The following is a 71,474-nucleotide window of genomic DNA, read 5'->3' as shown; positions in this document are numbered from 1 at the left end:
AGAGAGATCGTCGACGAGGTTCGTCTGGGTGGAAGGCCCCGCGGCGGGTTGCGCGGGGGTTTTCAGCTGGAGGCGTTCGATGTCGGCCGTGGATTGTTCGGAGAGCTCCGCTGCTCGCGCGGTCTCCACGGCTTGCACCAAGGTGATTTTGTGGTTCCGGAGCATGCGGCTGCGCAAATGCACGTCGCGGACCCCGCATACGAACTGCTCCACGAGGTTCTCCTCCAGGTCTGCAAAATTGCACTGGGCGGCCACTGTGCGCAAAGCCTCTAGGAACTGGCTGATGGATTCGTTGGGCTTCTGCACTCGGCGGCGGAAGGTGAAGCGGCGTGCGATCAGAGAGGGTGAGGGAGCGTAGTGGTTCCTCAGCCTGGACATCAGCTCGTCCCACCCAAGTTTGTAGGCTGGCCTCGGGGCGGCCAGGGCTCTCGCAGAGGCGAACATGGAAGGCTCACAGCAGGACAAGAAGAAGCTGCATTTCTCCTCGTCAGTCTGTGCCTGGTTCCTCGATGCGATTAAGTAACACTCGAAACGCTCCATGAAGCCGTCCCATGATTCTCCGGCGGATCCGAATGGCGCGAAAGGAGGAAGCGCTGATGCCATCGTGGTGAGGAGCCAGAGAGGGGGAGGAAAAGGGCGGAGAAAATTTTGCGTTCGCTGCCGGAGTTCTCAGCCTGAGGATAGCGTTCGTGCTGGTTCAGACGCGGTGGCAGCTGGCTTGTTCTTCTCCGTGGTCGCGGGAATCGGAATCCCACCTTCGTCGCCAGTTTTGCATCTTGGAGCGAAGGGAAAGGACGCGACAAGCGGGTATGCAAACAGCAACCTTTATTGAGAACAGAGTGACTACGATTCAACGTGGCGTGGTTCGCGCCAAACATTTATACCTCCGGGTTTGAACGAGGAGCCAATGGGGCGTCGAGTAGCTCGACCTATCAGGGCGAGGATTGAACCGGCTCCGCCCGGGAACCAATCAGAAAGGGAGTCCTTATTCCCGCGCTTGTATTTCCCGCGCTAGTATTCAACAGAAAGGATCTGCATATTTTAATGGTAGGAAATATGCATCTTAATTAAAGTCTTGAAAGAAAATTCCCCAAGGGGAGAAGGATATTCCTTGGAGCAATTGAAAATACTTACGTATCTTTAATTTATTACACCCACCTGTGCTTGCATATACACACATTCAGTGGAATGGCCATTGCTGGAGCTGCTTTTCTTTTTAGCAGATAAGATCTTGCTTTTTTTCCCCTTCAAAATACAAATTTCTCCAAAGTTTGGACTGCTTTGATCAGAAATCTATAATTCTGAACAATGGAGTTGTTAAAGGACAAAGAAGCATTAAGGAAAAAAGTCAGGTATTTCTTTTAAAGTCTTGCCTTTTTGTGTTTTTCTGAAGTTTAATTAAAGAATAGCTGAATGGTAAGCAAAGAGATACTAGTCCCTTTGAAGATAAGGATGTATCTTATTCTGTATTTCATTCTGGGGGCATTTTGAAATGTAATGTGGATCAGCAAACATTTTAGGATCACTCACAGAATACAAAGGCGTCATATTTCTAGTCAATATGGAATCATCACTGTCATTTCTATAACATATAGACCACACAGTGTCTGGAAACCAGCATCTTATTTATCTTTAGGCATGGAAATACATTTTTCCAGGAAAGAATCTTTTCATGGAACAATCAAACTGAAGATATAAACAAAATATCAACAGCAATAAAATAAATACTTCCTATGAAGTTTAGACTGAGCTATGGCTATTGAGCTGTTGGCAAACAAATGTGCATATAGTTCTTATCCAGCAACTGGGCTGCAACAAAGAGCCTTTCCAAGGCACTATGTTTAAATGATTGACATCTGTTCTGAGTCAATAGAAAAACAGGCAATTTGTCAGTCTACTACCAGTCCTATCCAGAATCCATTGAATCTCTTCTGGGTCACTGCTAGATGATTATGTCTCCGGTATCTGCCCCCTTTGGAAAAAACATCTCCAATCTCTGAAGTAAGAATGAATCAGATTTGGTTGCAGGAATCTATCCATTTTCTCTAGGCTTTTTCCTCGGCCTCTCATGCTTGTTATTTTAGCTTTTCGTGATATTTCATGCTCACACCATCTCATGGTGGTACTGTTGTTTGGTATTGTTTGCTTTGCTATTTGTCTGCTTACAAGATTTTTATGACCTGGCAATTGCTGCTGAGTCCAAGAGATGCCCATTCAGTATCTCCATAAGTAGGTTTAAAACCATACTTTTCCAAGATCAATAACTATAATCACCAATCAGATCAGTTCTACTTAAATGCCAAGACATTAGCCCAATAGATAGGGCACCACTATAAGAAGGAACAACCTCTTGTTATAAAAGTGTAATGTTATTGGAGGTTTATTGAAATTGCGAATGAATGCCAGTAGGTGGTTGTGTCTTTAAATACAAATGATTTTAGATAATTGTAATTAAATGAGACTCCCACCTCTCGCAACTGTCGCAGAAGGATACTTTGGTATTTGGTATTTATTGTACATTTATAGGCCGCCCTTTTCCCTGAGGGGACTCAGGGCGGCTTACAATAAAAGGGGAAAGGGAGTGTAGGACAAATACAAAAGAAATGTGAACGAGAATAAATTAAACAGTAAAACACAACATTCACTCGTCATTCGGGAGGGGCGAAAGTAAAAACTTATCCCCAGGCCTGACGGGCTAGCCAGATCTTGAGGGCTGTGCAGAAGGCCTGGACGGTGGTGAGGGTACGGATCTCCATGGGGAGATTATTCCATAGCGTCGGAGCCGCAACAGAGAAGGCTCTCCTCCGAGTAGTCGCCAGTCGGCACTGATTGGCGGATGGAATGCGGAGGAGGCCAACTCTATGCGATCTGATGGGACGCAGGGAGGTAATTGGCAGAAGGCGGTCTCTCAAATAGCCAGATCCACTACCATGGAGCGCTTTATAGGTGGTGAGTAGGACCTTGATGCTATCGAAGGCCACTGAGAGGTCAAGAAGCACTAGGATAGAGGAATGTCCTCTATCCCTGGCTCACCAGAGATCATTTGTCAGAGAGTTCTTTATGCAGCCATGCTGATTTCTTTTTTTTTTTTAGATTTTTATTAACAAACATGTAAAATATACACACACAAAAATTAGACGTACACCACATTTATACAATACAGTGCGAACAGGAACTTCCTGTTTTTTATCTTAGCAATCATCAATCGATATTGCTCACATTATATTGTTTCCCCTTCTATTGTATTTCATTTAGGTTTCACCATTCTTAACCCTCTTATTTTACTCATAACTATTATTTTTGAGTGTTGCTATATTCTTTCATTGATTTTTGTTTCTTTCTTCCATCCACCTATACCATTTATCCCATATCTGGTAGAATTCTGATTCTTCCTTTCCCTGTATTTCTTTCGTTAATTTATCCATTTCGGCACAGTCCATAATCTTTCTTATTATTTCATCTTCATTTGGGGTTAGTTTGTTTTTCCATTTCTGGGCAAAGGCGATCCATTCTGCTGTAAGTATATGTAGTATTAAATATTGGATTTCTTTTTTGTATTTCACCGACATAATTCCTAATAAAAAAACTTCAGGTTTCCAATCTATTTTAACCCTTGTTATTGCCTCCAGCCAATTTTTGATCCTTTTCCAAAAAAATTTTGGTCCACCATAAATGATAGCAATAGCAATAGCAGTTAGACTTATATACCGCTTCATAGGGCTTTCAGCCCTCTCTAAGCGGTTTACAGAGTCAGCATATTGCCCCCAACAGTCTGGGTGCTCATTTTACCCACCTCGGAAGGATGGAAGGCTGAGTCAACCTTGAGCCTGGTGAGATTTGAACCGCCGAACTGCAGATAACAGTCAGCTGAAGTAGCCTGCAGTACTGCACTCTACCCACTGCGCCACCTCGGCTCTTATGATAATATGTTCCATGTACCAATTCACATTTCCAGCATTTTGCGGAGGTATTTGTTGAGATTTTAGCTAACCTTGATGGTGCCAGGTGCCATCTGTAAAACATTTTGTACTGGTTTTCCTTGTATGGAACTGATAGTGTCATTTTTAAATTTATTCACCCAAATTTTTTCCCATTTGTCTAATTCAATATTATAGCTAAAGTTCTGCGCCCATTTTATCATTTGTTCTTTCACAATTTCCTCTTCCATTTTATACTTCAGGAGGAATTTATATATTCTCCCTATCATCTTTCTACCTGGGCTTTGAATAATTTTATCCAATTCGTGTGGTTCTGTTTCGATGCCGTATATTTTAGTATCTTTATTGTATTTAGTTTTGATTTGGAGGTAAGTTAGCCAATCAACTTTCATATTCTGATCTGCCAATTCTTCAATTGTTTTTAAATTTCCCTGTCTATCAATTAAGTCTCTGTATCTTAGGATTTTGTTCCAATCTGCAAAATTTGGGTGAGTCGTCTTTTTTGTTGGTGATAGCCAATTTGGGATTTTCACATAGTGGATTTTTTTTTATTTTGAACCATTGTTGCAGTAAGGCTCTTCTGATTAAATGATTTTGAAAGTATTTGTGTGTTTTATTTTTATCATCCCATAGAAAAGTATACCAGCTTGCCTGCAGGTCATGGCCTTCTAAGGTCAGAATTCTTTTATTCTTTAGCTCTATCCAGTCCTTCACCAATGTTATTGTAACTGCTGATGCATATAAATCCCAATTTGGTAATGCTAAGCCTCCCCTCTCCTTGCTGTCTTGCATTGACTTTAGTTTAATCCTCTAGATTAGTTTTACCTGGATCGGCCCTGCCAAATGAACCTAGTGGTTATTTTCTTTAATTTTTGAAAGAATTTTTTACCTGGATTAATAGGTGTGCCTTGCAACAGGAATAGGATTCTTGGTAAGACATTCATTTTAATTGTTGCTATACGTCCCATAAGTGATAACTGAATATTCTTCCAACTTTCTAAATCTTTCCTTATTTGTATCACTAATTTATTATGATTATCGTCTTGTTAAACAGAAAAGGGTTTTCCTCTGCGAGTTCGGATTTCCCAGCTGGGATAAAAGTTTCCAGAGTCCACTGTTGGGTTTCTGGGTTCCTTCTTAGTCTGATTGGTGGGATCTCAGTGCTGAGGTCTACGACCGCTGGCTTGGTGTGAGTCCAGTGGATCCAGCAGTCCTTTTCTGCAACTTTAATGGCCGTTTGCGTAGTCAGCAAGATTTGGTAGGGCCCTGTCCATTTGGGTTGTAGTGGTGAGGTCCTTGTAAAGAATTTTATCCACACGAAATCGCCCGGCTTGAAGGGATGTAGGTTCTCCTCCAGAGGCAGCATCTGGGTCAAGGCACTCTGTGTCCACAGGACCTGCAGTCTCTTGTGTAGGGCTGTAAGAGAAGAAGAGAGAACCATATCCCCCCTATCTAAGCTCAGTGATTGTGGGTCCAGGCCCTTCAGGGTGTCTGGTGGGCGTCCAAAAAGTATCTCAAAGGAAGAGATCCCTATATCTTGCCGTGGCCTTATTCTGATGTAAAATAGGGCAATGGGCAATACCTTTGGCCATGAGAGGTGTGTCTCCTGACAGAGTTTTGCCAGTAGAGTATTGACCTCCCTGTTCTGGCTCTCTGTCCCTCCCGACAAACTGGGCGAATAAGGGCAGTGGAGGTTCTGGGTAATGTCCAGGGCTTGAAATATGTAATTAAGGACCTGAGCTATGAAATGTTTGCCCCTATCCATATCCAGAACACTTGGTACCCCAAATCTGGGTACGATATCTTTAATAAGGTGTCTGGCAGTTTCCAGAGCTGTGACATGGTGGCAAGGGAAGGCCTCTACCCAGTGTGTCAGTTGGTCCTGACATACAAGTGCATACTGGTACCCATCCCCCTTGGGTAATTGTATGTAATCCATCTGCACTCTTTCGAATGGTCTTTGTGCCCATGGTCTGCCCCCTTCATGAATACTCTTCCTGGTTGTGCTATTGTTGGCTTGGCATGTTTGGCAGGTGCCAACCACTTTAGTTGCCTCACTATATATTCCTGGTGCGTGCTATACCCTCCTTGCAACATCCACTATTGCCTGCGTCCCACAGTGGCCTTTTGAGTGCAGCCTCTGGCAGATTAGTCTTATGAGGCGATGTGGGGCTATTGGCCTGCCATCCGGGACCCTCCAAAACCCTTCTGCAAAAACAGCACCTAATTTCTTTTCCCACATTTTCGCTTCCCCTTCTTCTAAAAAGTCTCCATAAGGGATTTCAGGATCAGCTGTTATGGCTGGTGCTGCTATATTGCGAGGGAGGGGCTGTGTAGCTACCCATTTTGCTGTGGCATCAGCATATTTATTCCCTTTCGTGATTAGAGAGTCATCTGTTTGGTGAGCTTTACAGTGGATGACTGCCAAGGATTTTGGTAATTGGATGGCTTCTAGTAGTTTGGAAACAAGGGTTGCATGGGCTATCTGGTGGCCAGCTGATGTTAGGAACCCTCGTTGTTTCTATAAGGCACCTGTAGCATGGCAGACCCCGAACGCATATTTAGAGTTGGTATATACATTGGTAGACCGATCCCTAGTGGCTTCGCAAGCTTTTGTTAAGGCAACAAGCTCAGCCGCTTGTGCGCTGTGCGATGGGGGGAGTGGTTCTGCCCAGACAATTTTGTGGAGTGAAACCACTGCAGCTCCTGCAACTCTTTTCTCGTTATAGATATATGAGGAGCCATCCGTGAAGAGCTCATAATCTGGATTTGGTAATGGGGTGTCAGTTAAGTCTGGACACGGCAGTTCTGCGTCCTGTATTAAGTGGAGGCAGTCGTGGAGGCTTTCATTTGATTGTTCTGTGGGCAGCCGGGTTTAAAGTGCTGCACCGTTCAAATGCAATGTGGTTGGAAGTGAATAGTTCGGCTTCGTATTGCGCTAAGCGTTGCTTCGTGAAGGCTTGGTTTTGGGATTTTAAAAGAATGGCGAAGACCTCATGGGGCACCTTTAGAGTCAGCGGCTGTCCAAGGACTATATCTTTGTTTCGTTTCACTATCTCTACAGTGGTTGCCACTGCTCTTAGACAGGGCAGTGTTCCCTGAACCACTGGGTCTAATTTTACTGAATAGTATGCCACCAGTCATTGCGCTGGACCGAAACATTGGGTTAGAACTCCTGATGCGATCTCTAATTTTTCATGGATGAATAGGGTGAATGGTTTAGTGTAGTCAGGGAGACCTAAAGCGGGGGCTGAGGCTAATGTTTTTTTAATTCTTTTGAGGTTTTGGTCTAAAGAGTTAGACCAGGTCACAGGGTCTGGCATGTCCTTCAAGAGTAATTGTGTTAAGGGTTTAGCCAGCTCCCCAAATGATGGGATCCAATGATGACAGAATCCCAAGACCCCAAGTAGGGCTCTTACTTGTCTTTTTGTCTGGGGTTTTTCCATTGCCAGAATGGTTTCCACCTGGCTAGGAGCCAATTTCCTCACGCCTGGGGCGATAATATAGCCCAGGTATGTCACTTCCTTTTTCAGGTATTGTAATTTGGAGGAGGAGGCTTTATGTCTCCTTTCTGCCAGGGATCTCAGTAAGTGAAGTGTATCAGTTTTACATGCTTGCTCACTTGTGGATCCTAGTAAGAGATCATCCACATACTGAATTAATACTGATTTTTCAGGCAGTGAAATAGAGGATAAATCTGCCTTTAGGATCTGAGAAAATAAGGTGGGGGACTCCGTATAGCCTTGAGGCAGACGGGTCCATGTGTATTGTTGCTCCTCCCAGGTGAAAGCAAGAAGATACTGTGATGCTTGATCCACTGGGATACTGAAAAAGGCGGAGCACTGTAAAATGGGTTGCTGCAGCTGGAACTTCCGTGATTATTGTGGCTGGGTTAGGGACTATGGGGGCTTGAGGTACCACGTGGTTATTAATGACCCTCAAGTCATGTACAAATCTATAAATGGGATTCCCTTCCTTATCCACTTTGGATTTTTTCACCGGAAAGATTGGGGTATTACAAGGGGAGGTGCATTTACGCAAGACCCCCTGTTCAAGATATGCTTTAATCAGTTTGCGTATTGGTTCGATGGCTTCCGCTTGGATCTTGTATTGAGGGATGCAGGTTTTTTTTCCCCTTTTTCACTTGGATTGTGACTGGGGATGCCCCCTTCAGGAGTCCTACCTCCGTTGCGTCCCAGCCCCAAAGCGAGGATGGCAGGGCTTGCAGATCCACATGAAGTGCCGTCTCATGGGTGACTAGCATAAAGGTTCTTTTCCCCGGGATGTCTAGTGTGAGACCACCTTTTCCACACTTTATGGTGGCTCCAATTTTACATAGAATGTCTCTGCCAAGAAGGGGGACTGGGGATTGGGGGCAGATGGTGGAGGAATGGTTCACTTTATTTCATTTATCCTCTTGTATAGATTTACATAGAATCTTTCTTGTTTTTGGTTTGGAGCATAAATTCCAACTAGTAAAATTTTTTCCCCACCATTCATTATCTCCACCATTAATACTCTACCCTCTTTATCTGCATATATTAATTTGGGGTTCAACCATTCTTTTATATACATCACAATTCCCCTTTTTCTAGTTTGTGCTGACGAGCAAAATGTTTTACCTAATTTTGGACATTTCAACAGGTTATTATATTTCTCTTTAATGTGGGTTTCCTGAAGACAGATTACATCTAACTTTTGTTTCACTAGGTCCAACAGTACACGTTTTCTTTTGGAAGTTATGTTAAGACCATTTATATTTGCTGATAGTACATTCGTTTCCCATTCCTCAATTCCTTTACAAGTTGTTCGCTTTGAGGGCACCTTTAGATCTTGTCTCAATTGGTGACCTTGCTCTTGAATCTTCTCTGCCATATCTCTCTTGCTCTCTGACCTCTCCCATCTCTCGTCCCTCCAGTTGAGTTTCAGTTATAATATCCTCCTCTCTTAAGGTTCCTTCTTTATTAAACCTCTCTTCATCTGCTAGTAAAAGTTCCTGGAATTCTTGAGCTTTCTCCAAGGTATCTATCCGGTACTTCTTTTCCCTCCATGTTATTAACATTCCTTCTGGAAGGAGCCATCGGAACTGGATTCTATATCTGTTTAATTGTGAGGAGAGGAAGTTATATTTCCTTCTCTTCTCTCTAACTCTCCGGGGAATCTGCTTTAAGATGAGAATTTCTTTACCTTTATACGTTAATGAGTCACCTCTTATTGTGCTTAGAATGTCCTCTCTCAGTTGTCTTCTCAGCACCCTCACATGAATCTCCCTCGGAAGTCGATGGCGTCTCGCAAAGCTTGTATTGATTCTATAGACTTTGTCCAGTTCGTTAATGACCTCATTTTTCGGCCTGTCAAGAACTAGTCCCAAAATTTCTCCAATCAGCTCCCGGAGATTTTCATTTCTTGCTTCCTCCACGTTTTGTAGTCTCAGATAATATGCTGATCGCTCTAATTCTAGGTGAAGGATGGCCTCCTCCAGGTTTGTGTTTATAGATTCCAGTTTATCCTCTGTTTTGTCTATTCTTTTTTCCGCTATTTCCGTTCTCTCCTTAACATTTTGGATTTCCTGTTCATTTCTTGACAACGCTATTTGTATAGCCCCTATACGCTCCTCAATCTTTCCCATATTATTTTTAATATCACGCATTTCATTCTTTACTCCCTCCAGGCCTTTGGTGACGCTTTCACTCATCTTCAGTATTGCCTCCTGTAGAGAGTCCATTGTTACCTCCTGGCCTTGTGAAGTTGAGGCTGTCTTGTCTCCCATCTGCCTGCCCTCAGGCGACTTTTCCCTCACCGGGGTGGATAAAGGAGTTTGCTTTTTGCTCCCTTTGGTTAAATTTACTGTTCTTGTTGCCATTTAAGTTAATTTGGCTCTCCCCCTTTGAACTGTAAATCTAGTACCTTCTGGTTGCTGTTTGAGTAATTATACAGTACCCGAAGGACAAGCAAGGTAGTTAAACTAGAGCAGAGCTATACAGTATAGAATCAAATAGTTCTGTAATATTTGAGAGGCGTCCACTAGCTAGGGAGAAAACGTTTCAGCGTGAAGAGTCAAGAGACGGGAGAGGCCAGAGCTTCTGAAAGTGTTTTAGAGCTCACCCATCAATCACTTCCTGTTGTCAGTATAGTGTCGCCCTTCTATTGTCTCAATCTGTAACTTGGCACCGCCTCATCAGAGTTTTAAAGTTGATTCAAACCCTCGCGACTCACAAGCCTTTTTCCCTTTTTTCCCACGAAGAGGGCAGATCCAACCGACTGTCTTTCTCTTCTCCGTCTCGCCCACCGTTAATCCTCCAGATTTAGATATTCCAAAGACTCAGTCCTTCTCTATCCGCTCCGCCACTCGGCTCTCTTAGATCTTTCCTGTCCGTCTTTACTGGCCGCTTCAACTAAATGCGCCCACACACGTATCCGTGCTCATAACAGTTAAGTTATTAATCTCTTCAAATTTAGGCTTTTAAGTCAAAGTCTTACGTTTACCGTCTTTCAATCCGCAACGTTCCCTGCAGCTGTCTTTCCCTTCCTTGTTGAGGGCTGGCAGTCACGTCTTCTGGTCGGCCATTAATCAGCCGACCTCTTTTGCACGCGATCTGAGGGAGCCTCTCGCTTCGTGGGGGGAGATCGCCTTTCTCCCTCCGCTGCTCCGATGCTTCCCCTCTCCACAGGTCCTCGTACCTCGAAGGGACCTTGCCTACTACGGCCACGCTCGTGCAAAGACCGGGCGAACCGAGCAGAGGATCTGTCGGCAGCTCGCTCCGGTGCGACGCCAAACCGGAAGTCCCACATAAAAACAATATAATTTAAAACAACAATCATCCATCATAAATTCATTCTAGTTGGGGCTGGACCTCAATAGTGGCATCAACAGCCCCAGGTCTACCGGAACAGCCAAGTTTTTACAGATTTCCTGAAGGCCATCAGAGTGGGTATGGTCTGGATTTCCAGGGGGGAGCTGGTTCCAAAGAGTCAGAGCAGCCACCGAGAAGGCTCTCCTCCGAGGGCCCGCCAGCCAACATTGTATGGCCGATGGCACCCGAAGGAGGCCAAATCTATGTGATCTTACTGGTCACTGGGAGGTATGTGTCAGCAGGCGGTCTTGAAGGTATCCTGGCCCTAAGCCATGTAGGGCTTTAAAGATGATAACCAACACCTTGAATTGAGTCCGGAGACCAATAGGCAGCCAGTGCAGCTCACGGAGGATAGGTGTAACATGGGTGTACCTAGGCACACCTGCTATCATCCACGCAGCCACAATCTGAACTAACTGCAGTCTCAGAACACTTTTCAAGGGTAGCTCCATGTAGAGCGCATTACAATAATCCAGTCTCGAGGTGACAAGGGCATGAGTGACCGTTAGAAGCGCATCCCGATCCAAATAGGGCCGCAATTGGTGCACCAGGCAAACTTGGGAAAAAGCCCCCCTGGTCACAGCCGACAGATGATGTTCCAATTTCAGCTGCAAATCCAGGAGGACTCCCAAATTGCGAGCCCTCTCTGAGTGGTGTAAATTTTCTCTCCCCAGGGTTAAGGATGGACTGTCCCAACAGTCCTTCGGGGGCAACATCCAAAGCCACTCAGTCTTATCGGGATTGAGCACAAGTTTGTTCGCCCCCATCCAGACCCTAACAGCCTCCAGACATCGTCACATCATGTCCATCACTTCACTGAGCTGGCAAGGGGCAGAAAGATATAATTGAGTATCATCAGCATATTGATGATACTTTACCCCATGCTGTTGCATTATCTCACCCAGCGGCTTCATGTAGATGTTAAATAGGAGGGAGGACAGGACCAAACCCTGAGGCACACCACACTCGGGCCTAGGGGTCAACCTCTGCCCTCCGACCAACACCGACTGCGACCTGTCAGAGAGGTAAGAGGAGAACCACCGTAATATGGTGCCTCTCACTTCCATTTCCCCAGGCATCGCAGAAGGATACCATGGTCGATGGTATCAAAAGCTGCTGAGAGGTCAAGAAGCACCAGAATAGAGGAATGTCCTCTATCCCTAGCCCACCAGAGATCATCTGTCAGGGCGACCAAAGCAGTTTCCGTGCTGTATCCGGGCCTGAAACCAGATGGACAGGAGTCTAGATAATCCGTTTCTTTCAAGGTCCATCAGAGTTGAAGCGCCACCACCTTTTCAACAACCTTCCCTAAAAAAGGAAGGTTGGAGACAGGACGATAGTTTTTCAAAACAGCTGGGTCCAGGGAAGGCTTCTTGAGGAGGGGAAAAAAAAAGAACTCAACTACCAACCCATCTGTTAAACAATCTCTTCTCTGAGTTTTCCAAATCTTCTCGGCAAATATTATTTTCTACTCCTGTGGTCCATGCCAGGTTTTCGTTCTCATTGTGGCCAACTCCCCAGTTTATTCCGGCTGTCCCTTCCAACTCAGCGTCTCAGCTTCACCTCTTTTCGTCAAAATTGAACTGGAAAAACAGTCTCCTTCCTGACGCCTCCCTCTTTCCAGCTCACCCTCTCTGCCAATTTCACGCTGTCCTCCTCTTTGGGTTGTCAGTAATAGTAATAGATATCTCAATTTCAACTGCTTTCTCTCTCTGCTTCCTTCTTATGTGGTCACCATCACTCTGATCCTAACCAAATGGCAGGAGAGTTCCTCGTCCATTTAGAGGGTTTCTCCTATCTGCTGGGGGATTTGCCTTATCGGCCCAGCGTCTACAGAGTATGCCCCTTAATCTGCTGGCCCCTTCAGGATCAACAGCGCTCAAAAATGAGCCCAAACGAAGAGGTTAGAGTTAGAGGTTAGGAGAGCTCCCTTTCCTCCACTCTAAGCACGATGACGTCACCACAGGAAGTCCCACCATGCTGATTTCTTTTGGGAGCTGTTATTTTTCTTCTTCAGTGGTATTGTGTTAGACCGGGCTTTTGTAATTTCATTTTTCAAAATTTCCCAAGCTTCTTGAGTTGTTTTCCCCTTGAGGATTCTTGCCATGGAATCCTTCCCAAGCTCTCTCTAAGTTTATTGAAATTAGCTCTCTTAAAGTCCAAGACTCTAGTTTGACTTTGTTCTACTACTTGTTTTTGCATAATGTTGAATTCAACTTTTGCATGATCACTTGCCCCCAAGGTTCCTGTAGCTTCAATACCTTGTATCATTTCCTCTGTGTTAGTGAGAATTGTCCAATATGGCTGATCCCCTTGTTCCTTTCTCTACTTTTTGGGAAACAAAGTTGTCTGCTAGGTTTGTTAGGAACCTGTTGGATCTTCCACTTGGTGCAGAGTTTGTTTCCCCGTTGATGTCAGGATAGTTAAAATCCCCCATTACTATTGTGGTGTGCTTCCTACATACCTTAGTTAGCTGACTAGCAAAAAATTCATCTACTTCCTGTGCTTGGTTGGGTGGCCTGTAATACAGACCTATGGCAATGTCATTCCCTACCCCCAACCTTTAATATTGATCCAAATGCATTCAAGATAGTTCTCATCATTGTTGTGCTCTATTTCTGTAGAGATGTAGTTATTTCTTATATATAGTACAACTCCACCTCCTCTTTTATTTGATCTATTTCTTTTAAATAATTTAAATCCTTCTAGCTGTATGTTCCATTTGTGGGTTTCATCCCACCAAGTTTCTGTAATGGCAACAATATTGTATCTGCCCTCATTTACTTGAATTTCTAATTCACCCTGTTTATTCCTCATACTCTATGCATTGGCGTATAGACGTTTGAGTCCATTTTGATTGACCCTGTGTTTACCATCTACATAACCTGTGTTATGACTGACTGGCCCTATTTTCTTGCCACTTGTATGATTCATGCACATAGTATGGCACTCACTATTAAATGCTTGGTATTGCTTGACAGCAGGAGTGATTATCTTACCCGTACAAACATTTATGTTACATGCAGTGACAACCCTATGAATTTTAGATTGCTGGGGACGGAAATTTTCTTCATCAATTAATTTTCTGTCCCCTCTGTTTAAATATTTATCTAGAAAATCTGTGAATTTAATACCAAGTAACTCCGTCCCTTTCTTGTATGGGTATGAACCATCTCTTATGTACAGTTTTTTATTGGACCAGCTGTAGACATCATGATTAATGAAACCAAACCCTTCCCTTTTGCATCACTCATTTAGCCACACATTAAACTCTGCTACACGCTGGCCTTTCCCTTTTTGTTCCTTATATACTGGTAAAACCTCTGAAAAGATAAGCCTACAACCTATACTACTTTCATACCCCAAGCTCTGGAAATCATTCTTCACAGAAAGTAAATCTTTTTGGGACAGATCATTTGTGCCAAGATGTATAATAGCATCAACGTCACAGTCCTTACTTGCATTCTTGACTATCTTAAGAATATACCCCTTGTCTCTGCTGGCAGTTTTTAATTATGTCTAACTCTGATGGGATACTTTACTTTTTCCAATACTGTGCACAGGTTATTCGCGCCACAGTCAATACATGGATAACTAAATAAAGCACATCTTTCTTATACCCCTCTGGTATTATGCCTAGGAGGAAAATTTCTGGTTTGAAATGGGTTCCAGCCATAATTGTATCATTCTCTGATATCTTTTTCCCTCGTTGCATGTCCACCACATATGGAAAAGGGTGCCTGGGGTTTTTTTGCACTTCCAACAATTTGGGGCTAAATTTTTAAACATTTTGGAGAGCCGTGCTGGAGGAAGATGCCATCTGTAGAACATCCTGTACAGATTTTCCTTATAAGCCATGGCCATTGTTAGTTTCCGATTGAGGGTCCAAACTCTTTCCCATTTAGCCAATTCAACATTGTAACCAAATTTTTTGCCCAGGCAGCCATAGTTTCTTTAACATGTTCTTCCTCAAGTTTATATTCCAACAGATATCTGTACAGTGCTTTGATCAACCTATCTTCTGTCTCTATCAGAAGTTTATCTAATATTGTGTATTCTTTGGCAATGCCTTCCTTTTTCCTAGCCTCTCTAAACCTTGACTGAATCTGTAGATAAGACCACCACTCTAGGTGTACCCCTTGTGATGCCAATTCTAGTCTGGTTTTTATCTCCCCCTGTTTATTCAATGTCTCTTTGTATGTAACAATTTTTTCCATGTTAATTAAATTTGGGTGTATGTATGCTTCCATCGTGGATAGCTAAATGGGCATTTCAATATAGTGGTTGTGCTTAATTTTATTCCATACTAATATCAGGGACTGTCTAACGTAATGTCTATGAAAATACTTATGTGCTTATCCTTTTTCATACCATAGGAAGGCATGCCATTCTGCTTGGAGAATGTCCCTTAGTGATTTATCCCCAGCTAGACAGAAATCAGTGGTATTGAGTACTTCCTTTGCTAATTATTCCCAAATGTTCCCTTTTTCTGGAAAAAGGCTGGGCTCCAGGAACATTGTTACATAAGTTACAAACATAAAAGTGTAAACAGTTTAACTGTCAGCATTGACTTCATTTAGTAATCAGGAAAGAAAACCACTGGTTTCCCTTCCCTGTCTAGGCTTTGACTTCTTAACTGGGAAAATGGAGGTATTGCAAGGAGAGATACATTTACGGAAAAATCCTTGTTCTCTCTATATGCCTTTATCAGTTTCTGTATAGGATCAATGGCTTCGGCTTGAATTTTATACTGGGGCGCGTGAAGGGGTGTTTGTCTTTTTACTGTAATTCTTACTGGGGTGGCTCCTTTTAACAGTCCCACCTCTATGGCATCCCAGCCCCACAGAGAGGGAGAACTAAGAACTAAGGTTAATATACAGGGTTGTTGTTGCAGGGAAAATAAGGGGAAGAAAGGTGGGATATATTCACTGCCTTGAGTTATTTTTTAAAATAATAAAGGTGAAAGATAAACAAACAAATATTACTCTTAACTTTTTGAAATCTTCTAATGCTTGTAAATCTCTTTTCTGGTTAGGTTTTGCTTCTGAAAACCTTTTCTGTTTTATTTCCTGACTGCATATTTAAATGTTGTAAAGTAGACAATTAAAATAGATAGCTAAAGTAGATATAGTAGATAACTTCCATTTCCATAAACTGTTTTTTTGTTTAAATAGGTTAAATTCAAGCAATGACGGATGGATGGGAGAAGAGAATATAACACTGTGGACAGAATTTGTGCTAGCTGGACTTCTCTATGTAAAAACACCCGGTGTTTTTGTTGCGGTGATTAATTTCATGTTTGTGATTGCTCTGCTAGGAAACAGTCTTTTCCTTTTCCTCATTAAAGTGGATCCTCGGCTTCACATCCCAATGTACTTTTTCCTGAGCCAACTATCTATCATGGACCTCTGCCAAGTTCTTGCAATTGTTCCCAGGATGACTGTGAATTTTGCAACCAATAGCTACACCATTTCTCTCTATGGGTGTGCTCTCCAAATTTTTGTCACCCTGACAGTGGGAGGAGCTGAATGCCTCATCCTGGCTACCATGGCCTATGACAGATATGTGGCAGTCTGTAGACCTCTGCAATATCCAATCCTCCTGAGGAGTAAAGTATGCTGTGTTATGTCATTATGTACCTGGTTTTGGTCTTGTGTGCAAGCATTGATTTGCTTTCTCTATGTCCTGCCTCTTCCTTACTGCAAGACTAATGTTATTGTTCAGAATTTATGTGAGTATCCAGCCCTCATACAATTGTCTTGTTCAGATAATTCTGCCTTTGAAAAGGCAGTATATCTTGGAGGTTTTCTGCTTTTTCTCATCCCTGTTTCAGTCATCTTTGCATCTTATCTTGCCATCTTCTTGGAAGTCCTGAGGATGAGCTCCATAGAAAGAAGCCACAAAGCCTTGAGCACCTGCTTGTCCCATTTGTGTGTGGTGGGGTTCTTCTATGGAGCGGCTATTGTGACCTACATGACACCCATCTCCTCCTATTCAGCAGAAAAAGCTGCTATTAACTCAGTGTTTACAACTATTTTCCCTCCCATGATTAACCCTTTCATATATAGCCTGAGGAACCAGGATGTTTTAGCTGCATTCGGAAAGATTATTGCAAAATAGATCCTGGGTAAACCATATTTTATTTATCTATTGGAATTATATCCCACGGTGATCTTGTATTATATGTATAAGATGTGAGAGGAAAAATTAAGTATCCACTTTATGATTAAATTGTGCGTAACAAATTCACACAATACTTGGGTCAGGCCTGTAGTCATATTTTCTTTTTGGTCTTTGGCCTGCCACACTTTCTATTATTCTGCTATGCATTTTCTATTCTGGGAAAATGGCGGGGGGAGATTGTAAGGAGTCACATACTATGTAGCCACAACAAAATTCTTTCTAGAAAGCCAAGGTCATCCTTTGTCTCTGCACCTCTGCACCTGACTGGAATTGGATGGGTAGAACTGCCAGCAGGACAAAGGGAGTTTGGACTACCTGATGGACTTGTGTGTGTGGGGGCAAGATCTTGAACTTTCAACTAGGTGGGGAAAACCAGGAAGCTTTCAGATTTGGGTTTACCCAGATGTGCCAACATAACTCTCTTAATAAATTGGAACTTTGAGGAATACTTTGCCTTGGACTCTGATTTACTTATGGATGATATTTGGGACCCTAATAACTTGGGTCAACCAGAAAAGTAAGATTCATTATAGGTTTTTGCAAAAGCTGGTGGAGCTTTAGGCTAAGAGAGCAACAGAACTCCACACCAACTTACAGATCTCAGCATATTTTATACATCTCTTTCACCGGCCACAGTTCCTTCCTAGCCAGGCCCAGTTGATAGGTCTGGTTCAGTCACATGCTTTCTGACCACCTATAATCTACTATTACCCCTAAATGTATAAAGTTAATTAAGCTCTTATTGCAGAGGTGGTATTCAGCAGGTTCTGACCAGTTCTGGGGAACAAGTAGGGAAATTTTGAGTAGTTTGGAGTACCGGTAAATACCACCTCTGACTGAGTCCGCCCACATCTATTCTCTGCTTCCCGAGTCCCAGCTGATCGGGAGGGAATGGGGATTTTGCAGTACCCTTCCCCTAGAGTGGGGTGGGAATTGAGATTTTACAGTACCCTTCCCCTGCCACACCCACCAAGCCACGCTCACCAAGCCATGCCATGCCCACCAATCCACAACCACAGAACCGGTAGTAAAAAAAAATTGAATCCCACCACTGCCTTATTGTCACCCAAACTTGCTAAGCAATCAACCTCCCCCATTCTTTCAGTTCTCATCTTCTTGGTATTCTCTTATCTTGTTTTTCTGTACAACCCAGTACCTGTTACATATCTCAAACCAGAAGCTGGTATGTCTAGGTTTTACACATTGGTCAAATCATGGCTGTGCTCTAGCTATGTAGTATTGTGGCTATAAAATACTAAACTCTTAAAATACTAACTCCAGGCAAGTAAACAAAGAACATAAAACAAGCTATGTGCTAGTATACATTATGGACAATTACAACTTATTTTATTTTGTATCTATTTATTAACTTGTTGGGTCAAACCTAGTTAACTCTATGCTTCTATTCTGATAATAACAACTTGAAACCATCCCCTACCTACATCATTACCAAGATTAAGAAAAGATGAATATTATCGTTGTGATCACTGTGGTTGCTAATTTATTTTTAACATCACCATAAATGTTTTACACGCAGGTTGCTTATTGAAAATAGAACAATTGCTGTCTGACTAATTGATGAATGATTCTTGCAATAAACTGTTCAGGCACTTGCCTAAGAAGCTCGATATACCTATTGTCAATGTTAAAGGCCCAATATTGAATTGTTTAGGAATGGAAAAATCTTGTGTTATCTGATTATGATCTTGGATAAATAATTTTTAAAACTGTTATTATGTACCGTATGTGCATTTGCGCATAGCAGAATTCTAAATTGAATTCCAGTGACGCATTTTTTCAGATGTAATATTCCACCACTCCCAAAATACATGCAGGGAGGTAGATTGTACTGAGAGATAATGAGTCTAATTGACATTTAAAAAAATGTAAATTATAAGAAGAATGCTTAAGCATTGGCTTATTTATTCAATTGTATGCAAATTGTGGGTACAAAATTAGGAAATCCAAACAATTAATAACTTCTCCACCCAGTGTCATCTTATAGAGGATAGAAATAGCATAAAAATTTAATAAATAAAAATAAGTAACAGATTTTTCAGAATTACCTTTGTACTATTGCATATTTAACAAAGAATAGCTCATAATTCCTTACTCTTATACTAATAGAAGGAAATACTTGTTTCATGCAACAAAAAGTTCAACATATTTTTTATAGATAAGATTAATAATAAGATTCAATTTTGTCACGGTACAAAATGGTACAATATTTACAGCAGTGACGTGCAGTGAGGTTTATGGCTGATGATGCACTGATACAGTGGTGGGTTTCACATTTTTTTAGACTTGTGGATTTCAACTCCCAGAATTCCACAGCCAGGCATGCTCAGTTCCAATTTAAAGCGACAGCATTTGTTTTTCTCCTTTGCGAAAAAGTTTCCTTCATTCTTTTTCTTCTCCCTCCCCCTCCTTCCTCCCTCTTTCCCTCCCTCCCCCCTCTCTTAAACAGACACATGCACACAGAGAAGTTGGATTGGACTATCTCTCCTACCCCCTTCCCTCTCTCTCTCACTCACTCACTCACTCTCAAACAAACACAAACACAGAAGTTGGATTGGAGCCAATCCGAGCCTTTGATTGCAGGCAGAGCCATGTTGCCTTTTCAAACTTGTAATCAGTGAAGCTGGGCTTATATAGTTTTATCCAGCTGTGTGTGTATGTGTGTTTTTGAAAAGGCAACGTGGCTCTGCCTGCAATCAAACTACACTTGGGGAGGGATCTACACTTGAGGATGAAATTTGAATTCCTCCCCCTCCCTCCGACCCACACGTACCTTTTCCAGTTGTTTCAGAGAAGATTTCAACTCTGCTCTTGCCTGTCACCATGAAAAGAAAAAAAAATGTAAAAGGAAAAAGGCAAGAGCTGAGGTCAGGCTGAGCTAGTTGCTGCCAGAGTCACGGTGGATCACTCTGCTTAACTGTTTAAAAAAAGCCTCTAAAAAAGCGCCCTCTACAAGAGGAGGCAGGACAACGACATGCCTCACCTACGTCAGGAATTTTTAGGCTTTTAACCCTTGCTTAACTCTGCTCGAGTGATCATAAAACACCTAAAGTCAGACTAGATGAGGCACGTCATTCTCCTGCTTCCTCTTGTAGAGGGCATTTTTTAGAGGCTTTTTTAAACAGTTAAGCAGAGTCATCCACGGTGACTCTGGCAGCAACTAGCTCAGCCTGACCTCAGCTCTTGCCTTTTTCCTTTTACATTTTTTTTTAATACATTTATTTAATTGGAAAAAAAATAAGGTTGGGGATCTTAGATAACAAGAAGCAGGCAGCCTCAAAGGAGCTGGATGTTCAGTGGCAAAACTGGCACCGGGGTCTTGTTTCAGGTGGGGCGTTGTGGTTGGGCATCGACAGCCCTTCCTGTCATGTGGTGCTGGTGCTCCTTGGGCTGGACGGGGGACTGGAATCCGAGACGTTGCACCGGAGGCTTCTCCTGCCTTCAGGGTGCAGCTGGGCCTCCTCGGTCAATCTCCGGGCCTCCTGAGAGTCGGGGTTGTTCCCAAAAGTGATGGCGTCCTTCTTTGGCCTTCTCCAGTTCCTGACGCAAAGTCCGGTTTTGCTGCTCAGCCTCCTGCAACTGTCGTTCCAGCCCCATGTGGGCCACCTTTAGCTGCTCCAGCTCCGTCTGGACGCTCTGCTTGGCCCGGATCTCGGCCTCCAACGCCGACTGCAGCTCCAACTTGGCCGAAGCCTCCACCTTCTACAGCCGCCGGGCCTTCCAGAGGGTGTCCGGAGTGTTGGGGCCCGGACTCTGCGCCGCTAACTGCTTCAGGGCCTCCATCTCCTCCATCGTTTCAGTCGCCATGGCCTCCAGGCGCCCAAAGGCCTTCTCCATATTGCTCACGCCCTTAAAAACGTTGTCGATCTCACTCCCCCAGTTGGCCAAGGTGGCTTTGTAGGATTCGGAGGTGCAGCTCCCTGGTCCGGGGTGCAAGCCGTCGTTGCCCCGAGAATCCACCTGGTCACTGGGAGGCCACGGGCTGCAGCTGTTGCTCGTGGCTGCTTGGCCTCCTCTGTTTGGCTCCACATTTTCACACATCCCGGAGGTGTAGGTGAATCCAACGAAGGGGAGGTGATGGGCTGAGAACGTAGCGTGGGAAATTGGTGGAAGCGTCTCCGCTTCTTTGAGGGTGTCGTCGTCGACATCGAAGTTGGAAGTGTCGGCCGGACTGGCTACCTTGGGGACCAAGGGGGGAGGGCTGTTGCGGAGGTCCTCCCAGGCGATGCGCTCGAAGAAGGGGTGGCGCGTGAAGTCCTCGATGCCCTTCTGGCCCAGGCGGACTTCTTGGCGGCACAAGAGCTTGCGGATCAGATCCTTGGCACTCTCTGAGACGTCGGTGATATACCGAGGAAACTGCAGGTGGTCCTCGTGGTTCATGATTTTGCCATAGGTCTCCACCAGGGACTCGGCGTAGAAAGGCGTTTCCCCGAAAAGCAGCTCGTACATGCAGACGCCCAGGGACCACCAGTCGCACTCGGGGCCGTATTTGCCCTTGCGGTCCTCCATGGCTTGCAGGATCTCTGGGGAGACGTAATTGGGGGTGCACACCGCCACCGATGACTCCGCCGTGCCGTCCGGAGCCAGGCGAAGGCAGGAACCAAAGTCCGCTAGGCGGATGTGCCCGCTGGTGTCAATCAGGATATTGTCCGGCTTGATGTCCCTGTGGATGTATTGGAGGGAATGGAGGGAATGGATGGCCAGGACCATCTCCGCCAGGTAGAAACAGGCCATGTCTTCTGGCAGCCGGTCCTCAAACTTGCTCAGCAGAGTGAGTAGGTCTCCTCCGGCGTAATAATCCATCACCAGGTACAGATAGTGCTCGTCCTGGAAGGCGTAATGCAGCGTGGTAATCCACTGTCGATCTCCATGCACGAGGACATCCCGCTCCTCTCGGAAACAGGCCGTCTCGGTTCTCTTCAGCATTTCCCACTTGTGCAGAATCTTCATGGCGTAGATTTCCTCCGTCTGCTTCATTCGCACGATGGCCACCTCCCCAAAGGCTCCTCTCCCGATCACCTTCAGGATCTCGAAGTCGTCACGACGCAAACTCAGCTGTTTCACCCGGGAAACCAACGGGGAGGCCCACTCCAGAAACTGCTGGACGCTCCTCTCGCGGCGCAGCGGGGCGGCGCTGCATTCCTGGTGGATGCAGAGCAGGAGGTCGAGCAGCCCCTCCAGCCCCGCCGCCCCCTTGCCCCCCAGCAGAGCCCGCAGCCTGGCCAGGCGCCGCTCCAGCGGGCTGCACATGCTGGCTGTCCCGGCCGAGGAGGAGGAGGAGGACGCGGGCGCCGGGCCGGATCCTCCGCGGAGCCCGCAATGTACATTTTTTTCTTTTCATGATGACAGTGGTGAGGCTCTGCCTCCCCTGACTGCATGTCCCTGATTTACAGTACAGTTCCATTACATTCTACGTGAGCTCTTAGAAACAATCCAGTCAAATAAAGAAGGAATGAACTAAGATTGTTTCCTCCATCAAAAACTGGTCACTGCTTTTATCAGTGTGATCTTCTTCATGTTTTCGTCACTCTGTTTGGAAACAGTCTCTTTTTCTTTTTAATCAAAATAGTTCTTTAGACGTTACATGTAATTTTTTTGCCATCAATTGTACATCATGGACTTCAGTCAGGACCTTGCAATTGTTCCTAAGATTTTTTTCATGTGTTTGTGAGAATTAGGTCTGTAGGCCTGAGAGCCTCTAATTCACCTGAGGAACAGCTGTTGCGTGGTAAAATGGCTAACACTGGACAGTAAGAGACCATCCCAATGTGTGACAGCTGTATAAAATATGAAGTCGTCTTCAAAGGCAACCCAAGTCAAAGTGAGTTGCGGTGGTCTGAAATATAAAAAGGGCAATTGCTACTGTTTTCACAGTCTCCTGTTCCAGGAAAGGAGGAAACCGGAAGATCTACCAAAGATGGCAAAAAGTGATGGCACACAAGTGGTTAGAAAGTAGTATTGCAGGCAAATTATGCTCACAATTTGGAGTTCACAATAAGAGCCGAGGTGATGCAGTGGTTAAATGCAGCACTGCAGGCTACTTCAGCTGACTGCAGTTCTGCAGTTCGGCTGTTCAAATCTCACCGGCTCAGGGTTGACTCAGCCTTCCATCCTTCCGAGGTGGGTAAAATGAGGACCCAAATTGTTGTTGGGGGCAATATGCTGACTCTGTAAACCGCTTAGAGAGGGCTGAAAGCCCTATGAAGCGGTATATGTCTAACTGCTATTGCTATTGCTATAGTTCAATTCTGTCTGGCTCAAGGTTGACTCCATCCTTCTGAGGTTGGTAAAATGAGGGCCCAGGTTGTTGGGGTCAGTATGCTGACATTTAAAGTCCCCAGAGAGTGCTGTAAAGCACTATAGGGTTATATATCTAAGAATTTAAGTATATACTGCCAGCAGAAGCCAGGGACACAGGAGAAAGTCCCAAATTGCATAACAATTCCTATAGGAAATGAGGAATTTGTGACATAGAAAAACATTTGTATAGTAGTCATAAGTAGACTAAAATTAACGACCATATTTTTGGGAGTGTAAGATGCACCAGAGTATAAGACGCACCAAGACTTTGAAGAGGTAAATTTAAAAAAAGGTTTTGCACTCTGCAGACCTCCTAAACCCACTGCACGCCTCATTTTTTGTGAAAAACAGGATGGAAGGCTGAGTCAACCCTGAGCCGGTGAGATTTGAACCGCTGAACTGCTGATCTAGCAGTCAGCCTGCAGTGCTGCATTTAACCACCGCGCCACCTTGGCATAGCCTTTAGGACGCTTGTAGAATGCTCCTGGTGGCTGGGCGTGGGGGCAAAAATGAGCAAAACCAGACCATTTTTCAGTTGTTATTGCCCTTCCCAGCCCCCGGGAGCACTTTGCAGGCCTCCCAAACCCTCTGTACGTCCATTTTTGTGAAGGAGGCGGGGTTTTAGGAGACCCAAAATGCTGCATTCAGTGTATAAGATGCACCCAGATTTTCACCTTGGGGGGGGGGAAGGTGCATCTTATACTCTGAAAAATATGGTAGTTGAGGATTAAATGAAACCTCTGCATCTTTTTCTGGGTTCATGTGCCCATCCTTTACAGCTACTGCAACATCCTTGCAAAACATGGGATGCTAAATGATGCTCTGTGCATACGCATGGGAACTTTGAATCATATTCACAAGAATAGGGGTCAACCTATTTTCTAAAGCTCCTGAAGGCAGAACAAGAAGCAATGGATTGAAATTATTCGAGGAGAGAACCAGCCTAGAAATAAGGAGAACTTTCCTGACAGAATAATTAATTTGTTGAACAGCTTGCCTTCAGAGTTGTGAGTGCTCTGTCACTGGAGGTTTTTAAGGCAAGACTGGACCATGATTTGTCTGAAATAATATAGTGTCTCCTGCTTGAGCAGGGAGTTGAAGTAGGAGATCTCCAAGTTCCCTACTAACTCTGTTAGATGGGCACAGAACAAGTCACCCTGGGCAACTAGACATGGAGCCAACTCAGCGCCATGGAAGAACAAAAATCACCTGGAGACACACTGGCAAATAGGAAGCAGGGAAGCGGCAAAATTTGAAAGGCAAAGGGTAGATTCAGTGATGGGATTCAGCTGGTTCACACTGGTTCAACTGAACTGATAGCTAACTTTTTGTGCCATTCGGCGAACCGACTGAAAATAAAGTACAAGAGAGGTATTTTTCCTTCTTTGTCACTTCAGTTAATACAGAACCGTGGTGGCACAGTGGTTAGAGTGCAGGACTGCAGGCTACATCTGCTGATCACTGGCTGCCTGCAATTTGGCAGCTCGAATCCCACCAGGCTCAAGGTTGACTCAGCCTTCCATACCTCCGAGGTGGGTAAAATAAGGACCCAGATTGTTGGTGGCAAGAGGCTGACTCTGTAAACCACTTAAAGAGGGCTGTAAAGCACTATGAATCGGTATATAAATCTAAATGCTATTGCTATTGCTATCTCCGGGCAGACAGCCAAGAACCAATTAGCAGGTGAATATTTAGTTGCGATAAGAAAATTGCAGGAATGCAGCTGGCATACGCTTTGAATAAACAATAGAAACTGACAGGATTAGGACAGGGAAACACCCAGGAAACCCATTAACCTCTTTCCTTCAGGAAGATGGATAAGATTACAAACATTTTCATTATAAAGGGTATTAAGTAACACTTCTGTGATCAGTTGATACTCCAAGGCATTCCCCAAGGCCTTTTAGAGCTGCTGCAATGTTGGCTATTTCTTGCTTCTTCCAGTGGGGGGGAAAGATACAAGATACAATGATGTAGCTTGATCATACAGATCCTGCATTTAAAGCAAAGTAGCAATACTAGCTGTATTGCTTCTGCTGTGAAGCCAGGGGTGGGTTTCAGGAGGTTTGCGGTGGTCCCCGCGAACCGGTTGGTCGGCGAACCCGGAAGTAAGTAACTTCCGGGAACGCCGAAGGGTCCACCCGCCCGCATACAGTGCCTGCGCGATCCTCCAGGAGCAGCTGGAGCATCGCACAGATGCTAGTACACATGCGTGCACTGCGCGCGTGCACGAGGACGCCGCCGGCCCCATTCCAACCAAACCGGTTGGAACGGGGCGAGGAAACCCACCCCTGTGTGAAACATTCAATTTAGACATAGAGAACATAGAATAATAGAGTTGGAAGGGACCTCAGAGGTCTTCTAGTCCAGCTCCCTGCTCGAGCAGGAGACTCTATATCATTTCAGACAAATAGTTGTCCCATCTCTTTTTGAAAGCCTCTATGCGATGGAGGACCCACAACTTCTGAAGGAAAGCCATTCCATTGGTTGATCCTTAGGAAATTTCTCCTTAGTCCTAGGACCTAGGTTGCTTCTCTCTTTGGTTAGTTTCCCTCCATTGTTTCTTGTGCCCTTTGGTGCTTTGGAAAATAGATTGACCCCCCCTCATCTTCATAGGAGCCCCTCAAATATTGGAAAAGTGCTATTTCATTGTGCTATTTTATTGTGAGTTGTGAGTGCTATTTTATTGTCAGTTGGGGAGGTGTTTGGCAAAATCAAACAGAAAAAAGGGGCATGGTTGAATTTGCTTTTTAAATCTTGTCAGCACTTATCTAGATAAAAAGTGAGAGATCATTAAAAAGATCTGCAATCCTGTAGAGCAGGGGCAATATTTGCACTGTCAGTTTGAAACAATCTCAAAATTTCCAATGGGGAAGTGCACATAAAAGAGGCATGGATGACTTTCCTACCTTTTTGTACGCTGTGCCAGTTTGATCTCAGCTCTCTTCTCCCTGAAATCCTCTGTTTTTTGCATCCTGGTGCCTCCACCTTTCTGTCTTAATGTAGCTGCTTAGTGATTTCTGCTGCCATTGCCTGTCAGTCACATGGATGTGTTTACCTGATGCTTTCCCACATAACCCTGGCATGTGAGACAGATAAGAATGTCACAGGCTATGCCATCATTGAAGAATAAACCAAAAAGTAGAGAAAAATAAAGTGGATAAAAATGAAATAAATGCAGTAGTATAAGGCATGTGGCAAAGCAGTCGGCACTCCTTCTCCTTTAGAAGGACATCATTCTCACAAATAATTTATTTATTTTGTTAGATGTTTATCCTGTCTTTATTGTTTCATAAGGAACCCAAGGTGGAGAAGTTATCTAATATTCCTTCCTCTCTCAGTTTCCCCACAACCACAATCTAAGAAGTGGTTTAGTTTAGTTTAGTTTTAGTTTTAGTTTTATTAGAATTTGTAGGCCGCCCTTTTCCCTGAGGGGACTCAGGGCGGCTCACATAAAACTGGGAAGGGGGGGATACAAACAACAAGATAGAGACATATGATAAAATGGTAGGCAACATACATTCATCATTCGGGAGGGGTAGTATCCTTATCCCCAGGCCTGACGGGCGAGCCAGTTCTTCAAGACTGTGCGGAAGGCTTGGACGGTGGAGAGGGTACGAATCTCCACAGGGAGCTCGTTCCAAAGGGCCGGGGCTACTGCTGAGAAGGCCCTCCTCCTTGTGGTTGCCAGCCGACACTGGCTGGCCGATGGAATACGGAGGAGGCCTAGTCTATGGGATCTTATTGGTCGCAGGGATGTAATTGGCAGAAGGCGGTCTCTCAAATATCCAGATCCACTGCCATGTAGGGCTTTGTGGGTGATTAGTAGCACCTTGAAGCGCATCCGGAGATCGACAGGCAGCCAGCGCAGCTCGCGGAGGATAGGTGTTATGCGGGTGAATCGAGGTGCACCCGCGATCACTCGCGCGGCTGCGTTCTGCACTAGCTGAAGTTGCCGGATGCTCTTCAAGGGCAGCCCCATGTAGAGCACATTGCAGTATTCCAGCCTGGAGATCACAAGGGCCCGAGTGACTGTTGTGAGAGCCTCCCGATTCAGGTAGGGTCGCAACTGGCGCACCAGGCGAACTTGGGCGAATGCCCCCCTGGTCACAGCCGTTAGGTGGTGGTCAAATGATAGCTGCGGATCCAGGAGGACTCCCAAGTTGCGAACCCTCTCTGAGAGGTGTAAAATTTGACCCCCCAGCCTGAGTGATGGCATATTAGTCAGATCTTTGGGAGGAAAACACAACAGCCACTCGGTCTTTTCTGGGTTGAGCACAAGCTTGTTAACCCTCATCCAGTCCATAACGGCCTCAAGACCCCGGCTCATCACATCTACCGCTTCATTGAGTTGGCACGGGGCGGACAGATACAATTGAGTATCGTCCGCATATTGATGGTATCTAATCCCGTGCCTGCGGATGATCTCTCCCAGCGGTTTCATGTAGATGTTGAATAGTAGGGGGGATAAGACCGAACCCTGAGGCACCCCATAATTTAGGGGCCTAGGGGACGATCTCTGCCCCCCCACTAACACCGACTGCGACCTGTCCGAGAGGTAGGAGGAGAACCACCGTAACACGGTGCCTCCCACTCCCACCTCCCGCAGTCGTCGCAGAAGGATACCATGGTCGATGGTATCGAAAGCCGCTGAGAGGTCAAGGAGGACCAGGATGGAGGGATGTCCTTCATCTCTGGCTCTCCAGAGATCATCAATCAATGCGACCAAAGCGGTTTCTGTGCTGTAACCGGGTCTGAAGCCTGACTGGAAGGGGTCTAGGTAGTTTGCTTCCTCCAAGGACCGTTGGAGCTGGAAGGCCACCACCTTCTCAACAACCTTCCCCAAGAAGGGAAGGTTGGAGACAGGGCGATAGCTATTAAGGACAGCTGGATCCAAGGATGGTTTCTTCAGGAGGGGTCTCACCACCGCCGCTTTCAGTGCGGCGGGGAAGTTCCCCTCCTGAAGGGAGGCGGTCACAACCGCCTGGATCCAGCCTCGTGTCACCTCACTGCAGTTCGTGACCAGCCATGAGGGACACGGATCCAGAACACAGGTGGAGGTACTTACAGCTCTCATGGCCTTGTCCACATCCCCGGGGGTAACATCCTGAAACTCAACCCAGAGCTGTTCTACTTGGTCCCCCTGTGTCTCGGCTGGAACTGCGGGGGTGGAGTCCAAGTCCGACCGAAACCGAGCAATTTTGTCCGCTAAGAATTGGGCATACTCTTCAGCTCTGCCCTGCAAGGGTTCCCCCGCCTCCCTTTTGTTCAATAGGGAGCGGGTTATCCTAAACAGGGCGGCTGGACGGGACTCAGCGGATGCAACCAGGGTGGCTATGTGAGATCTTTTTGCTGCCCTAAGTGCCCTGGTGTATTCCCTGGTGCAGGTGGTTACCATTGCTCGGTTCGATTCGGACTTATCGGACCTCCAACGGTGCTCTAGGCATCTCCTCCGGCGCTTCATCTCCCGGAGTTCCTCGGTGAACCAAGGGGGTCTCCGGGATCCGCTGCCTCGGAGGAGCCGCAGTGGCGCAATCCGGTCGAGGGCCTCCGACGCTGCCGAGTGCCACGCAGCAGCCAGAGTTTCCACCGGACTGTGGGCGAGAGTGTCAGGAATAACCCCAAGCTCTGTCTGGAACCTTAACGGCTCCATAAGGCGCCTGGGGCGGAACCACCTGGTCGGTTCCTCCTCCCTACAGTGGGGGTTTGGCCTCCGGAAGTCGAGCCTCAGTAGGCAGTGGTCTGACCACGACAGGGGTATGATGTCGCTCCCCCTCAGACCAAGATCACAAATCCACTGCTCCGAGAGAAATACAAGGTCAAGCATGTGTCCCGCTGAATGGGTTGGGCCTCGAATTACTTGGGTCAAGCCCATGGCTGTCATGGAGGCCATGAACTCCTGCGCCCCATCAGAGTTTTCACCGAGCGACGGCAAATTGAAGTCCCCCAGGACCATCAACCTAGGGAACTCAATTGCCAGCTCGGCTACCGACTCGAGGAGCGAGGGGAGGGCTGCTGCAACGCTGTTGGGAGGCAGGTACGTTAGCAGCAGACCCACTTGACCCTTGAGGTCCAACTTTAACAGCAAAGACTCACACCCGACAATCTCCGGAGCAGGGACCCTACGAGGAACTAACGACTCCCGGATAACGGCGGCCACACCCCCACCCCTTCCCTGGGCTCTTGGCTGATGCAGCACCTGAAATCCTTCTGGGCACAGCTCTACAAGGGGGACTCCTCCCTCTGGGCCCAGCCAGGTTTCAGTAATACATGCCAGGTCTGCCCTCTCGTCTAAAATTAAGTCCCGGACGAGAGGAGCTTTATGGACAACAGACCTGGCATTTAGCGACAACAGCCTGAGACCAGGGTCCTGACTACTCACGCCATCTGGTCTTGGAGTGGGACTCCTAGTTTGGGCTGGGAGAGAGTGACTGGTCACTCAGCCATTTTTTTCAAGCCTAAAATGGGACTAGAACTCATGAGTCTCTTGGTTTCTAGGCCAGCACCTTAACCACTACTTTGTTTAAAAAGGAGGAAGGAATGTCAAAATAATTTGTAAGAACTGCATTCGAAAACAGGGTCTCAGGAAACAAACTTGTAAATCTGCAAACATCACAGACAACGTTTCAGAATAATCTCTCATAGAGTGATGCAAAAGGCAAGAGAGGTTGTAACAAATTGCAATCTGAGGTGGACCTGTTAGTAGGAAACGAGACTAGAAGGAGCAGTAATACTTTGCGAGTTGCATCAAACCTGATCCCAACATGTCTTGTTATTTATTTGCACAATGTGAGCATTCTTTCTATTTGAAAACTACTTGATCTGGTGGCCGGGTGTGACAAGGAGTGGCTGGGCGGGGAGGAACAAGGTCGGGCCAGGTGAGGCGAGGTGCACCCTGACATGAATGACATAGAGTTGACCATGCCCATCCAGTCACCTGCCCATCAGAGGTGGCTGCTGCTGGCGTTACTGTTGGTTCACTTTGCACGCATTGCTGCCGGTTGGCTCGCGTGCGCACCTGCCATGCGTTGCTTGTGCATGCACAGTTGCCTGTAAATTGTTCTGTGCATGTGCAGAACATTATAAAATGCCTAAAAACATGTCGGCAATGGCATGGGCGACTGGGGAACCGATTCGTAGGCTGGGCCAGTCTACTGTCCCTACCAGTTCAGCAACCCAGTCCTAATTTCCACTGCAGGTTCGCCTGCAATGGTGCGAACCGGTAGCAACAAATCTCTGATGCCTACTCAGCCATGCCTGCCCAGCTGGTCATTAGGGCAGAGAACTGGTTGTTAAATTATTTGAATCCCACCACTGGCTGGATTCCTCCATTTGAAGATGTAGGAAGTTAGCACCCATCGCTCTCCTAGAAAAATGAAACATCCTGGGAAATATTGAAAAGGCAGAATATTATATTTCCCTGGATCAGAAATGGGGAAACATGTTTTTATGCAGGAAACAGACTAACTCTTAATAGCCCCTACTTTTGTCAATGGGCCATTAAAAGGCCTGAGCCAGTCTATTCTACATAACAAAGATCCCCCTCAGCTCCAGGGTGATGGGATTAAGGCATGATAGCATTAGCCCTTTACTCATCTCACCACAGGACACCTGGGAAGAAGCAGTGCTCAACCAAACGTGGACTCAAAACACAGCCTACAGAGATGCATGGGAGTCTGACAACCAATCAGAATACAAGCTCAGGTTCAAAGCCCAGAGAGGGCGTAAAACCAGGGACTTTCAGCATCTCAGCCCTTCCTTCACCCAACATCTTGAACCATGTGATTCCTTTTTCTGTTCAGGAACTCAAGCCATGTGGCCCTGTCCACCATTAAACCATCTTTTCAAGCAGCCTCCATGTTTCCAGTGTCTTTTTCCCCAACTTGGAACTGAGTCCAGACATTCCAACAGAGAAACACTCCTTTTTTTCTCCCTTTCAGCTTCCTAGGAGAGCTTTCTCTGCTAAGTTTTGGCAGAATCTATACCCTGCCCCTCCCTTCCTTGTGAAACTTAGCAGAGAAACTTCTCTTGGAAAGCAGAAAGGAAAAAAGGAGCATTTATTCAAAGAGGGGAGGGAATCCACCCACTTCCTCCCTTCCTTGTGAAACTTAGCAGAGAAACCTTTCCTGGGAAACAGAAAGAAAAAAGGAGTATTTGTCCAGAGTGGAGAAATCCACCCCTTGGCTTTCAAATTTTGCCAGCTTACCTGCTCCCTGTTTGCCAGCATGTCTGCAGGTGATTTTGTTCTGGCACAGTGCCAAGTTGGCTCCATGTCCAGTTGTCTGGAGTACTTGTTCTGCACCCACCTGGCCACGGCCACCTGGTGCCCATCACTTGGCCACACCCATCTGGTGGCATCCACCTGGCCACGCTCACCCAGCCACCCCGAGTCATCCACATTGAGCCGGCTGCACTTGATCCTTCACATTGACCTGGCCATGCCCACCTGGTGACACCCAAATGGCCACCCCCACTGAGTCACGCCCACCTGGCTGCAGGGAGTTGGATCCATTCCCCTCAACCAGGCACCTGCTGAGTATAAATAAGAGCACAGATTTGCATCCTTACCCTCCTCATCGAACATGGCCAAGTCCTGTAAGTATTTCATTTTCTGCATAGACATTGTTTTAGAAGCCTTATGTACTTTGGGGTATAATGATGAGCCTTTTAACCTGAATAATAATTTTAGCCTTGCATATGATGAATTTCCTTTGGAATCAAAAGGAAGAAGTTTCCTTTGCAGTGCTTCTGTCAGCAGCTACTTAGGTAGGGTTCTGGATCATGCGGTTACCTTCTGCACTAATAATAGAATATAGAATAATAGGACTGGAAGGGATCTTGGTCTTGGAGGCCTTCTAGTTCAACCCTCAGATCAAGCAGGAAACACCATATCATTCTAGACAAGTGGATGTCTAGTCCCTTCTTGAAAACCTGGAGAATATCAACATTAAATACCTTAAATTGTTTGGGTTAAAGAACTGCTGACAGAGCTATCAGCGTATCTTGACATGCTCCAAAACTTCTCCTTTTTTTGGAATCCAAAGTTAAAGGTTACCACGAGTCACTTCTATTTGTTAATTTCCTAGTAAAAAAATAATTTGTCCAAAACATAGCTGAAAAGTCTGTTTTTTGGGGGGTGGGTGGGGAATTGGCTGTATTTAATGCCCATGACTCGACAAAAAGACTTGATTAACTGGGTTTGCCATAATTCATAAAATTCATTTCTACGTTCTTCCCCTTGACACATTTTTCCCCCCACGGACAGAACTGGGGAATAGTGTATTACTAAGTCCTTCACTTCTTCCCCAACATCCCCCTCCAAATATGATTCGATTTCTCTAATTCAGCAACATGCATGAGGGGGGGAAAAATCACACTGGATTAAGTGAAGCATTTTAAAACGTTTAGCCTGCTAGTCCGCCTTTCCTCCAAAAGCTCCAGGGATTTTCCATCAAAATCTCCCTTCATTATTCTGAGGTGGGTAAAATGAGGACCCAGATTGTTAGGGGTAACAGACTGATTCTGTAAGCCACTTAGAGAGGGCTGTAAAGCACTGTGAAGCGGTATATGCCCTGTTTCCCTGAAAATAAGACCTCCCTGGATAATAAGCCCAATTGGGCTTTTGAGTGCATGCCCTAAAATAAGCCCTCCCTTGAAAATAAACCCTCCTTGAAAATATTGCAACACAGCAGCAGCCTTGAGGTAACCATGCTCACCGCCTCCTGCAACTCAAAAATAATAAGACCTCCACGAAAATAAGTCCAAGCGCTTATTTTGGGTGTCCAAAGAAAATAAGACCCCGTCTTATTTTCTGGGAAACATGGCAAGTCTAAGGGCTATTGCTATTATATCTGTGCCATTCTATGAGGTTGGTAGAGAATGATTGACCCAAAGTCACCTTGTATGGTTGTAGGGCAAAAGTCCTAACATAACACCTTAATTACCAAAGTTTGCTGCTCTTGAAAACGACAGCTTGTTCCTCTCTCCATAGCATAGGTTAGCATATTAGAACTGTAAAAAACCAGAGGCTCATTAAATGGCAATAAAGATGTATATTCATTTGCTGCCCTCTATTGGTCCTCTACATTGTAGCTGCCCAAATATCGCTGCCTTTCTGCTTTTCCCCCCCTCCCTTATGTTCAGTCATATACCATTCTTGAAGACTTCCTAACTAAGACTCTGCAGTTTTCTTGGCAAGGTTTTTCAGAAGTAGTTTGCCATTGCCTCCATCCTAGGGCTGAGAGAAAGTGGCTGGCCCAGCTGTCTTTGTGACCAAAGCAAGACTAAAACTCAGACTTCCCGTGTCTAGCCTAATAGAATAGAATAGAACTCTTCATTGGCCAAGTGTGGTTGGAAATACAAGGAATTTGTCTTTGGTGTATTTGGTCTCAGTGTACATAAAGAGAATAAAATAAATTCTTCAAGAATAAAAAGATACAACACTTAGTGTTAGTCAAGGTTACTAATAAGCTATGAAATTGTATTAGGAAACTAATAAAAACAATATAAATTGAAAGATACAAAAACACCATTACAGTAATAAGTTGGAAGAGATAGATGTCTTAACCACTACATCAAACTACCTCTTTATTCTTTCTATAGTAAGAAGTAAAGGGTTAAAGCCACCTTACCCCTCATTCCAGGTTCATGGTCCAAACTAATACCCCACTATGGTGAATTTCAGGAAAAAAACCAAAATGAAATATTGCATTCAAAGGCAAGATGTTAGTTATTAAGCTGTCGATTGATTGATTGATTGATTGATTGATTGATTATGACTACCATCAAGTCATTTTCAATTCCTAGTGACCACACAGATATTCTCCATGAATATCTAACCTAATCATGCCTAACTTGGTCTTTCAAGACTCCCAGTGGTGCAGTCACCCCCACTGTAACTGTGTCCATCTTTTGGCTGGTTGTCCTTTTCTTCTCTTTTCTTCCACCTTTCCCAGCATCCAAGCCTTCTCCAGAGAGCGATGTCTTTGCATCATTTGTCTAAAGCAGGGTAACTGGATTCTGTGTTGATTTGTTTGATGAGCCATTGGTTGTTTTCCTGGTTGTCCATGGTACTCTCAGGAGTCTTGTCCAACACCAAAGTTCAAAGGCACCAATAATCTCTTCCTATCCTGCTTCTTTAAAGTCCAGTTTTAACTTCCCTAGAATGCCATAGTAGGGAATATCACAGCTTTCATGATTTTGATCTTTGTAAGTGGATTTTTCTACATCCCTCCTAATCAAGATTCCTTTCATCTTCATGTAGTAGGATGATAGAATGGTTATAAAGATAAGGAGAAAAAAGAATGCTCATAGATGATTACCACATATGTTTTTGCATAAATTCGTAGATTGAAATTGTCACAAGTGAGGTCATTGTTCATTCAGCTATTAGTAATTATGAGTGCGTAAAAAGGAGGTGGCACAGTGGTTAGAGTGCAGTACTGCAGGCTACTTCACCTGACTGCTGCCTGCAATTTGGCAGCTCGAATCCCACCAGGCTCAATGTTGACTCAGCTTTCCATCCTTCCGAGATGGGTAAATTGAGGACCCAGATTGTTGGGGGCAATAGGCTGACTCTGTAAACCGCTTAGAGAGGGCTGCAAAGCACTGTGAAGCAGTATATATGTCTAAGCGCTATTACTATTTTGATGTTCTTCTTTAGCCATTTTGTTAACTAGTCCTTTAAGCTACTTGAAATGTAGTTGCTGATGCTACACATCCATCCAACTAACCAGCTGTCTCAACTGTTGAGCTAACACCAAATGGTTACTTTCTTGAATGAAGATTTCTCCAGAAAAGATCCAGAATTAAATACCTGACTCAGGAAAGCTGGCCAAAACATATTTTCATTTGCTGTCTCCCTTCCTTTCAATCAAAGCTTGGCTTTTTTTTTCCCTAGCAATTTTGTCACTCGTACCACTTCTCCTGGCCATCTGGGCCTCTGTAAACCATGCCAATGAAGAGGAAGATGACTGGATGAAATGTTTTGAGGACCCTAACTATGAGGAGCTGTTAAATATTGCCAGAAATGGGCTGGAAAAGACGTCAAACCCAAAAAGAATTGTGATTGTTGGGGCAGGAATAAGTGGACTCACTGCTGCCAAATTACTGAAAGACGCTGGACATCAGGTAATGGTGTTGATAGGAAAATACCACCCTTCCATTTCAACCCTCAACAATATGGAGAGGTACCTGTGGTGAGTGGTGGGACAGGTATTAAAAATATTGGGGTTCCAGCATGATATCTCAATATGAGCTCCAAGTGAAAAAGATAGGTCAGCATAATTCAAATTTTACACCAGTGACCATATTATCCCTTTCCCCAGTCTCCAGTAAAGCCATTATCTTCACAAAAACAAAGCAAAGCAAAACAAAACACAAAACAAAACAAAACCAGATTGTGTTGTTTTACAAGTAGCTTGCAACAGTGGCCCCAAATTGGATCTTTGACTCACAAGCAAGCAATTATATATTCCCCCATTACCCTCCTGGATGTTATAGGGAGCTTTACTTTGCTAGTAATGACCAACTTTAGGACGCAGTGTTCATCTCTGTTTCTTAAGCCAAAGAGCCACTGCTGTTTGGTGACATTGCTGTGTCATGTGGCTAGCATGACATCACACCGCAGCATAGAGTGCAGTGGCGGGATTCAAATTATTTAACAACCAGTTCTCCCAAAGTGGTGCAAATTGGCTGAATCCCACCACTGATAGAGTGTATGGTGAAATACGATACACTCTTATCTTGCCACATGCTTGGATGTGGTACCTATCCATCTACTTGCATTTACATGCTTTCAATTTGCTAAGTTGGCAGGATCTGGGACAAATGATGGGAAATCACTGTGTCTTGCTGTACTCAGGTCTTGAAAGGCTGAGCTATGGATCTTTAATGGACTAAAACTTAGTGTCTTAACCACTGAGCCACCATGTCCTTTATTACCTTCCAGATTATGCCTAAATTACCCCCAGTTTAGGAACCACTGCTTTATATCGAAGGAGATGGCTAAGCAAAGAACTAAGTCCAAACTACCAATGTCTCACACACTTCAACAAACATATGTGCTGGAGTATATATACTGACCCTTCCTAATGGATGCTCTCTATCAAAAGATCAAATTTTTGATAACTAGCATCAACTTTTGTATTTGCAGTATTTGAAAATTAACATAGACAATAGCGTTCTGTGTCTCAATAAATATTCAATAAACTACATTCTATGTTACTTGATATTTGATAGGATGCAGAATCTCAACAAATTAAGAGATTTATTTGTAGATGGCATTTTTGTCTCCATGTTTCTTGGTAAATTGAAAACATTCTGTTAGATTAAAGTAACTGTTAAAAGTGCTGTTCGTATGCTTCCCACAGATGTTTGAATATGAATTTTTTTATCAATTAGAAACATTGCTTGTCCAGAAAAACCTGGAGTTTCTTATATTTGGGGATCGTAATTCCTCAAAAACAGAAATGGTGGCTCAGTGGCTAAGACACTGAGCTTGTCGATAAGAAAGGTCAGCAGTTTGGCGGTTTGAATCCCTAGCGCTGCATAACTGGGTGAGCTCCTGTTACTTGTCCCAGCTTCTGCCAACCTAGCAGTTCAAAAGCATGTAAAAAGGGAAGTAGAAAAATAACTTGGTGGGAAGATAACAGTATTCTGTGTACCTTTGGCATTTAGTCATGCCAGCCACATGACCACGGAGATGTCTTCAGACAGCGCTGGCTCTTCGGCTTTGAGATGGAGATGAGCACCGCCCCCTAGAGTCAGGAACGACTAGCCCATATGTGCAAGGGGAACCTTTACCTTTACCTTTAATTCCTCAAAGAGAAAGAGGCAGGGGGAATCAAGAAAAGCTGTCATAATATATTTGTTCCTAGGTTCACGTCTTAGAGGCTAGTGACCGTGTTGGTGGGCGGATAATGACTCATCGCGAGAAAGATTGGTATGTGGAATTGGGAGCAATGCGCCTACCTAAAGCCCACAGGTAATAAAGAGGCTGTGAAACCAATAACATACACACGTGCGCGCACACCCACACACACACAACTTCCAGTATTCTGGCTTCAGTAATGGCTTCTACGGTTTCTCTCATCACGTGTTCCTCTCTTCCTAAAACTCTCTTCCTTTTTTTGGGTCTTTTTGGATCTTTTCCGCAATTTTACCCAGGTCCTCTTCTCATGCTTATCAATATTCAATTGCCCAACTTTCCCAATTAGCTTTCTGACTTTTCATGGCCAACCCCTTAGGGCCTTTACGGTCCCTAAGACGTTCTCACAGTTTTAGATTTTTACAAACTTCACATTCAGGGGTGGGCTGCTGGGGGCTCACAGAGCTTCGAGAGAACCTCTAGCTAAGATTCTGTGCAGTTTGGAGAACCCGCAAATCCCACTCCTGGCTGGCCGCGCCCACCCCTCCCCTCCCAGGAGTCGCCATGTGGCCCGTTTTGGATAGAGGTAAGTGCAGGGAGCGCGCAGACGGTCGGGAAGGGTAAAAAAACGGGCCTACTGGAAGTTCAGGAAGGCCAGAAATGGGCCTGTTTCTGGCCTCCAGAGGGCCCCTGGAGCCCAGGGAGGCCATTTTCGCCCTCCCAGAGGCTTGAGGAATGCCTCCGGAGCCAGGGAAGGCAAAAACACCCAACATCACGATAGTGCAGGAGGCTGACTAAGCCACGCCCACCATGGCCATGCCCACCCATCAACTGAGCATAGAACCCCTTGCTAAAAACTTTGAAGCCCACCTCTGTTCATATGGTAGGGGCATTCACAAGGGTTTTCAAAAAAACATGGCACTGATGACTATGTAATGGAAAGCCCATTTCTTTTTTAAATGCAGCATACGTGTGATGCAAGTAAGAAGGTTGTTGGGCTTTGATCACAGGGTTTTTTCGCATTGTTGTAAACTAGCTGAGTTTTCAATTCCTGTACTTTACACACACGAATGAGCATAGAACAGCAGCTTGACTCCTGCCATTCTGTCCTCATTACCATTTTTCTGTTTAGTATCAAACTTGATTTCATTGAGAGCTGCATCAGGGTTGTGTTTGACCTTGGGGGGCCGGGGAGGGCATGGCCAGGTTGGGCATGGCCAGCTCAACATCAGTTGTGTTGGGGGCGCCTATGGTGGCCCGAGCACTCTGCCATTGAAAACAGAGCTTGGGAGTGCCACCTGTTACCTTCACAAGCTCCTTTTTTCCTGAGACGGCCTCCTGCAGCCCTCTGCCAGTGAAAATGGAGCTCGGGAGGGCCACACACAGCCTTCCTGAGCTCCATTTCACTGGCAAAGGCAGCTTGTTTCCAGGGCAGCCCCGTGGGCCAGATTTAAGTATCCTGCGGCCAGATCTGACCCATGAGCCTTGAGTTTGACACCCCTGGTTAGAAATACTGTAAGATTTCAACTAAACATTGAATTGTAACTCATCCCCACAAGCTCAAATCTAGCTAGAGGGGAGACTCCCCATATAGATCTCAAACTAGTGATTGGCAAAGCTTAACTTCAGACAGCACGTTAAGCTTCTGCTATTTCAATCAACATGTAATCCAATTGCTAGTATATTACTATACATAGTACAATTAACTCTCATTTAGCGACTACCTCATTTAATGACCATTCGCAATTATGACATTGATGAAAAAGTAACTGTATGACCAATTCTTGCTTTTGCAACCTTTGCAGGTCTGTAAAGCAAAGGAAAGCTGAAATAAGATCCCGAGCACATTGGTGGTTTCACTTAGTAACTCCTTCGCTTTAAGCGACTGCCTTGCTTCATTGAGTTACTCCTATGCTTCTAGTGACTGCCTTGCTTAACCATACTTGTTTTTCTCTTTTAAATACCTTTTCATATTTTCCTAGATTACTTCCCATTGTTGTTGTTAGTTGCAAAGTTGTGTCTGACGCATCGCGACCCCATGGACAATGTTCCTTCAGGCCTTCCTATCCTCTACCATCCCCTGGAGTCCATTTAAGCTCACACCGACTGTTTCACTGACTCCATCCAGCCACCTCATTCTCTATCGTCCCCTTCTTCTTTTGCCCTACATCTTTCCCAGCATGAGGCTCTTCTCCAGTGAGTCCTTCCTTCTCGTTAGAGAGACCGCCTCCTGCCAATTACCTCCCTACGACCGATCAGATCGCACAGATTAGGCCTCCTCCGAATTCCATCGGCCAGCCAGTGTCGACTGGCAACTCCCTGGGGTAGGGCTTTCTCTGTGGCTGCTCCGGCCCTCTGGAACGATCTCCACATTGAGATCCGGACCCTCACCACCCTTCCGGCTTTCCGCAAAGCCACTAAGACCTGGTTGTTCCGACAGGCATGGGGCTGATGAATTTCCAGCCCCACTTGAATTGTTGCGACTGTGTTTTAGTTTGTCTGTCTTTTGTTTTCCTATTTGTATCCCCCCTTCCCCTTTGGTTGTTAGCCGCCCTGAGTCTCTCAGGAATAGGGCGGCATACAAATTGAATAAACATCAAACATCAAACATCAAACATCATTAGGTGGCCAAAGTACTTGAGTTTCATCTTCAGGATCTGGTCTTCTAAAGAGCAGTCAGAAACTGAAAACTTTGTGTTATCTTTTGAAGAACATCAGCAAGGAGCACCTAAGGGAGGTACAAAACCAGATGCAGAGAAATATATTCCCATCTTTTTTTCCTACTCTCTCTTTAATGATCTCTCTTTAACCTGCAGTGACTCACTTTTTTTTGCATTTTTTCCCCACCAGAATTACTCATGAATATATTAAGAAGTTCAATCTGCCGTTAAACCCCTTTGCTCTGTCGAATAAAAATGCCTGGTACTTGTTCAGAAATATTAGAGAAAGGGTGGCAGCTGTGAATGAAAACCCAAATGTCTTTGGATATCCAATGCGTCACTCTGAATTGGGAAAATCTGCCGAGGAGCTCTACAGCAGTACATTGGACAGGGTAGGTATGACTTTATAGCAGGGGTGTCAAACTCAAGGCCCACAGGCTGGATCCTGCCCATGGAATACTTAAATCTGGCCTGTGGGGCCAGCCTGGAAATAGCAAAGTACCAGTAGTGGTGGGTTCCTACTAGTTCGGGCTGGTTCAGCTGAACTGGTAGTGGTATGGTGGCCTGGGTCGCTGGAACCAGCAGTGACCCAGCCCTGCCACGCCCCCAAACCGTTTTCCCGGTTGGCACTGTTGCCACCGCCATCTTACTTTTTTTAGTTCTGCGCATGCGCAGAACAATTTCTATTGAACTGTACATGCATGCGCACAAAAGGAGCACTGGCTGGAACCCACCCCTGAGTACTGGCCTGCGGTGCCTCTGCTAGCGAAGAGCTTGGCTGGTAAAGTGCTGCAGGAGATGTTCATCCTGTCTCCCACCCACCCCAGCTGGTCCGCGGCGGAGAACTGCAATGTTGATCCAGCCCTCGAAGAAATCCAGTTTGACACCCCTGCTTTATAGCATTGGCAAGATGCTTCTTTGCTCAGTTCAGATACTGACTCCTCTCTCTCCCAATGGTGAGATAATAATCTCAAGAGAGCCGAGGTGGCGCAGTGGTTAAATGCAGCACTGCAGGCTACTTCAGCTGACTGCAGTTCTGCAGTTCGGCTATTCAAATCTCACCGGCTCAGGGTTGACTCAGCCTTCCATCCTTCCGAGGTGGGTGAAATGAGGACCCGGATTGTTGTTGGGGGCAATATGCTGACTCTGTAAACCGCTTAGAGAGGGCTGAAAGCCTATGAAGCGGTATATAAGTCTAACTGCTATTGCTATTGCTATGATTGCCTATACACCGAGACGCAAAGTATGCATCAAATTTATAAGTTTTAACAGCTTAATTGCATTATTTGCTATAATACAGGTAATTCTGGACTTAGGATCACAATTGAGCCCAACAGTTCTGTTGTTAATGAGACAGTTGTTAAATGTTCGCCCCAAGTTAGAATCTTTCTTGCCACAGTTGTTAAGTGAATCATTGCAGTTGTTCGGTTAGTATCACGGTTGTTAAGTAAATCTGGCTTCCCCATTTACTTTGCTTGTCAGAAGGTCACAAAAGGGGATTGCATGACCCCGGGACACTGCAGGCGTCGTGAATATGAACCAGTAGCCAAGCATCCAAATGCTGATCACATGACCATGAGGATACTGCAATGGTCGTAAAGTGTGAAAAATGGTCATGCGTCACTTTTTTCAGTGCCTTTTCAGTAACTTTGAGCAGTCACTAAATGAACTGTTGTAAATTGAGAATCAACTGTATTGTATGCAGTGGTGGGATTCCATTTTTTTTAATATGGGTTCTGTGGGCGTGGGTTGGTGGGCGTGGCAGGGGAAGAATACTACAAAATCCCCATTACAGGGGGAAGGATACTGCAAAATCTCCATTCCCTCCCCACCCCACTAACCTCCTTTCCAGCTTTGTTTTCCTGTGTAGGGCAACAAAAGAAGACTCAGCTGATCAACTGGGACTCAGGAGGCAGAGAATAGATGGGGGCTGGGCCACCCAGGTGGTGGTGGTATTTGCTGGTTCTCCGAACTACTCAACATTTCCGCTACTGGTTCATCAGAACTGGTCAGAACTGGCTGAATACCACCTCTGATTGTATGCCTGGAAACCATCTAAAGTACTGAGAGTAGAGAGCATACAAAACATGGCTTTGGGAATTTTATATATATATTTGTTCTTATCTGCTTCCTTTGTCAGACAACAAAAAACTGCACGAGGCTGAAAATGAAATATGACTCATATTCCACCAAGGTAAGAGAATTACATGGTAAAAGTGGTCTTAAGAGCAACCTGGTTAAGATTGCATTACAGTAATCCAAATGAGAGATAACCAAGGCAACTACAAAAAGATTAGAGTAATGGGTTTATTCGGATAGGTTATGTTAAGCAAATCTTCCAAGTTTTCCCTTCCATCCTCATTTCTCCCGTCATTTCCTCCAGGGAATCAGAGAAGAGCCAGCCGAAGCTTCTTCCTAATATTTTCCCCTTTCCCAAGGCTCAAAGTATGCTTCTATACTGTTTGCTTTTGTAATGGCTTCTGAATGTTTTCATGGCTCCCTACATATTCCCACAATAAGAAAGTTGAAGATGTCAGAAATTATCTACTGAGTTTAATGATGTTTATGGAGATTCTCAGTCATCCAGGTCACGGTTGTCCCAAAGGTGCTTTTTCTTTTTTTTTCTTTTTTTTCTTTTTTTTAATTTTTATTTTTTTATTAACAAACATGTAAAATACACGCACACAAAACTTAGACGTACACCACATTTACACAATACAATACGAACAGGGGCTTCCTGTTCTTTCTAATAGCAATTATCAATCAATACCACTCACCTTATATTATTTCCCCTTCTATTGTATTTTATTTGGATTCCACCATTCTTAACCCTCTTATTTTACTCATAACTATTATTTTTTGAGTTTTGTTATATTCCTTCACTGATTCTTGTTTCTTTCCTCCATCCACCTATACCATTTATCCCATATCTGGTAGAATTCTGATTCTTCTTTTCCCTGGATTTCTTTAGTTAGCTTGTCCCTTTCAGCACAATCCATAACTCAAAGGTGCTTTTTCAAGAGGCAACTGGACTTTTTCCTTGAAGACATTTCTCTTCTCATCCAAGAAGCTCCTTTGGTTCATTTCAAGTGAAGAAGCTTTTTAGATAACAAGCAAAATGTCTTTAAGAAAAGAAAGAGAAAAAAAGTCCAATTGCCTCTTGAAAAAGCACTTTTGGGAATTGAATTATAGTTTCTTGAGAAGATGGCAATCCTTATATGTTGAAGGAAGATTCTGGATCAAGCCTTGTATTTGCTTTGAGCTGGTTGAAGATGAAATTAAGAACAAATTTGTAAAAGATAGGCAGAGATGGAGGGTGGGGTGAAGGTGTCATTAGCTTAGACTTGTTGTGTTCCAGCAATCTCACCAAGTCCAACTCCTCCTGAATTCTGCTGACTCTTATCTAGTGCCAAATTAGTGTTAAATTTTAGTTGACCAAATTCTTGTGCATAGGCTTGAATAAATCTTCTATGCTGCATTCTTATGAATGTTCCTGATTCTTTGCACCTGACATTAATCTGGTTAAGTTCTTTACAGCTGACGTTAATCTGGTCAAGTTCCAACACTAAATTGGTTGTGGCAACACAATGATTCTAAACGTATGACATGCTTAACTCCACCCCCACCAGCTCTGCCTGCTCTTCTCCTACAAAATTAGATGCAATTCAAAAAGAAGGTATTATGTGTATTTTTCCCTCACCAATTTTTCTTTAACAGGAATATTTAATTAAGGAAGGAAATCTGAGCAGTGGGGCAGTAGAGATGATTGGAGACTTTTTGAATGAAGGTGCCGGATACTATATGTCATTTTTCACTTCTGTCCTGAGTTACCTGGCCTTCTCAGATAAGAATAGGTAGGATTTTTGCATTATCTTGATCGTTATGAAACAGTGTTCACACACAGATAACTTATTGATCAGATTTCAACCAAAACATTGCAATTTTGAAAGTACATTGACAAACTTCAGAATGTCCAGAGGAACAATTATAATGACAAGGGGCTTGAAAGGAATCTTATGAGGAATGGCTGGGAGGTGTTGCGCATTTTGGCCTTGAGAAGAAAGACACAATAGTTTTCTTCAACTGTCTGAACGTCTGCAAGGTAGAAGATGGAACAGAATTGTTGAGAATTGTTTCAAGAATTAATGGCTTTCAGACAGCTTTCTAAATATAGGTAGTGGTTATGATCTAGGCTTCCCAAAAGCATGAAGCCAACTCCTCATCCTGATAAAACCCCTTTTATTTAGTTTAAAGTGAATTCCTCTCCAGCAAAGTCCCGGCCAACAATCTTTCAAGAGATTTCACAATTACAGACCCTTATCAGGCTTGGAGAACTGCCAGGCCGATATCTTCCAAATGCCACTCTGTAGCAGACAATACTTGGCAAGAAGTTAGGAACAGGTCTTCACTCTAATGAATTGAACTAATTGACTCCTGAAAACTCCCCTCCCCTTCCACTCCTCTTTTATTCCCTATGGGAGGGGCCATTCACCATCCATCTGTGGCTTTACTCCAGAGTGGCCCTTGTTCCTTAGCTGTTCCCTTCTCCTGGCAGCTCTGTGCATCTGCACACTGGGAACTGGCTCCAGCTGTTCTTCTGCCCCACTAATGTCCAACTCCAAAGGCAGCTGATAACTGTCAGAAAGCCCTGGCCCCATCTCTACCTCCGATGCAGAGCCTTTATCAAAGCCTTCCCCAGACTCCAGGACTGGCCCATGTTCCTCCCCAACCTCCTCACAGTCCGAATCTGCTGCCAGATCAGCTGGCCTCTGGTGGGCCACAACAGGTAGTCCTCAACCTATGACCACAATTTAACCCAAAATTTCAATTGCTAAACAAGGCAGTTGTTAAGTGAATTTTGCCCCATTTTACAACTTTTCTTGCCACAATTATAAAGTAATTCACTCCAGTTGTTAAGTTTGTAACATAGTTGTTAAGTGAATCTGGCTTTCCCATTGACTTTGCTTGATTATTCTGATTATTCGTTCACTTCTTTCTTTATTCCTATTCCTTCTTCCTCAACCTCTTCAGTTTTGAGGAAATCACAGGTGGATTTGACCAGCTGCCCAACAGCTTCTGTCAGGAAATGTCCAAGATAATCTATTTAAACAGCAGAGTGGAAAAGATAATTCGCTCCAGCAAGTACGTGAAGGTGTTTTTCCACAAGGAGGATAAAGATGACTCATCATTTCTGATTGCTGACTATGTCCTTGTCACAGCAACAGCAAAAGCCACACGACTCATCAAATTCCAGCCCCCTCTTTCCCTTTCAAAGGCTTATGCTCTACGCTCATTGCATTATACAAGTGCTACTAAAATTGCTTTAGTTTGCAAAGACAAATTTTGGGAGAGGGAAGGAATCCGAGGTGGGGCGTCCCTCACTGATCTCCCAATACGATTAGTCACCTATCCCAGTCATGACTTCCCTGGTGGCCTTGGGGTGCTCCTGGTCTCATACACCCTGCATGATGATGCTGACTTCTTTGCTCCTCTTAGTGATGATGAATGTCTTGATGTAGTTATGGATGACCTTTCAAAAATCCACAACATCTCCAAGTATTATCTTGAAAGTGTGTGCAACAGGCATGTGATTCAGAAATGGGCACTGGATAAATTCTCCATGGGGGCCTTTACTTTTCCTACCCCATACCAGTATAATTTTTTTCTCAAGGCTTTGTTTCAGAATGAAGGTAGGGTATACTTTGCAGGAGAACATACAACTTACCCTTTTGGTTGGATTGACAGTTCAATGAAATCGGCTATAAGAGCGGCATGTAGCATTCATCTTAATGCTCATAAATCTACATCCCAGGATCTGAAGGACTCAGTCTGGTGATTCAGCTTCTCTTTCAGATAAAAGAGGGAAAATTTACTTCATGCTTCTTGCTGTTGATGGTGATCTGCTTGTGATAATAGCTGCTTCTTAAGACAATAGATTATAAAAAGGAAAGAGAAGATTATTTCATTGTTAGGAATATAATCTAACGTTTGGGTTGGCAATATATAAATCATATAGCAATGCTATACCTGTTTCTTTAAATCATACTGTAAAATGTGATTGGTTGCTGTTTTTCCTCAATCGGTCATAAGAGGGAGCCAGAATGACTGTTAGCTCTCTGTTTGTTAGATGCTGGACTGATCTGATCTGATTTGGAAGCTGGCTGTTAGAAAGTGCCATGAGCTATTGTAAGTTTGCAACTGCTAGCAAACTTTGAGTACCAGACTGTTTGTATGATTATGGACTATTTTATTTGGATTATCCCTTAACTGAAAGACATTGATGACTGACTGTCTTATCCGTGTATGACTTGGACTGTTTGATGGACTCTGATACCTCTATTTCCACGAAAGTAAAAGCCTATTTAAACTGCAGTGTCTCTGTATGCTGGTTTGTGTGTTCTCCAACACAACTCTCACAACGCTTCGCTGAACGTACTCGCTGTCCCAACGGGGAGCTTACCTAACACTCATGATCCTGATTGCTGGAATAATAATGCTGATAATTTATAGTATTACCAAACATGAATAAAAATAAACGCTTACATTAAAAACTTGTCGTGTTTGCTTAATGCAGAGTGAAGAAAAGACTGTTAGAATAAGGATGTTAAAAAGTGCTAGATCTGTGTGACGCTACACCATATGATGAGCACCTGAATAGCATGTGGCAATATCCTTAGTAGCTTATTCCATTGTTTCCCAACCTATTTTAAGATATATGGACTTCAACTCCCATTTGCTCGCTGGGGTATTCTGGAAATTGAAGTCCACACATCTTAAAATGGCTAAGACTGAAGAACATTGCCCTATTCTAAGTTTGGACTAAATCTGCAACCTTATATGCAGTGGTGGGATTCAAATAATTTAACAATCGGTTCTCTGCCCTAATGATTTCTTCAAACAACCAGTTTACCAAACTGCTCAGAAAGTTGACAACTGGTTCTCCTGAAGTGGTACGAACTGGCTAAATCCCACCACTGCTTATGGTGGTTATAGTATAGATTATATAAGTCTTCACTTATTTACTGAATAATATGTAAGGCATAAGAAATATGGAGTTTTCCACTGGGTAAGATTGTACTGGATATTTCATTCATTTTCAGAATGTTTTGTAGGAAAACTATACCTTTTAGTATATGCAGTGGCTTCCTCCTAATTATCACCAGAAAGTAAAGTTGGTAACACTTCCACTCTCTGTCTTCGGCTCGTCACAATTTGGGCATACCAGGGGTTGTGACTTTAAATATATACCTCTCACCCTGGCTGGCTGATAAGGAGTCGAGCTCTGTAGCTCAATGGTTAACACATCTGCCTAAGAGGCAATAGAGCACAGGTTCGATTCCCAACAAGGGTGTGGCTAGCTGATGAGAGCTAAATAGCTTGAAATAGATCTATACTAGTCTCCCTTTATTTATTTATCAGCATAAATATATATATATATATACATACACACACACACACACACACACACATACACACACATATATATTGGGGTGTGTGTGTGTGTATGGAGGGAGGGAGAAGTCTGATAGGGATAAATTACAGGGATGATACAAAAAATCTGATTTCCATTTTTCATTTTATTCTTTTTATTTAATCTGTTTCTTTTATTCCATTTTATGTATGGTCTTACCAACATTCTGTTTTTTTATATTCTGTATATTGATATTGGCTAATCAACAATAAAGTTACTAAGAAGACACAACTGCATAGTTTCTGTTCTATCTGTACCCCAGACTAGAGTTTTTCAGGATTCTGTAAAAAAAAAAAATCCACTAAGGAGAAAAAAGTTCCCTCGAATATATCACCAATTTTTCCTTTCATTAGAACTTTTGCCTAATTTAATTCTGAGATTCTGGAAATTTTATTGCTCACCACAAGCAACCTAAAAGGAATAAGGTACATCACAATTTAAGATGTCATATGAGGGACCCTTGCACTCTCTAGGGCCATCCAGTTATTCAGGGCCATTCTAGAAGGCGAGATAAGAAAGAAGGAAGGGAATGGCATAACAAGGAAGCAGATTTCAGTTGAACATCAACAAGAAAATTCCTAATACTGAGAGCTGTCCAAGAATGGACTGTATTCCCTCCCTCCCTCCCTCCCTCCCTCCCTCCCTCCCTCCCTCTCTCCCTCTCTTATTATTAATTTTTTGTATTCTCTTGTGCTGGAGAAATGTGAACAAAAGCAGGGTAGATCTCTGTTGGGGATGCACCAGTGGACCAGATGAACTTCACATCTTCTTCCAATTCTTCCATTTCTTCCGTTCTACGACTTCATGGATTAAATACACTGGCTTATAGAACAGAGGTGGTATTCAGCAGGTTCTGACCAGTTCTGGAGAACTGATAGCGGAAATTTTGAGTAGTTTGGAGAACTGGTAAATACCACCTCTGATTGGCCCCACCCCCATATATTCTCTGCCTCCCGAGTCCCAGCTGATCGGGAAGGAATGGGGATTTTGCAGTAACCTTCCCCTGCCACGCCCAACGAGCCATGCCATGCCCACCAAGCTATGCCCACAGAACCAGTAGTAATTTTTTTTAAAATCCCACCACTGTTATAGACATACTATCAATATTATGAGTGCAACAGCATACATAACTAAATTCAAGGGATCTGATTGAAAGAGGCAGGGCCATTGTGCTTTTCCATTCCTTCACTTCCCACACAAGGAGAATTAATCCTACTTAAGGGCATATTAACACAATCTTGCCAATCTGAAAGTATGGACTTCCCACTGATACTTTTAACTGCTTGGTCCATTAGGGCAGATTTTCTTCCGCCTCTTCCATGACCATTAAGCCACTGAGGTCTCCTGCGTCTCTTGTCATATTGTTTCCTAGATAGCATCTCTTCCCCACATTTCCCAAGGTCATCCACATATTCTATTACACAACAAGATGTCTTTCAGGTATTGGGACAGCAATTCTCAAAATTTCCAGAAGAGAAGAGTGCCATCTATTCAACCTTTAGTATCAATAGGGTCCCAAAGGAAATAATCTCTGATTGTTCTTTGGAAGGACAGATACTGAAGCTGAAGCTCAAATGCTTTGGGGCCACCAAATGAGAAGAGAGAACTCACTGGAAAAGACCCTGATGTTGGGAAAGATTGGAGGCAAAAGGAGAAGTGGACAGGAGAGGATGAGATGGCTAGATAGTGTCATCAACATAATCAAGATGAATTTGGGCAAACTCTGGGAGACAGTGGAGGACAGGAGGGCCTGGCTTGCTATGATCCATAGGGTCATGAAGAGACAGACTTAGCAGCTGAACAATAATTGAGTCAGCATCAAAATGTTATCTGAGTAGTCAATTGCTCCTCTCCACGATAAGGTTATTCTTTGAGTATCAACATGGGATGCATTATCATTATTCATAAACCCAGCCAGTATAGGTGGAAAGACGATAGCTTTCATATGAAGCATAAGGCTTCAAGAATCAATTGGGCATAATAGTGTTCCAATATCTCAGGGCTGCCACAAAGAAGAGGAAGTCAATCTATTCTCCTTCTACCCTCTCACTTGAGGGTAGGACAAGAAGTAATGGGTGGAAACTAATCAAGGAGAGAAGCAACCTAGAACTAAGGAGAAAGTTAGAACAATTAATCAGTGGAACAACTTGCCTCCAGAAGTTGTGAATGTTCCAACACTGGATGTTTTTAAGAAGCTATTGGATAGCCATTTGTTTGAAATGGTGTAGGGTTTCCTGCCTAACCAGGGGGTGGGACTAGAAGACCTCCAATGTCCCTTCCAACTCTGTTATTCTGTTATGTGGATGATGGATAAATCTATTCTAATTAAGTCTTAGACTACAAAGTCTATTGTTTTCCACTTTAATATAATAGAATACAATATAAATTGATTGTGTTCAGTGTCGTTAGGGATAATTTAGACAACATGATAACTTTGACTGCCTTATTGGTAGAAGTGACCACATCACACCTCAATTAATCCTTAACACATTATTATTTTACAAGTATTTATTGAGTTAAATAAGGGAAATAACCATTCTTATATTTAACCATCTTAGATTTGAGAGATCTAAAGATTTCGCATAGAAAAACTCAAATAATTCTGTTCAATATTCCACATTACCAAGCACCTATTGCAATTCAGATGTTTAAAGTAAAAATCACTTTCTCTGGGTATATTAATGATATCGTAACTAGATGAGAGGATATAGCATTTTAGACTCCAGCTCCATAATGTAGTCTTTGGATTCACTTGTCCCCTTTCCATCACTTAAATAACAGCAATTAAAAAGAGACATCCAATATTATGAAATATCAATAACTGCATTTCTACTGGAGCAGATGCGCAGATTTCAAACAGAAAATATTTAATGTTATCAGTATGCCTTTATTATCTAGTCAGTCATGCAAGCTATGTTTTCCGAAGGTTTTTCTCAGAGCTTCCAAGACATCCTGATTCCTCAGGCTATATATAAAGGGATTTATCATGGCAGGCATAGCAGTAAAAAACAGTGTATTAATCATGGCTTCCTGGGGTGAATAAGAGGATGCAGGTTTCATGTATGTTACAATAGCAGTTACGTAATAGATCCCAACTACACATAAGTGAGACATGCATGTTCCCAAGGCTTTGTGGCTCCTTTGAGAAGATTGCACCCTCACAACCTGGAGGAGGATGGCAACATAGGAAGTGAGGATAAGTGAGAGGGGGATGAGAAGTACCATGAAATTTCCAGCATAAGTTGTTCTTTCAAAATCAGAATTATCTGAGCAAGACAGCTGGATAAGAGCTGGGTAATCACACATGTAATGGTTAATCACATTGGACTTGCAGTAGGGAAGGGGCAATACATAAAATGAGCAAGTAAGAGCTTGGACAGTGGACCAAAACCAGGCCGCCACTGACATCATATAACAGACGTTTCTCCTCATGAGGATGGGATATTGCAAAGGTTTGCAGATGGCTACGTACCTGTCATAAGACATGGTTGCCAGGATGAGGCATTCTGCTCCTGCCAAAATCAAAATTACAGAAATCTGAACAACACATCCATAGAGTGAAATGGTGTACCTCTTGGTTATAAAGCTGACCAATACTTGTGGAACAATGGAGAGAACTTGGCAGAGGTCCATGAAAGCCAACTGACTAAGAAAGAAGTACATGGGAGTCTGAAGTCCAGAGTCTGTTTTAATCAGAAAAATAAGGAGGCTGTTTCCCATCAGAGCAATCAGAAACATGAAGAGAAGCCCCCAAAGGAAGAGGGTGGGTGACCATTGATGGAGAAGTCCCACCAGAAGAAATTCTCTCCATGAAGTTATGTTCTCCTCTCTCATTTCTCCTTCATTGCCAAGCTTTTATCTAAAGATACAAAAATAATTTGGAAGTGCTTTTGTCATAAATCTGTTGAAATCCACCACTATTAATAGATTTTTCTTTTTCACCCCTCCTAATTTACTTTAAATTGAAGAAACAGTATATCATAGGCCACCTCTGATAAGATTATTACAAATGTCCAGGAGGAACAGGCTATATGAGAAAATGCACAAGAATGTGCACAATTCTTCATTAGGGTATGCCAGCTTTGTGCCATTCATTACTTTCCACTTATGTTGAGATCAGATTTCCAGAATTTTGAAGCATCCCAGTATGAAAATTGACTTGATTGCATTATTTGTTTTCATTCTGTTAACAAATTAGGTATTGTTTGCTTCAGATTTGCTTTTAAAAAGCTACTTTAGAATGTGGAAAATTATGAAAGCAGCACTTATTTGCAATTCTTCCAAGCATCTTTAATGCCCCCCCCCAAACACAGTTGCTTTCAAAAGTTGAATTCTGGTATTATGTGTGGGACTATGTTCCAAGGGGTGTTTTGGTGCCAGGTGTTGCACATTAGTTAACAAATTACAATTTTTATAAATTTTGTAAGGCATCGTTGAAAAATATCATTTTAATTTATATTTTTCTGTGGCATATAAATTTAATAAAGAAAGAAATAATACAATGTAGAACTAAGTCTATCTATCTATCTATCTATCTATCTATCTATCTATCTATCTATCTATCTATCTATCTATCTATCTATCATCTATCCATATTCATTTTGATATATATTATTCTGTAGCATATATATGTAATAAATAAATAAATAAATATAATGTAGAACTAAGTCTATCTATCTATCTATCTATCTATCTATCTATCTATCTATCTATCTATCTATCTATCATCTATCTATGCCATCCATCCATCCAACCATCCATAGATTTAAATATGAATAAAACATATCCATATATTTGAGGGGTGTCCAAAATATTGAAGTTTTGATTTCAACTGTCTTCAAAACTTTATCATCTTCCTAATTTAATTCTTGTTTTCTCTTTCTCATGGGGCACTTTACTTCCCCATAGCCATTTGCATCTTTCTTTACATCTCCATAAATTGGTCCAACTCGGAATATACTGTCAGTCTGTCCAATCTGTCTGACCTCTTCTTTTTCCACCCAGCTTTATTCCCTTTCATTTTCCTCATGCACTATTGAAAACTAGAATCAAGAAACCACTCCATGTTGCTTCCATATTTGTATATGTATTCCCTGTCATGTCTGATACTGGGTGGGAAGGTCCACTGCACGAGTGGCTGAGTACATTTGCTCTTACACCAGTGTGTGCACAAGAAGGATGCACATCTGTGATGAGAGACTCAGATGAGTGGTGCTGCTGCTTTGCTCCACAGCTTGACCACTGATAGACTCAAGGCTTAGGTTTGATGCCCACACAGATATAACTAGTTGAGACCATTTGCCTTCCTCTCTCCGCTCCTTCTAATTAAATTGTTAGCATTTGTATCCAAAAAGAATAAATGAAAGCAAAGTCGTTCTCTCTCAGCCCAGCCCAACTCACAGGATTGTTTTTGCATGGAAAACAGGAGGAGTAATTATGTACGTTTGCTGCTTTGGGTTACTTATAAACAATAAAGGTGGGAAAAATATCTAATAAACTATTGCAGATTATTTCTTTGGAACATATTTTAAATATTTTGGGTGTTTTCTTGTCCCTGGTGACTGCCTAGACAAATGTGCTTGGGATTTGTCTGGACATAATTTCTGGGTAAATTTCAATGGTTTGCCCTTGTCTCCTTCTTCCCAGGGTTGAGAGAAAGTGACCGGCTCAAAATTAATTCAGCTAGCTTTGTGACTAAGATGGGACTAGAACTTAGGGTCTTGTGTTTTCACACATGCACATACCTACAGACATTTGTAAGATTATTATATTTAAATCCAACCGATCCAATTCAGTTCTGTATCCTTACCTGCAAATCTTAAGTTGTAATTGAATTTTCAAATCTTAAACCTCAAATTAGTTCACACTGATTAGTATGTATGATTGGTAGATAGAGAAATATAGATGGATAGATGATAGATAGATAGATAGATAGATAGATAGATAGATAGATAGATAGATAAGAGATATAGATAGAATATAAATATTTACTAAAAAGTAAAAAGATACACTAAAATAGAATTTTTTTCAGTGGAAATACATGTCAATGTCTTCAGCATCTTCAAAAATGAGTGGCATGTTCAAGTATCTTGACAAATATGTGAATTATAAAATCCACAAACCCCTAGTTGTTGTCATGGTCAAGGATTATCTGAATTTTAGAGCAAAGTTTGGGGGTTGATGGGTTCACTTCTTAGATTTCTATCCTACCTCAGGAGGGTTAAATTTCCTCACACCAAAGAATATTGTGAGTGGGTTGACCGAGAGCAAAGTCCTGGAGGAAATAGGAACCTAATCTGGGTGTTCGTTCTCTTTTGCTTTTCTATCTCCCTGGCCTCACTTTGAAAGCATCTCTTGCCTATCTCTTTCATTCTGCAAAGATCTGAGTTTTTAAAAGCCAGAAAAACATTTTCCTTAATAGTAAGCCCAAAGAAAAAGATTCTTGAATGCTACCATAATATACTGTACAAGAGAGAGCCTGTATGAGCAGTCACAGGTCCCAAACAAAAAAATCTGCAATACTCAAAATACAGTATATACACAAAATGTGTCCTTTCTCTAAGCAGGAAATAGAATATTCTCTTTCTCCAACTCTGTCTAAATAATTAGACATTAATGAGAAGCTTTAGCTTTGCATCTCTGATAAAAGAGGACAATATTGTTGAACAATGAAAAAATAAGGATTTGTATATCAAGATGAGGAAACAGTTTGGTTTGTTCCTAATCAAGCAAAGGGTCATCTGTGTTGCCAGTCATGCTGTTAAAATGAGATTTTCAAATACACCCCCCCACACACACACATTTGGGGGGGAGGGTAGAATATTATATTATAATATTATATAATATAGTATATTACATAGTATATAGTATAATACATTACAGTACATTACATAGTATATAGTATAGTATAGTACATTATACAATATATATAAGAATAATATGATTGTTATTATATTTTACTGATACATCTATATCTATAGCTCTATCTATCTATCTATCTATCTATCTATCTATCTATCTATCTGTATATATCAATCAAATTATAGTTGTTTTCATGTTGTAATTATAATTGTCTGCCTGAAAGTTATTTTCAAATACAGTTTTATGAGTTGAATGATTGCTGTATGAACTTTTATAAAATATCTGCTTTTCAGGAACAATTGTCTCTTCAGAAATCAAGAATTACATACCTGCAGCTGTTCACAACAGCAAACGGAAAAAACAGGGTCTTTTAAAGTCAGAAAGCTCCATTTAGGTTTCCGATTCTTCGCTCAGCTGATTTGTTTTCATTGCTTCTTGCATGGCTTCCTTAAATCATGCCATCTGCCATATTCTATTCAAATATATTGTAATTATTTTTTACAATGCAAAATTCATTGTCTTACATCTTTCAGGAAACAAGAAACTTCCATTCTGCAAATTAGTGAGACAAACTGCAATTTTAAGAAACCAAATCAGGGCAAAAACATTGTGCTATTGAAGTACAGATTGGCACATGCATTGATGCCCATTTGGTCTGATCAGATAAAAATCTAATTTTTAAAAATGTAGACTCTAATACTAGAGTCACTTACACACAGAGACACACAGACACAAAATAAGAAACAGATACAGTATCGAATAGATAACTCTATAACCTATAACCAACATAATTAAATGTTTACTTAATAACTGAGGAATGGAGAAAAAACTGACTATTCATTATGAAAAAAATCAAGTTAGAGACGACATTGTTGTTATTCTCCCTGCAGCCAACCTTATATGCAGGGAGAGGTTCTGAGCAACTTCTGCCTCAGGGAGTTTGGTTCTCAGTCCAAGATTTTAATTAAGATACAATTTCAAAAGTGAGAAGTTCAAAGCATAAGATTACATAGTTTTATTTATTTTTAGTTTATTTTATCATATAATATATGATATGTTTTAGCTAGGCTGGCTTATCTCACACCTTCCTTAGGCATCCTATTTTAAAGGGTGAGGATTGGTCCCAATCACCAAGATGTTTACATCCCCTTCTGTCAAGAAATGAGAACGGGATAAATGTATATAAATTTGTTTATTGGATTTAGAGGCTGCCTGATTTGAGCCAACTTTGGGCAGACTCAGTGTTGGGATTCAAAACATTTTACTACCGGCTTTGTGGATGTGGCATGGCTTGGTGGGCGTGGCAGGGGAAGGATACTGTAATATCCCCATTTCCTCCCCACTCCGGGAAAAGGTTACTGCAAAAGCCCCATTTCCTCCCAATCAGCTGGGACTCAGGAGGCAGAGAATAGATGAGGGTAGGGGCAGTCAAATGTGGTATTTACCAGTTCTCCGAATTACTCAAAATTTCCGCTACTGTTTCTCCAGAATTGGTCAAAACCTGCTAAATACCACTTCTGGACAGATTTCATTCAAAAATAAGAGCTATTAGTCCAGCAGAATGAAACCTGTGTTTTGTCTTGTGAACTTCCTAAATACACAGCTGCGCAGGAGTAACAATCCTTTAGATTTCCCAACCTATAGTAACCTGCTCGTTATAATCAGCTTTCCTTTCGTTTCTAGAAGCATGAGAAAATTCTATGCCTGTGTAAACACTATATATTCTTGCCCAGTATCCACGTCTCTCTGTTCCTCCCTCTTCTGCTGCCTTGTTACTTTTTATCTCTTTTTGGCCACTCAATACTGTAAGATTTCCCAATATTTAATAAATAAATCTCACCAAGCTTTTGATTTTTTGTAGTGGAGATGATGAGAGAAACATGAGTGGTTATTTTGGCCTGGATATAAGGATTGATCTGGGAGTGCCTATGGAGATTCTCAGTCATCCAGGTCATGGTTGTCCCAAACGTGCTTTTTCAAGAGGAAACTGGACTTTCTGGTTTTTTTCTTTGAAGATATTTCGCTGCTCATCGAAGCTTTAACTTCAGCTACCCATCATCCAGCCAGAGTTGAAGAAGCTTCTTGGATGAGAAGCAAAACATCTTCAAAGAAGGCCTTTTCTATAAAGCACCAATGGGCAGGACAACAAACAATGGTTGGGAACTAACCAAAGAGAAAAGCAACCTAGAATTAAGGAGAAACTTCCTAACAGTGAGGACAATTAACTCATGGAACAGCTTGCCTTCAGAAATCGTGGGTGCTTCATCATTGGAGGATTTTAAAAAGAGACTGGGCAGTCACTTGCCTGAAATGGTATAGGTTCTCCTGCTTGAGCAGGGGGGTGGACTGGAAGACCTCCAAGGTCCCTTCCAGCTCTGTTCTATTCTATTCTAAAAACAAGGAAGTCTGGTTGCTCTTCAAATAGCACCTTTGGGATTGACTGCGAGTGCACTGGAGGCAAACTAATAACTGGGTCGTGGTCTGATTGTTGATTGGCTGTTGTTACTGAGACATGGTCTTTGGTTTTAAGTACTGTCTGTGTGATGCAAATTAGTGTCCAAATGCTTCTGAGTCATAGACTGTTTTCGGTCTGTTTGAAGGGGTGGTTGTTGTTACTCCCACCCCTAGGGGCGGGGGAAAGAAGTGGTCAGGTATATGATTTTAAACCCCTGTGTTACTCTTGTTACAGGACATGATTTTCTGCTTGGGGGGGGGGGCTGGGCAGCCTGTCAGACCTGGAAGCCTTTTTACATTGGGCCTTCAGGCCTGACACAATTTCTACTGTGGGAAAATGGGAGGGGGGATTATATGGCAGTCTAAATAACATTCCTTTCTCAGAGAGTCAAGGACATCTTGCCCTGCACCTGGAATGATGTTACTGGGAGACATCTCCAGTTAGGACGAGGCCTGATTGGACCATGTGATGGACATGTGAGTGTTGGGCAGGGACTTGAACTTTCAATTGGGTGGGGAAAACCTGGAAGCTTTCAGATTTGGGTTTTCCCAGATGTGCCAATGTGACATTTCTAATAAAATGGAACTTTGAGGAAACTCGGGCCTTGGGGTCTTCTTTCATCTTCCCTGAGTCTTCGCACCACCTGGTTTCGGGTCGACATTTGGGTCTCAGGACCCTGGACAGCACCCGGGAGTTTGGAGGAGCTCGTTGAGTTTTTAAAGAAGATTTGGGTTAATGTCAAGGTTCCAAGTAACACCCCTAATGAAGGAAGACTCCCAGGCTTGAGTTTCCTCAAAGTTCCATTTCAGCAATAGCAGTTAGACATATATACCGCTTCATAGGGCTTTCAGCCCTCTTTAAGCGGTTTACAGAGTCAGCATATCGCCCCCACAGTCTGGGTCCTCATTTCACCCACCTCGGAAGGATGGAAGGCTGAGTCAACCTTGAGCCGGTGAGATTAGAACCGCTGAACTGCAGATAACAGTCAGCTGAAGTGGCCTGCAGTACTGCACCCTAACCACTGCGCCACCTCGGCTCACATTTTATTAGAGATGCCATATTGGCGCCTCTGGGAAAACCCGAATCTGAAGGTTTTCCCCACCCAATTGAAAGTTCAAGTCCCTGCCCAGCACCCACAAGTCCATCACATGGTCCAATCAGGCCCTGTCCCAACTGGAGATGCCTCCCAGTCACACCAATCCAGTGCAAAGTGTCCTTGTCCCTCTGAGAAAGGAATGTTATTTAGACTATATATCTCCCATACTCCATATAATCCTCCCCATTTCCCCACAGCATTTAATGTGGCAGGACTGAAGGCCCAATGCAAAAGATTGCTTCTAGGCCAGACAGTGAGTTTGCTCAGGAATAAGGAGATCCATCTGTGCAAGATATGGGAGCAGAACACGAGCAGCTCTGAGATCTGAAGAGAAAGGTTTGGGGTTTCAGGCTCAAATAACAAGGCAAGTACCAGAACTAAGTGGGACTTTGCCTATACTCTAGATTAGGATGCAATTTTTTTCTACACTATTGCAAAAAGATTTGGCTTTTTGGAACTAGCATGACTTTCATGATGTCACTTTGCAATTCACTAAAATGCCTAATAAGTTCTCTTAAGAAAATCAGATTTTTTTAAAAAGAAACAACCTGCAGAAATAAATGATATGATCTTATGCTCTGAAATTTCCCCTTTTGAAACTGCACCTTAATTAAAACCGTGAAAAGAGACCAAATTCCCAAAAGAAGAAGCCTCTCAACCTCTCCCAGGATATAGGAAAGACTTAGTTGGCTGTAGGAAAAATGACAAACAGAGTGACCCTAACTTGAACTTTGCAAAATGAATGCAGTTTTTTCCTTCCTCAGATAATTCAGGCAGGAAAAAATGGACTGAGTCTGTTTCTTATTTTCTCTCTCACTTTCTCTCCATTGCTGTGCATAAGTAATCCTAGAATCACAGTCTACATGTTTAAGAATTAGATGTATATAATAACTGATCATATCAAAATCAGGTCAATGCTTGCGACTGATCCCTGAATCTCTAGCACGTATTTTTCTCCCTGATTTGATTTCTAAAAATTGCAGTTCGTCTCACTAATTTTCAGAATGGAAATCGCTTGTCTCCTGAAGGATGTCGGACGATGACTCTTGCAGTGAACGAATAAACCCGAGGAATTTGAAAAGAATCACATTGCATGGCTTGAGATGGAAGCCATGAAAAATAATTCAGTTGGGCAAAGATTCAGAACCTCAAATGGAGCTTTTTTATTTTAAAACCCTGTTTTTCTCCTTGGCTGTTGCCAACATCTGCAGGTATGTAACTTCTATCTATCTATCTATCTATCTATCTATCTATCTATCTATCTATCTATCTATCTATCTATCTATCTATCTATCTATCTATCTTCATTTCTGAAGAGATAATTACAGTGAGTTATATTAAGTTTGTGCTTGTTTGTGTGTGTTTGTATACAAACACCACAATAGCAATCATATAATAGCAGTAATTGCATCCCTGCAATATCCAGGAATTCATGAGGCTGTAAGTGACATTTCTGGTGCACATGAAGGTGTGCATGAATGTGTGTGCAGGTATATGTCTCCCTGCACATTTGTGTGAGGTTAAACTCAATTTTTCATTTTAAGGGTATCCCTGACAATGCAGCAAACTCTTTACTTGACTAAACACATCTGCTTGCCTGATCTTTGTCAACAAGTACTTGTTTTCCAAATACTCAACACTTACATCTTCCTTAGCTGCTCATTATCAGAGATGCAAAACTAAAGCAGGTCATTAATGTTTAATAGTCTCAACATAAATTGGGTATAGAGAACATTCTGCCTCCTGATTTAAATATTAAACAAGGGCCACCTCTGGTGTGGACAAACAGAGCATTTCAGATTTTTGACTTAGGGCTTATGACTGCTCATACGGGCTCTCTCTCTTGCAGCATATTATAGTTGTATCCAAGAGCCCTTTCTTTTGTGCTTATTATTAAAGGAAATATTTTGCAGGGTTTTAAAGACAGAAAGGTGCAGGGACCTGGATCAGGGTGAAAGAGATAGGCAAGTGGACTGTGAGGATTCCCAACCATCCAAGTCATGGTTGTACTAAAGATGCTTTTTTCAAAAGGCAACTGGACTTCCTTTTCTTTTCCCTTGAAAAAGTTTTACTTCTCATCCAAGAAGCTTCTTCAGTTCCAACTGAAGTTAGCCACTTGGACGAGAAGCAAAACATTTTCAGATGAAACATTCTTTTCCAATGTCATCATCATTGTTTTAGCCATTGTCTATCCACAGCAGAGGGAGTGAGGAAGATATCTATCAATAATGATGGATTTCAACAGATTTATGATAAAAGGTGTCCCAAATTATTTTTGTATCTTTAGATAAAAGCTTGGCACATGAAGGAGGAATGAGAGAGGAGAACATAACTTCATGGAGAGAATTTCTGCTGGTGGGACTTCTGCATCAATGGTCACCCACCCTCTTCCTTTGGGGGCTTCTCTTTATGTTTCTGATTGTTCTGATGGGAAACAGCCTCCTTATTTTTCTGATTAAAACAGACTCTGGACTTCAGACTCCCATGTACTTCTTTCTAAGTCAGTTGGCTTTCATGGACCTCTGCCAAGTTCTCTCCATTGTTCCACAAGTATTGGTCAGTTTTATAACCAACAAGTATACTATTTCACTCTATGGATGTGTTGTTCAGATCTCTATAACTTTGCTTTTAGGGGGAGCAGAATGCCTCATCCTGGCAACCATGTCTTATGACAGGTACGTAGCCATCTGCAAACCTTTGCAATATCCCATCCTCATGAGGAGAAACGTCTGTTATATGTTGTCAGTGGCAGCCTGGTTTTGGTCGACTGTCCAGTCTCTCACTTGCTCTCTTTATGTATTGCCCCTTCCCTACTGCAAGTCCAATGTGATTAACCATTACATGTGTGATTATCCCGCTCTTATCCAGCTGTCTTGCTCAGATAATTCTGATTTTGAAAGAACAACTTATGCTGGAAATTTCCTGGTACTTCTCATCCCCCTCTCAGTTATCCTCACGTCCTATGTTGCCATCCTCATCCAAGTTGTGAGGGTACGATCTTCTCAAAGGAGCCACAAAGCCTTGGGAACTTGCATGTCTCACTTGTGTGTAGTTGGGATCTTCTATGTAACTTGTCTTGCGACATACATGAAACCTGCATCCTCTTATTCACCCCAGGAAGCCATGGTTAATACATTGTTCTTTACCATTGTACCTGCCATGACAAACCCCTTCATATATAGCTTGAGGAATCGAGATGTCTTGGAAGCTCTGAAGAAAATCTTTGGAAAACTCAACTTGCATTAATGACTTGAAAGGTACAACATAATAGTGGAACGTTATTGGTACAACATACTTTCTTTTTTAAATCTAGCCATTTGCTCCAATAGGAGTGAAGATGTTCTTGTTGTTATTATTTTATCCCATCCTACATGTGGAATTAAAGTGGTGAACATACCTGATAAACCTTCCTCCTATTTTTCCCATTATGGCAAACTTCAATACTTAGCGACAATAGAAGTCTATTCCCCATTTGTCTTATTGATCAATGTAAATATTGAAAACATGAATCAAACAATTGCATTCTATTAGAGTCTAAAATATTATGTCCTCTGATTTACTTATGATGTCTTTTGTATGCCTAGAAATATTACTTTCATATTCAGCCTCTGAACTGAAATATAAAACGTATATGATCCTGCAGAACTCCTATAAGGATTATGAATGCAGAATGCTTAGAAAGTTTTGAAATGCCTTATGAAATCTAAATGTGATTTGCTTTTGCTTAATAAATATTTTTACAATAATGTACAGGGATGAGGACTAATCCTAATGAGGTTATATGCCTTTCCGGCTATCAATAGCCCATTCAATATCAACAGATTGTGTCCTGTGTGGTTTACAGTCTTCTAACACACTGAATATTGTGGTGTCCTCTTGAATTTATTAAAGGAAAAATCAGTAAATTTTATAGATTGCAAATCTAGGTGTAAATGATGCCCAAGTGTAGCAATTCCATCCAATTTCCAGAAAAGGGTCTCCACTTTCCACCTATACCAGCTGGGTTGTGAACAAAGGCAGCACATCTCACGTGTGATACTGTAGGTAGCAGCTTATTATGGTGAGGAGCAACTGTTAGCATTTTGATGATCATTCATTGATATCACTTTAAGGACCTATTGATTAGGATACTAAAGGTTGGCCAGATTATATTCTATTCTTCTAGAAGTTTTGGAAGTTGTCCCAGTATCTGGAGGGCATCTGGTTGGGAACAATTGGAATAGATTGTGGCACATAATAATTACCATGTCTAATAGCTATGACTACTCTCTGAAGCATGGTTGGTCAGAGATTCTGGTACATTGTGGATTTTAGTGTCTGCTGTTGTAGAATTTTTAAGGGATAAATTTGGGTCAATGACCAGGACACTGTAAGATAAGGAAAAGCAGAGCCTGGGAGAAGAGTCAAAAGGGGAATCAGCCTGGAACTATTATGTTCTCACAAGCAGCCTAAAGCCCACCCCTCTGAAGTTCCATTAACCCTTATCTAATGTCAAATTAGTGTTGGCCTTAGTTGACTAGATTGCTATGCAGTTGACTAGATTCCCAGGCATGAGCAATAAATCAATTTAATTGGAACTTAACTTGTGGACCTGATCTCTCCCACCTGACAGACTCATTGCACTGAAGCACCAGTTGATTTATTGATAGTACTGGAGGCAAAGAGGGAGGTGATTACAGCCCTTCATTGCACTAATTACAATATACTTTTATGTATTTAGCATATGGCAGGGCCTGTCAAATTCGCGGCCCACGGACCGGATGCATCACACGTTGACCAGGCCTGGTTTAGCGAAGGGGAAAAAGTCTCGATATGTCATATGATGTCGTCATGATGACACAAGTTTGACACCCCTGGGGTATGGCATACAATGTCAGGGGAATCAACATGCTAGACACAATGCAGTCTTGATAGCCATGTACAACTAAATATACATGTGATTGGATATAGTACCTAGGCATTTCATTGAATATAGCACACTGTTGTTGTTATTTGTTAGATTTAATGTAGCCACCCACTCCAGTGCTTAGTGAGATCAGTGAGGCCATTAAGGTGTAACTATGGGGTCATGGGCAAGGTTACAAAAACACTGGACATTTGAAAGGTAAGGAGATAGGATTCTGTGAACAAGATTTCTTTGTAGGGCGTTGATTTCTTTTGCTTTCCTAGAATCCTCTTACTACTACATTCATGTTGGGACCACTGAAGCTCTTCTGAGTTGAAAGCAGACGTGGTATTCAGCCACTTCTGACAGGTTCTAGAGAACCGGTAGCGGAAATTTTGAGAGTGGTGAGGGAATGGGGATTTTGCAGTATCCTTCCCCTGCCACGCCAACAAAGCCACTCTAACAGAACCGGTAGTAAAAAATTTTGAATGCCACCACTGGTTAAAAGGAGCATCACCATTGCCTGGAGGATGCCGAGCTGCAAGCTCATTTCATATCCCTGTTAAGTTGCCCACCGAAGTGATACCCATCAAGCTACTTGCAGTCACCCACTTTTGCACCAGTGAGTCAGCAGGAGCGGGATCATGTGGTGGAAGCTCACCTCATCCCACGGCATCAACCAGGTCTCAGACATGAGCCTTGATGGTGACCCCAGCATCCTAACCATGTGCACCATCACACTCCCTGAGTCCTGCTTGCTTCCCAGGACCTTTTCCCAGCATTCCTTGGCCTTCTAAATCTTTATATTGTTGAGCCGGCAAATTTAGTTTTCGTGGGACAGTGTTTTGTGGAAGGAATAACAAAAAGCAATAGACTTGTTTTTTTTTTAAATATATTTTTAAAACACAAATAATACAAACAGTACATATACAATTGAGTATAAAAAAGAAAGAAAGAAAAAACACATATTACAGTGCAGTGATGTGCTTTAGGGCTGGTGAGGCACTTTTTAGACTTGTGGACTTCAACTCCCAGAATTCCACAGCCAGGCATGCTCAGTTCCGATTTAAAGCGACAGCATTTTTCTCCCTTGCAAAATAAGTTTTCCCTTTTTTTTCCTTCTCCCTCCCCCTCCTTCCTCCCTCCCTCCCTCCCTCCCTCACTCTCAAACAAACACAGAAGTTGGATTGGATATATTTTCCAAAGGCTTGAAAGCAGCTCCTCTGCCATACCCCACTTCCCCTGCTGCCTTCCGATCAAACTTTTTGAATTCCTCCCCCCTCCCCCCACACACACCTTTTTCCAGCTGTTTCAGAGACGATTTCAATTCTGCTTCTGCCTGCCCTGCCCTCCCCTCATGAAAGGCCAGAACTCTGTCAGACTGAGCTAGTTGCTCCCAGAGAACTCTAAAAAGCCTCTAAAAATGCCCTCTGCAGGAGGCGAGAGAATACGTGCCTCATTTGCATAAGGAATTCTTCGCATTTTAACCCTTGGTTATCTCTTAAAAGGCGAAAAATTCCTTATGCACAGGAGGCCCCTATTTCTCTGACCTCTTCCTATGGTTAACACAAAGCACTGTTCCAAGTCACTGTGAATCTGGTAGCAATTACCTTGGCTTTAATTATTTTTTAAAAATTCTTTAAAATTCTTTCCTTTTCCTCATGACTGGTGAGGCCACACCTCCCCTGCCTCTAGTGAGTGCACGTCCCTGTTACAGTGCAGCAGGGGTGGGTTTCAACCGGTTCGCGGCGGTCCCTGCGATCTGGTTGGTTGCCGAACCCGGAAGTAAGTAACTTCCGGGAACGGCGAAGGCCCCCCTCCCGCGCCTGCGTGCACCCGCGCCCCCTCCTTACCCGGTTTTGATGAATTCTGCGCTTCCATGCATGCGCAGGATGCATACAGCGCCTGCGCGATCCTCCAGGAGCAGCTGGAGCATCACACAGACACTAGTATGCATGCGCGTGCTGCGCGCGTGTACGCGTGCGCTGCGCGCATGCGCGAGGACGCCACACACGTGCGCGAGGATGCCGCCGGCCTCGTTCCAACCGAACTGGTTGGAACGGGGCGAGAAACCCACCCCTGCAGTGCAGCCCCCACCCCCTGGGGACCTTTCCCCCTTTAAATTTCTTAGATATACAATATATTCCAATTGTGCCCTTATACCCTCCAAAACAACATATATTCGTGAGTAGATTTATTCCCTTTGCCTTCCACCAACACTGATTTTATAAAATCCCCCCATATTTCATTATAATTATTTACTTTAATCATCCCTTTTTTTAAGTTTAATTTCTGTTGTTAATTTATAATTTGTTGCTATACTCTAAATTTCATTATACCACTCATTTCTTTGAATATCCCAATTTTGTCCCCAACATTCAGCCATCACTAATCTAGCTGTCATTATCAAATTTACAATCAATTCCTTTTTTGTTTCATTTATATCCTGTTTTTTCCACCAGCAACAATAATGCAATCCTGGGTGACATCTCTAGATTTACATTCAACAGTGCTCTAATTTCTGTAAACACCATATCCCATATTTTTTGTGCACTATCACAACCCCACCACATATGTTTATATGTTCCAACCTCCTCCAACAAATATTTGTATATTTACCATCCATTTGATTTAATTTACGTGGTGTTAGGTACCACCCCCATATCACTTTATATCTATTTTCCTTAACTCTAACTGACATATTCTTATGTACTCTTCTATTCCAAACACTTATATACCCCTTCATAGTGCTTTTACAGCCCTCTCTAAGTGGTTTACAGAGTCAGCCTATTGCCCCCAACAATCTGGGTCCTCATTTTACCCACTTCAGAAGGATGGAAGGCTGAGTCAACCTTGAGCCTGGTGGGATTCCTAAGCTTTCTTTTTCTGGATTTTATCACCACACCAAATTTCATTCTACCCTTTTTATGTTTTGGCACATTATCCATTTCATTAGAAAAGAGAGGATCCCCTTTACATAACTTCTTTCCAAAGTCAAATTTAATCAGACCAGTTTATAAGGGAGAGAACCATTAGCTGAGGGAGGGGGAGCTAGTTCTTATTAAATTAAGCAGGATGAGGTTTTATGAAAGTGTGACATAATCTTCCCAAAGGAAGAACATGGATGAACAAGACAAATAGAATTCAGGTGTTATTATAAGGAGATGAGATCCTGTTGGGCTAGGAGATAGAAGAATGGAAAGGGATTTTTTTTCCAGTTGTCAAAAATTCACAAGAGCCCAAGCTGGGAAGATATTTAAACATAATTCCCTAAAGGAAAAACTAATTCTGTCTCCTTAGAGAGATTAAATCCTGGCATGCCTGAGTCATACGAATGCTAGAAATTATTTAGGTGTTAATTTCAGCAGCAGGAACGTGTTTGCTATTAGAAAAACAGCTGCAAAAACTTTGCTTTGAAACAATAGCTTGATTAGGACAGAAGATCTGAAAACTTTTCCCTTCGTTTCTCTGTCCTCATTTGCACCAGTGGCTCAACCAGCTCTTAGAGATGATGTAATCTCCATCCAGGGAGTTCCAGGGGAGGCTGAGCTGGTCCTGGATTCTGATACTGGTGAGTGCTTGTTGCTTCAGGAATCAGAGATGACTGGCTGGAACGTCTACCTTGAGGAGTAGCTGCTAGGGAAGGTAAATGAAGTGGCCTATTACTCTCATGTCCATGCTTCTGACTGGACCTGCGTGGGACACTGTATGCTGGGCTGGATGGGTTGTTGAGCTGCTCCATGTAACTCTTCCTTATATGTTTTTATATGCATTTGAGAAATAATATTATCTTCCTTCCTTCCTTCTCTCTCTCCCTCCCTTGCTTTCTCTCCTCCCCGTCTCTCCCTCCTTCCCTGTTTCCTTCACTCTTTCTTTCTCTTTCTCTCTCTCTCCTTCTTTCCTTCTTTCCTCCCTTTTTCTTCCTTCCTTCCTTCTCTCTCTCCCTCTCTTGCTTTCTATCCTCCTCCTCTCTCCCTCCTCCCCTCTTTCCTTCCTTCCTTCTTTCTTTCTCTCTCTCTCTCCTTCTTTCCTTCTTTCCTCCCTTTTTTCTTCCTTCCTTCCTTCCTCCCTCCCTCCCTCCCTCCCGAATAGATACAAGAAAGTGTCTGGTCCCTTGCCATAGCAACATAAGAAAGGTCCCAAGGATAGGGACTTCCAGTGGAGGAATGGCAAATTAAAGGTGTCTCTGAGAGAGCAGAGATGCTGACCATGGTTTTTCTAAACTTCTCCAGACAAAGAGAGGACAGGCAATCCACTCCCATGTGGTCTAGACAGCTGCTCCTTGACAACAGTTTTCCATGGATCTCAGTACAGGTAATCCTCATCTTACAACCACAATTGAGCCCAAAATCTATGTTGCTAAGTGAACCCCGAACCGGTTCTATCGGCAGTGCCATAGGCGAAGCATGTCCGTGAGCAAACCAGCCATAGCAGCAGCCTTACCCACCCCTACTAAGGTTACATTATTAAGGTTACAGCATGCCGTATTTATGCATGTATATGTGCATATATATACATTGTGCCCTATGTATGCATTTACTGTATGTGTGAATGTGTATGTATATTTGTTCATGTGTATTTGTTTATCTCCAATGCAGTTAGTGTTCTATGAGCACACACTAAAGCATGCATGGAGACATAAGAATAGGAAAAATTTGCTTATTCCACAAACACAGAATATCCCTACAAAGAGCTTTTCTTTCAAAATATTTCATGGGATGATTATTGCACAACTGGTGATGTAGTTATTCACATTATTTGCAACTATGCAGCACTGAAATATAAGCTCTTCCTTAGTATAACCAGAGATATACTTATTTATTTACTTTATTTATTTGTTTGTTTTGTCAAGCATGTATAAGGTAATAGATACATACAAGATATTGAATACATGAAATGGATATGAATAAATGGGGTTGTTAGGACAAGGACAGTAGACACATTGGTGGGCTTATGCATGCCCCTTACAGATCACTTAGGAAAGGGGAGAGATCAACAGTAGACAGTCTAAGGTTAAAATTGTGGGGGGTTGGGGAAGAAACCACTGAATCAGGTAACGCATTCCAGGCACTCAGCACTCTGTTGCTGAAGTTGTATTTTCTGCAATCAAGTCTGGAGCGGTTTACCTTAAGTTTGTACCTGTACATTTTTTCCCTCTATCGACATCTCCATGTGATACAAAGAAGCTTCTACAGTTTTAAAACTATTGTCGTGGCAAGAATAATACCCAAAGTATTATTGGAAGGAAAACAGCACAACCTGTTCATAAAAACGGTTTGTAAAAAAATTGCAAAGTTAAAGAAGCGATAGAATTGGGAATACAGATTGAGAAATGTTTTGTGTCTTCAATTAATACACCAAGTATTACATGTTCCAGTGAATTGATCTTTGATATCTAGATGTTAAAATAAGTGGAAGGAGGCACTCAAAGGGAACATGAAGGATGGCAAATAATCATTAAATATAGGAAGAGAGTGGAAAGAGGAGAGGGGACGTGAATGTCTAATTTCATTTATTCCTCACTTCTAGTTTACTGTGATTTAATTTTCCACGTTCTTTAACTATAAACCTGCCTATATTATTACTTATACAGTGCTGTGACCATCAGGGAGTAGCCCCAGATGCATGAAAAAGGGGATGGAGGAGAAGAATTCCACATCATGGAAAGAGTTTCTTCTACTTGGACTCCAACATCAAAAATCACCCACCAGTTTTCTGGCAGCTATCAGCTTCATGTTCTTTATTGCAATTATTGGAAACTGTCTCCTTCTCGTTGTAATTAATGCTGACTCTAGCCTTGACACTCCCATGTACTTTTTTCTCAAACAATTAGCTTTATTGGACCTCTGCCAAATTCTCACCATTGTTCCTGGAGTATTTGTGAGTTTTGTAACCAAGAGGTATACCATTTCACTCTATGGATGTATTGTCCAAATTACTGTAACTTTGCTTTTAGGGGGAGCAGAATGCCTCATCCTGGCTACTATGTCTTATGACAGGTATGTGGCCATCTGCAAACCTTTGCAATATCCCATCCTCATGAGGAAAAGCATCCTTCATATGATGTCAGTGGCTGCCTGGTTTTGGCCTACTCTCCAAGCATTGTCCTGCTCTCTTTATGTCCTGCCTCTTCCCTACTGCAAATCCAATGTGATTAACCATTACATATGTGATTATCCAGCCCTCATACAACTGTCTTGCTCAGATAATTCTGGTTTTGAAAAAATAACCTACATTGGAAATTTCCTGGTACTTCTCATTCCTATCTCAGTCATCCTCTCCTCCTACATTGCTATCCTTCTCCAGGTTTTGAGGGTACAATATTCTGAAAGGAGCCACAAGGCCTTGACAACCTGTCTGTCCCACCTCTGTGTGGTGGGCTTCTTCTATGGAGCAGCCATTTTGACCTATATGACTTCCTCTTCCTCTTATTCTACTGAAAGGTCTATGATTAATACAGTGTTTACTACCATTGTCCCTGCCACCATGAATCCTTTCATATACAGTCTAAGAAATCAAGACGTCTTATCCACACTCAAGAAATTATTTGGAAAGTGCAAAAAGTGTAAATAATTTTAGAGACACTAACTGTATTGATCTATGAAGATAAATTCAGATGGAAGTATTTATGAAGGTAGACATTCATTTTTCCTGAACAAATGTTTGATTCTGTTGTTAATTAAAGTTATAATAAAAATGTAAAAATCTGGCATTCTGAGTCATCTAACTCTCATTGGCTCAAATTAGATTTAAAAGAATGTTGGTATTACCATCACCATGATAATGAACAATGATAATTTGTAAATGACTCCATACACACCTACATCTCCTAGCCATCCCCACTTCTCTCCAGAAATCTTTCTCCTATCTGCTGATCCTTCAACCCTCCTTTTCCTTTCACTCACTTACTATTATTAATTGGTAGTAGCTAGTAGAACGGAGAGAAATAAAAATATTCCCTCTTCAATTTTTGCATGGTAGAGAAGGAGGGATCAAATTTCAGAGGGAGTAGAAAGGCTATTTAGCCTGTCTCAAAATACTTGCTGCCATGACTGCAGAGAACCTGACTAGATTACTTCAGTGTTGATGGCTACAAGATCACAAGATTCAAACCCAGCCTCACCAGCCCTCAACATAGTGACAAAAGCAGCCTTTTATTGCCAACCATGGCTGTGGTGCATTGCCCATAGCATTTCCAGAGTGACATAGATTAAAGAGAAAATCATCTTTAGTAAGGTCATCTTATCAGAAGATTGTCTAGAACAAGCCTGTCAAACTGGTGGCCAATGGGCCATCTCGGCTCCACAGATACATGATGATCTGTGGATTTAAATCTTGAGCTATGTCTTAATGGTCTATGGCCATATTCCATGACCATGGAAGGTATTTAAAGGGGATCCATTGGGAAGAAAAGGTTGAGAACCACTGGTCTAGAAAACTCTTCTACAGTACTCATCATTCTGATAATACAAATGGAGCCTGAGAATGAGAGGCGAGTCATAACATCATGAAGTTAAGCAAGGCACTGTATGATTAGCAGCTGTAAGAAAGATGAAAGTGGAACCTTGTCATCTTTTGTGATGGAAGAAAAATAGTTCAACACAATGCAGACCTTTGACAGAGCAACCTTTGTCGTGTGGCTGTCCACGCGACATCTTCCATCCCACCGGCCGGCTAAGAAATTGGACCACCGGTATCTTTGGCCGTTCCCCGTGGAGGCTGTCATCAACCCGGTGGCCTATTGCCTGACCCTGCTACACTTGATGCAAGTGCACCCGGTGTTCCATCACTCGCTCCTGATCCCTGAGCAGTTGGCTTGTCCTCTCCACCAACCATCTCCACCCCAGTCATCATCGCGTGAGGTGGAAATACAGCTACCGCATGAAGTGGCTCGGATCCAAGACTCGAGATGGCTAAAGGGATGTTTCCAGTACTTGGTGGACTGGAAGGATGAGGGGTCAGAAGGGGAGACTTGGACCGATGCGACGGACGTACATGCCCCTGCTTTGGTCCAGGCCTACCATGCACAATATCCCTCGAGACCGCACCCTGAGCATCAGACCCGGGGGAAGGGCCCTGCTGTGAGGGATAATGTTGTGGCCCTGCAGGAGTTGTTGGAGCTGCCAATGGACTCCGATAGTGATGAACCCTATGAGTCAGCTATGGCGGATGTGAAGGACTCTGGGCAGGGATCAGACTCCGAGCAGGGACCAGGGAGGCTGGTTGGCCACCAGGAGGTGCCTGAGGCATGGAGCAGTGGTGAAGATCAAAGGGAGTTTGTCCCTGACATCAGGCACTGGAGCAGTGGGGAAGATCAAAAGGAGTTTGTCCCTGACACCAGGCAACGGAGGGTGGAGAAATGGAGGCAGCAGTTACAGAGACAGACTCATAAGAGATAATCAAGCCCAGGTGGTTGTGGCTTGGTTCCTTCCAAGAGAGTATATAAGAAGAGACTTTGGGAGGAGTCCTTTTGCAGGACCCAACCGTTCATACCAAGCTGGAAAAGCTCTTGTTTGTATTGTATCTCTTGTCTGTGGGAGTCTGGGTTGCTGCCAAGGTCTTGCCAGTGAGTCGTGTTGGGCTTTCAATCAACAGGATTGTAATTGCTGTAAATAAAGAGTGGCAACTTACTAGGCCTGTGTCGGCATTAATCACCAGACCGGGGGGGTGGGGGGGAGTGTCAGAACAGTGTTCTATCTTGCTGTCTTAAAGACTTGCTGGAGAGAGGATATAGCTCTGATAATTTTATCTCTGTTATGAATTTTATGGGTGGGCTAGTCAAAGCCATCTGTGTGGCCACTATCGTTTTTTTTTAAATGATTAATTCCATCATCTAAAGCATGATGTTCCCAATAAAAGGGTTAAGAACAAATGCAATACGTACTG

At 43.0% G+C, this 71,474-nt stretch overlaps 5 protein-coding genes and 1 pseudogene across 5 annotated transcripts; 4 read left to right on the top strand and 2 right to left on the bottom strand.

Moving 5' to 3' along the window:
- Window positions 1-16,339: 16,339 nt before the first annotated feature.
- LOC106552447 (olfactory receptor 2T5-like) lies at window positions 16,340-16,947 on the top strand. Its single transcript, XM_014070731.2, has one exon. The coding sequence runs from the start codon at window positions 16,340-16,342 to the stop codon at window positions 16,910-16,912; it is 573 nt and encodes a 190-aa protein (XP_013926206.2). The 3' UTR covers window positions 16,913-16,947.
- Window positions 16,948-20,358: 3,411 nt separating this feature from the next.
- On the bottom strand, window positions 20,359-22,243 carry LOC148047902 (serine/threonine-protein kinase MRCK gamma pseudogene; annotated as a pseudogene).
- A 13,011-nt stretch (window positions 22,244-35,254) lies between these two features.
- Window positions 35,255-45,656, top strand: LOC148047901 (L-amino-acid oxidase-like). Its single transcript, XM_087708189.1, has 6 exons — window positions 35,255-35,422; window positions 37,171-37,277; window positions 40,011-40,212; window positions 41,961-42,014; window positions 43,538-43,674; window positions 44,852-45,656. The coding sequence occupies exons 1-6, from the start codon at window positions 35,270-35,272 to the stop codon at window positions 45,654-45,656; spliced, it is 1,458 nt and encodes a 485-aa protein (XP_087564315.1). The 5' UTR covers window positions 35,255-35,269.
- Window positions 45,657-50,189: 4,533 nt separating this feature from the next.
- On the bottom strand, window positions 50,190-51,125 carry LOC148047900 (olfactory receptor 2D3-like). The gene has a single exon (XM_087708188.1). It carries the CDS (start codon window positions 51,123-51,125, stop codon window positions 50,190-50,192), a length of 936 nt encoding a protein of 311 aa, XP_087564314.1.
- A 9,239-nt stretch (window positions 51,126-60,364) lies between these two features.
- LOC148047899 (olfactory receptor 2T27-like) lies at window positions 60,365-60,949 on the top strand. Its single transcript, XM_087708187.1, has one exon. It carries the CDS (start codon window positions 60,365-60,367, stop codon window positions 60,947-60,949), a length of 585 nt encoding a protein of 194 aa, XP_087564313.1.
- A 7,624-nt stretch (window positions 60,950-68,573) lies between these two features.
- Window positions 68,574-69,161, top strand: LOC148047898 (olfactory receptor 2T11-like). Its single transcript, XM_087708186.1, has one exon. It carries the CDS (start codon window positions 68,574-68,576, stop codon window positions 69,159-69,161), a length of 588 nt encoding a protein of 195 aa, XP_087564312.1.
- Window positions 69,162-71,474: the final 2,313 nt, after the last annotated feature.

The sequence above is a fragment of the Thamnophis sirtalis genome, unplaced genomic scaffold (assembly GCF_051295495.1).
Source record: "Thamnophis sirtalis isolate CommonGarterSnake01/CBP01778 unplaced genomic scaffold, rThaSir2_p1.2 scaffold_3, whole genome shotgun sequence".
Taxonomy (NCBI): domain Eukaryota; kingdom Metazoa; phylum Chordata; class Lepidosauria; order Squamata; family Natricidae; genus Thamnophis; species Thamnophis sirtalis.
Note: the sequence above shows the minus strand (reverse complement) of the source record. Positions and strands in the feature narration are given on the sequence as shown.

Bases quoted from the DNA above. Each gene is read 5' to 3' on its own strand.
- LOC148047898 (XM_087708186.1), top strand. From the start codon at position 68,574: ATGTCTTATGACAGGTATGTGGCCATCTGCAAACCTTTGCAATATCCC.
- LOC148047899 (XM_087708187.1), top strand. From the start codon at position 60,365: ATGTCTTATGACAGGTACGTAGCCATCTGCAAACCTTTGCAATATCCC.
- LOC148047901 (XM_087708189.1), top strand. From the start codon at position 35,270: ATGAAATGTTTTGAGGACCCTAACTATGAGGAGCTGTTAAATATTGCC. The intron at 40,213-41,960 runs GTAGGTATGACT...TTCCTTTGTCAG, and splicing joins ACAGCAGTACATTGGACAGG to ACAACAAAAAACTGCACGAG. The intron at 42,015-43,537 runs GTAAGAGAATTA...TTTCTTTAACAG, and splicing joins ATGACTCATATTCCACCAAG to GAATATTTAATTAAGGAAGG.
- LOC148047900 (XM_087708188.1), bottom strand. From the start codon at position 51,125: ATGAGAGAGGAGAACATAACTTCATGGAGAGAATTTCTTCTGGTGGGA.
- LOC106552447 (XM_014070731.2), top strand. From the start codon at position 16,340: ATGGCCTATGACAGATATGTGGCAGTCTGTAGACCTCTGCAATATCCA.